Raw genomic sequence first — 71,618 nt, 5'->3', positions numbered from 1 at the left:
GGAAAAGGCAAATTTCAGAGGCAGAAACCAACAAGAATCCATGTGTCATGAAAGGGGCAAGGCTTTTTAAATTTTGCTATATTTTTAGATTTAGTTGATGAGTAGAAGCTTGCTTGTTTTCACAAACTCTTTGCAGGTTTTGCCCTGTCCCAAGCAGCTGTGTTCAGACACCGGGATGCCTCTCTAGCCTGCATTCAGAAATTAAGAGATGCACAGAATTGCATGGCCAACCGCCTACTCAGATCATACAAGCACAGGAAGAAGAGGGGATGGAAGGAGGAAGAAGGGAGGGTGGAGGGAGGATGGAGCCACTGATTAGGCATCTTTGCAGCAGGAGCAACCCATCCCTGTTGCCAGAGGACTGTAAGTGCTTTTTCTTTAAATGTATACAACATATAACATAAGGGGTGCTGTCTTAAATTAACTATTGTTCTAGTTTAGGGTTACCATTGCTGTGATAAAAAGACTATGACCTGGGTCCAGAGAGATGGCTCAGTGGTTAAGAGCACCGACTGCTCTTCCTGAGTTCAATTCCCAGCAACCACATGGTGGCTCACAACCATCAGTAATGGGATCTGATGCCCTCTTCTGGTGTGTCTGATGGTGTGCTGAAGGCAACTACAGTGCACTAGTATGCATAAAATAAAGTCTTTAAAAAACCGAAACAAAACACTATGGCTAAAAGCAAGTTGGTGAAAGAGTCAGAGACTCCCCTATTCCTGCTGTTAGGAGTCCCACAAAACCTCCAAGCTAAACACCCATAGCATGTATGCAGAGGACCTAGCACAGACCCATGCGGGCTCCATGACTGTTGCTCTAGCCGCCGTGAGCCCCTACGAGCCCTGTTTAGTTGATCCTGTGGGCTGTATTCTCCCCGTGTCCTCGAACCCTCCTCTGACTCCTACAACACTTCCTCCCACTCTTCTGTGGGATCCCTGAGCTCTGCCTAATGTTTGACTGTGGGTCTCTGCATCCGGTCCCATCAGCTGCTAGAGGAAGCCTCTCCGGTGACGACTGGGCTAGGCTGACCAATGAACACAGCAGAATACCAAGAAATCATTTTATTAACTTTTTTTGTCAGTAGTTTGGTTCTAGGTCTCTGGGCCATCCATCTCCCAGTTCCTGGCAGTGTCTCCCTCTCTTGGTGTGGACCTCAGGTGAGACCAGGCATTGGGTGGCCACTCCCACACGTGCCTTCATTACCTCAGCGCATCTTGCAGGCAGGATAAGTTATAGGTTAAGGGGTTTGTTTTCTAAGTTGGTGCTCCAGTCCCACCACTGGGAACCTTGCCTGGTTACAGAAGAGGGTCAGTTCAGGCTCCATATTGCTAGGGTCACCCTCATATATTCCAGGAAGTGTCCACTGAACAAGGTTTCCATATGGGCCCTTAAATGTCCCTCTATTCCAGTCATCTCTTCCCACACTCTCTCCCTTTGTCTGTCCCTTCTCCCTCCTGTTCCAATTCCCATCTTCTCTCAGTTGGCCTGAAAAATCTATTCTATTTCCCCTTAGAAGGAGATCCATGCATACCCCTCTAGAGCCCGGCTACTTAGCCTCTTTGAAAAATTTGTTCTATTTCCCCTTCCCAGGGAGATCCATACATACCCCCATCCCACCACCTAGAGCCTTCCTTGTTACTTAGCCTCTCTGGTGTGTGGATTGCAGTGTGATTATCCTGTTCTTAACAGCTAATATCTATTTATGAATACATATCATGTTTGCCTTTCTATAGCTGAGTCAAATCTCTGAAGATGATTTTTTTTCTAGTTCCACCCATTTGCTACAAATGCCGTTTTTTGTTTTGTTTTGTTTTGTTTTGTTTTGTTTTGTTTTTCCTAACCACTAAGTACTACTCCGTTGGGTAAATGTACCACATTTTTTTATCCATCTTTAGTTGAGGTACATTTAGGTAGTTTCTCTAGGTTGTGCCAATACGGTACAGTTTTATTACAGTTGCTTGAAATTAGGATGGTGTTTCCTCAAAAAGTTATTTTATTGTTCAAAATTGTTTTAGCTATCTTGGGTTTTTTTTGGTTTTCCATATAAAACTGAGTATTCTCCTTCAAGGTCTGTAAAGAATTGTGTTGGAATATTGATGAGGATTATCTTGACTCTGTAGACTGCTTTTGATAGGACAGCCATTTTTACTATGTTAATTTTACCAACCCATGAACATAAGAGATCTTTCCATCTTTTGATTTTTTTTTTCTTCAGTGACTTGAAGTTCTGTCATATTAGTCTTTCACTTGTTTGGTTATGGTTGCCACAAGAAGTTTTATATTATTTGTGGCTATTGTAAATGGTGGTATTTCCCTAATTTCTTTCTCAGTCAACTCAATTTGTCATTTGTCTATAGGAAGGCTACTGATTTTTGTTGTTTTGTTTTGGTTTGGTTTGTTTTGGCTAATCTTATATCCAGCCACATCACTGAACCTGTTTATTAGCTGTAGGAATTGCCGGATAGAATTTTGGGGGTTGCCTGTGTCATCTGCAAATCATATCACCTGCAAATAATAATACTTTGACTTCTTCCTTTCTGATTTGTATCCCCTTTGGTTTCCTTCATTTGTCTTATTGCTGTAGTTAGAACTTCAAGTTCTATATTGAATAGCCATGGAGAGAGTAGACAACCATGTCTTGTTCCCGATTTTAGTGGAATTGCTCTGGGTTTCTCTTCATTTAGTTTAATGTTGGCTATAGGCTTGCTGTATATTGTTTTTATTATGTTTGGTTATATCCCTTGTATCACTAATCTCATTAAGACTTCTGTTGTGAAGGGGTGTTACGTTTTATCAAAGTTTTTTTTGGCATCTAATGAGAATGATTTGGTTTCTCTCTTCAGTTTTTTTAAATATGTGGATTACATTGAGTAATTTTCATATGTTGAACCATCCTTGTACCTCTGCAATGAAGCCTACTTGCTCATGATAGATGATGTTTTTGATGTGCTTTTTGAATTTTGTTTGTAAATATTTATCAAGTATTTTTGCATCTATGTTCATAAGGAAAATTGGTCTGCAATTCTCTTTTTTTGTTGAATCTTTTTTGGGTGTTGCAGTGACTATAGCCTCATAAAATAAATTTGTCAGTGTTCCTTTTGTATCTATTTTGTGGAATAATTTGAGTAGTATTGGCATTAGCTCTACTTCAAAAGTCTGGTACAATTCTACCCTAAAGCCATCTGACCCTGAGATTTTTCTTTTTTCTTTTTTTACTTTTCTTCCTCCATCCCTCCCTCCCTCCATTCCCCTCCATTCCCCTCCCTTCCCCTCCCTCCCTTCCCCTCCCTTCTTCTCTCTCTCCCTCCCTCCCTCCCTCCCTCCCTCCCTCCCTCCCTCCCTCCCTCCCCCCCCCTCTCTCTCTTTTGGCTGACTGCTTCTATTTCCTTAGGATCTATAGGTTTATGTCAGAGGCTAGCTCTGGAAGTATGTTCAGTGATCTAAGGAGGGAATGTGGGGTCGGTGATTAATGTAAAGCAGCCACTTTAGTGAATGAAACAAGATCCAACAATTTTGTTCTTTCTCTTAGTATTTTTATACCACCTAAGACAAATTTTTTTTTTTTGTGAGAAAAAAGATTACCTCATAGCCACAACTTACATATTTTCCAAAAACAACCACTGTTAGGATTTAGGAATCACTGCACAAACCACTCATACACCCAACTCAATAAAATAGGGATGGCTTATTGAATGTCATACCTCAAGACTGATTGATCAGGGACACGATTCAGGCTCAGGAGCTGAACCATGACCCAGAGTTAAGGTCCTACACAGCTTTTAAGCCTGAGATCCACAAACATTTGTGCCAAGTTATTCCACCAATCAGGACTTATGAATAGAGGTATTTCCTTTGTTGTACACTTATCCTGTTCCCAGTGGTTGGGGTATTCAAATGTTTCATGTCTTAACTTGTTAACCAGGATGGGACTTGTCTAACATTCATGTCTTAACTTGCAACCAGGGTATCAGTTGAAAGTAAATCTCTTCTGCCAAGTAGAATGTCAGTTCCCAGGGAGGTCTTGAGAACTTAAACTTCCCTTGACTCCTACTCAAAATGGAAGTCATATTCCAAATGGTTTCTACATCTCTTATGTTGGGGTCCATCCCGGATGCAGATTATAAAAGCAAGTACCATAAAGGCTTATACACAGGTAAAGGAAGCTTATTGTAACTATACAAAGCAGTTTTACTAACTTCTATCATACTTGGTTTCCAAGAACACAGAACATAACAGAATATGTAATCAGCTTGGGGATGAGAAAGTTTCCTAGTAACAACAGAAACATATGAGAAAGTTTCCTTATAATGGCAAGCTAGGTAGGTAATGTTTACCTAGTCCTAAAAATTTTACATAGGACTTAATGTTTTACCTAGGTCTTAACACCTGCCACAAAAACATATTCTTCAAAACAGGTTAATTCATCACACAAAAGGAAATGACAACAAGATTATTGATTATATATTCTTCTTTTGAAACTCATACCTAACTGAACATTCACCATCTGTCTTTCTCTCTACACAATCACCATAACCCCAAAGAAATAACTTTTGTCATTGATTAACAAAGTTTAAGCAAGTCAAGTCTACAGTAGCAAGTTTTTCCCTAGGTTTAGCTGATGACAGTTTGTATTTACCAAGAAACAGATCATTTATCTTACATCTTGCATTTGACATCTTGCTGAGCTAAACTGGCTAATTATCTCTTCTCTATTCTTAGACTCATGATAGAATTATTTACTCTTTGTTCATAACCCTGTCTTTTCAAGGTGCACAATGAAACCTGTGACCACATCCTTAGGTCACAAGATTGAGGAACTCAGACCCAAGCTAGTATGAATGTTTCTTTCATCATGAACTTTTTCTAAGCCTATTTTCTCCTCCAAGTACAACTTTATGCCTCTTATACACAAAAGCTCACTGTATCCCTTTTTTAATCTATGCAGCACTTACTGTTCTACAAAAACGGGGGACACATTTTACCTTTAGTTTTACCTTTGTTATATTTTCCTGGTAAGACAACTTGAACCATCTCTTTAGTCTTTTTTATTAACTATATTAACTTCCTAAAAATATTTAAATCAAATCAGGAATACTGTAAAATCATTAATACATCTAAACAATATTATTTTATGGGAGCTCATGTTCATATTGATCTTCAGAAAAATTTCCCAGTAGAGTGGGCTGTCTCTCATCAAGCAATCAGACCAGACTATAGGCAATGAGGTTCTCTCTATGTCCATTCATACCATGCTACATACAGGAGGAATATAACAATGACAAACACAAGAAGGTGCAGCCGCAGCAAGAAGCAATCCAGAGATGACCCTCCTCCCTCCCGCCCTGGGGCTGTGTCTCTCTGAGGTACATCCACTGATTCCAAAATGGTGGACCATCTCCAGGAAGCTCATTTGCCCATCGAAGTTTCTCTTCCATGACATCTGCCAGGTCTATTTAAGTTATTTATTTGGTCTGGAAGTGTCTTTGATAAGTGTCTTTAATAAAACAAATTGTCCATTTGTTTTAGGTTTTCCATTTTTGTGGAATACAGGTTTTTAGAATGTGACATAATGATTCTTTGGATTTTCTTGGTGTTTGTTCTTATGTCTTCCCTTTTTTCTGATTTTGGAGCATAAATATTAAGAATTAATATGTTATCTTGGAAGATTTTTTTTCCTTTGATGAGTTTGTAGTGCCCTTTCCTATCTTTCTGATTTGGTTTTTACTCTGAGGTAAAGTCTTTCCTTGATATTAAGGTGTGGGTTTCTTTGTTTCTTTGTTTTTTGGGGTTTTTTTTTTTTTTTGTTGTTGTTGTTGTTTTATGTAGGTGAAGGGTAGATCCTGTTTTTACATCCATTCTGTTAGTCTGTATCTTTTTATTGGGGGGCACTGAGCCCATTGATATTCAGAGATATCAATGACCAATAATTGTCAATTCTTTTTTATGCTCATGGTGGTGTGTTTGTGTGTGTGTATATGTGCACACATGTGCAGGTGTGATCCAATTCTCTAATTTTACTAGTGTGAGATTATTTACCTGTGTTTTTATGGGTAGTTAACCTCCTTGGGTTGGAATTTTCTTTCTAGTATCTTTTAAAAGACTGGATTTTTAGGTATATATTGTTTAAATTTTACATTTTCATATTCCATGACTTTATCATGTAGTATCCTACTTTCCCCATTGATGGTGATCGAAGGTGTTGCTGGATATAGTAGTCTGGGCTGACATCTATAGTTGCAGAGTCTGTAGAACTCTGTCCAGGCCCTTCTGGCTTTCAGAGTCTCCGTTGGGAAGTTGGGTGTAATTCTGATAGGTCTGCCTTTATGTGTTATTTGCTCTTTTTCCCTTTCAGTTCTCAATATTCTTCCTTAATTCTGTATGTTTAGTGTTTTGATTATCATGTGGTGAGGGGACTTTCTTTTCTGGGATGATCCATTTGGTATCGTGTATGCTTCTTTTATCCTTATAGGCATCTCCTTCTTTAGGTTAGGAAACTTCTGTGATTTTGCTGAGTTGGGAATCTCGTTCTTTGTCGATTCCCATTATTCCTAACACTGGTCTCTTTATAGTGCCCCAGCTTTCCTATACGCTTTTTGTCTAACACTTTTTAGATTTCACATTCTCTTTGACTGATCTCTTCTACTATGTCTTCAATACCCAAGATTCTCTCTTCCATCTCTTGTATTCTGTTGGTGATACTGTCATCTGTAGTTTCTGTTGAGTTACGTAGAGTTCCCTCTGTATGTGTTTTCTTTATTGTTTCTAGATCCATTTTTAGGTCTTAAACAGTTAGTTCTATTTGTTTATCAGTTTTATTCAACTTTTTTTTCTTGACTTTCTTTAAGGGATTTACTCATTTCCTTCTTTTTTAAAAGTCTTTTCCTGGATTTTTTAAAAGGCAATTACTCACTTCTTTATAGACATACCATCTTCTTTTTCTTGAGCTCCAGCTGTGTGGGAATATTCAGAGCTAGCTGTCATCAGATAGCTAGACTCTAGTAGTGACATATTGCCTTGGCTGTTGCTGGTTACGTTCTGACACTGGTGTTTAGGTGTCTGGGTTTGGGATGATTACAGGTCTAGGTGCTGATTTGTGGGTTTGTCTTTGTTGGATAGATGTTTTATTTCTTGGTTTCTGTTTCCTCTCATTTTAAGATATGGCCTGCATAGACAATGGTTGAACATGGGGTTGCCACCTGAGTTGGGGGCTGGACTGCAGCTGGTGACAGGCATGGTCTCTTGTTGAGCAGGGGGTTTGCTGCCCAAATTGGGTGTTGAAGTTCGGGCGACCTGTGGCCTCTGATCCATCAGGAAGTCTCTGTGCAAGTTGGAGGCTGGTACATGGCAATGAAGAGAGAGTAGGGATTGGGAATAGTGTTAGGGTGGGACATTGAGAGGGTGGATGAAGTCTATGGGTGGGCAGCCTACCTGGAGTTCTGGTGGCTGGTGTGGTCTTTGGTCCAGCAAGAGTGTTTTTCCTGAGTTGGAGGCTGGAATATGGCAATGAGGAGTTGGAGGGAGGTAGGCAATATTGGGGGTTGGGAACCGAGATAGTGAAGAAGGTTCATGGGTGGGCAACCTATCTGGTCTTCTGGAAGGCATGACCTGCAGGGGCATCTGCCTGAGGGAATCAGGATAGTGGGAAAGGTCTGTGAGTAGCTGGACCACCTGGGTTCTCTAGTCCTTTTTTTCTCTTCTTTCTTTTCTCTTCTCTCCTCTTTTCTTTTTGAGATAGGGTCTTACAATGTATTCTGCTGGTTTGGAACTTTCTATCTAGACGAGGCTGGCCTCAAACACACAGACCCACCCACCTCTGCTGTTTCTTGAGTGTTCTATAACCTATACTTCTTCCTATAGACTAGCGTAGTTTTGAACTTACAGAAACCCACCTATCTTGGCCTCCCAAAAATCTAGGATTACAAGGGTGAATCAACATATCTAGCAAATTTGAACTATGTTCATTCAAGAAATAATGTCTGCTAGGGTAGGGTCTGATGAATGACTTCGGTTGTATGAATACATAATAATAATAATCATACTCTAAATAGGTTGCATCTCTTATCAAGCTAGTTTGCAAATATTTAAATTGTGTTGTGCTTCTGATTTGAAGTCTAATAAAGAGATGTTTCAGAAAAAAGAAGTTTGGGGCTGGAGAGATGGCTCAGTGGTTGAAAGCACTGACTGCTCTTCCAGAGGTTCTGAGTTCAATTCCCAGCAACCACATGGTGGCTCACAACCATCTGTAATGGGATCTGATGCCCTCTTCTGGTGTGTCTGAAGATAGCTACAGTGTACTCATATAAATAAAATAAATAAATCTTTAAAAAGAAAAGACTCTGTATAAAAAAGTAGAACTGTAGACAATTTCTTCTCTTTCAAATTTATATGTATGTGTGAGTGTATGCCACATGTGTGTGGGTGCCTATGGATACTGGAAGAGACTGGATCTCCCAGAGCTGGAGTTACAGGCAGTTGTATGCCATCCCACTTGGGTTCTGGCAACCAAGCACAGATGCTCTGAAGGAGCAGTAAGCCCTCTTAAACCACCGAACCATCTCTCCAGCTACGCCCATGACAAAGTTCAGCAGTGGACCACTCCCTTATTCCCCTCGAATGGATTACGTCCTCCTGATCTAAAGGACGTGTAACCATTTTCCCTCTGTGCAACCTTCTCTTCTGGCTTTGGAACAATTTGTTCTTATTCGGTGAGGATCATGGCAATGTGGCTCATGCCCATGGGTTAATCCAGCCATGCCCTCTGAAAATTCAGTAATGCTTCTTAGGCATTAGAGTCAAAGACTAGAGAATCATCTTCTAAACCCTTAAGCTCAGCATCACTCTCTGCATTTTAAAGCATGTGCAGCAAAAATTCAGCACTCTTTTGGGGGTCACTAATCCCATGTCCAGCCCCACAGTCTGGCATGGCCACACCTACAAGCTCTACCTGCACATTGCTAGCACATGTTGGTTCTTTAAAAGGACATCTTTCGGGGCTCCTAAACTGGCTCAGCAGTTAAGAGCACTGATCACTCCTCCAGGGTTCTGGTCTTTGAAGGCATCAGGCACACACATGGTGCACACATACGTGCTGGCAAACATCCTTACACATAAAATAAAATCTTTTAGTCCTGCAGTGGTGCTGCAGATCTTTAATTCCAGCACCCAGGAAGCAATGGCAGGTAAATGAGGCAAGCCTGGTCTACAGAGTGAGCAGTGAGCGTTACACAGAAAAACTCTGCATTCAGAACCAAAAAAAAAAAAAAAAAAAAAAAAAAAAAAAGACAAAAACCTTTCAGATATTTGGTGTTTGGTGGTTTTTCAGTTATACACATCCTCCATGGCTTGAGCAGTGTTACGGGTGTTCATAAAGTGAACTCCAGTATTTAAACTTCTTTATTTGTATAATCTTGTAGGGTTTTCTGGGTCAAGAGGGTGGTGAGTACAATCTTCTCAGGCTGGGTCAGGCCACTTACAGGAAGAACTGTTGTTTTTCTTCTCATCCTTGTCATAATAGACATGACCTAATAAATGTGACTCAACAGCACATAAATACTAGCAGAGTCTGCGATGTCTGTGGCAATGCCAAGTGTAGCAGCTTCTAGAGATGAGACAGACACTCCCCACAGCGATGATGACATGCTTTGGGGCTTACTGACTTAGCTAGCAAATGTCGCCGGATTTGTCATTGTTTCTCCTACAAGACTGTTTGTTTCCTGGTTTTATTTATTTCTAACCCACCAGTTATGCACTTTATTGAGATAAGAGCCATATAACATAAAACTCCCAATTTTTATGATTTCAAAGTGCTCAGTTGAGTGGTTTAAAAATGCATCTTCCCAGTGTTTCATAACATTTATGACTTTCTTAATTCCAGAACAATTGTGATACGCCACAACCAACTTCTCGCCTTCCATCTCTCTCAACTTTCATCCCCTCAACTACTACTGCTTGCTTTTCTTTCCATGTGTTTGCTCTTTTCTGTACATTTCCTATAAATGGAATCATAAATCTTGTGGCCTTTTCTATCTTGCCTTTTTCCCCTTTTGCCTAAGGTTTTCTAGATTCATCAACCCCGCTGATGTGTCAAGACCTCATTTCTTTATTATACGGAACATTGCCCTGTCTGTTCACTAGGTAATGGACGCTTGAGTTGCTTCTACATTTTGGTGTTGAGAAATGACATGTGCGGTGTTTGAGGTCAAACCCAGGGTCTGTGCATCCCTCAGAGATGTTCTTCCACTGAGCTTTTTGAGACAGTGTCTCACGTTGCATCTAAGGCTGGCCCCAGACCCCTAAGTGCTGAATAGTAAGCGTATTCTGCCCTTTTGTTTTGTTTCTTGTTTTTGACAAAGTCTATCATGTAGCTCTAGGTGTCCTGGAGCTTGCTCTATAGATCAGGCTCACTCTGAATTCACAGAAATCCACCTGCCTCTGCCCCCAAGTTCTAGGATTAAACTCATAGCATTTGGCTATGTTTAACTTCTTAACAAAATGCTAGACTCATTTCTACAATGGCTACACTATTGTATACTCCCTTCTAGTATGTCTGAGCTCTAATTACTTTGTATCCCTGCCGGTGCTTATGGTTATGTTACATAGTAGGTCATTTACTAGATGGAGGTAATTCTGAGTCTCAACTCTCCTCTGAGTACTTCTGACCCCTCTCATACACTGTAGTGTTTCTAATGTGAGAGCTGGTTCACTTATGTCGTCCGGGCTGTCTTCAGCCTCCTGAATGCTTGATGACAGGCATGGACCACACATTAGATTGTTTTAGTTCACATCTCTCTCAAAGTATTTTCTAATTTCTATCATAATTTCTTTTCTGACGAGTTGTTTAGAAGTGTACGGTTGGTGAGTTCTCCAAAAATTTCTTCTGTTTTTGATTTCTAACTTCAGTGTGATACTGTCTAAGTTTTTATTATTGCTGTGAAGAGACATCATGACTATGGTTTAATTGAGTCCAGCTTATAGTTCAAATAATTAGTCCATTATCATCATGATGGGAAGCATGGCAGTGCACAGGCAGACATAGTACTGGAGAGATAGCAAGAGTTCTACAGCTGAATCTGCAGGCAGCAGGAAGTGTGACAGTAGGCAGGGCTTGAGCATTTGTAATCTTAAAGCCTACTCCCAGTGATACTTCCTCCAACAAGGCCACACCTACTAATAGTGCCACTCCCTATGAGACTTTGAAGGCCATTTTCATTCAAACCACCACAATCAGCATCAGAAAAATACGTTGTGTGTGAGACTTCGTTATCTTTTACATTATTGAAAACTGGTTGTTGCTATGTAGCAGGTTTATCTTGGAGAATATTCCAGGTATTAAGAGGAATATACATACATGCATGCATATACACATTATATATATGCTCTAAATGCATTTCCCCCCATTGGATTAAAAACCAGGGCGTGTACAGTACTCAAGCACTGAACTATTCCAGCAGCCCTACTCCACCACATTTGTGTGAGGCATCCTGCCTTCACATGGTTCTGCATGCGTTAGTGTATTGTTCCAGTCCTCAGTATTTCCAGAGTCCGTGTACCTAGGCCAGTCTCAAATTCACTATGTAGCTCAAGCTGACCTTAAACTCATGTGATCCTCTTGTCTCTGTCTCCTGAGTGCTGGAATTGTAAGTAAGAATTACCAAATCAACTTCCATTTTCTTATGTATTATAGAAGTTTCTGGATTCAACTGTCTCTTTGTTTTTCTAATTCTGTACCTTTTTGGGGCTCTGTGGAACATCCACATTACCTTCTAAATGTTATGTCTTTTTTATGTGTTGTCCTTTTATTTTTACATATCTAATCTAATCGTGGAGTCCTGGGCCTGGGTAGATTATATGTCTTATTCTGTAAGTCTCTATGTTTAAGTAGATAGCTCTATGAATTTGTGTAAGTGTAGGCATGTGTATGCCACAGCATGTCTGGAGGTCAGAGGGCAACCATGGGTATCAGTGTTTGCCTTCCACCATGCTTGAGACAGGATCTTTTTGTTGCTTGCCTCTCTGCACTTGTGAGCTTCTGGGGAATTGCCTGTCTCCACTGTAAGAGTGCTGGAAAACAGACACATGCTGTTGTGTCCAGCTTACTGTATGCTCTGGGGATTAGAACTCAGATCCTTACACCACAAGAGCTTTATCCACTGAGCTGTCTTTATCAATGCATTTTTGTTTAGAACAATTACTGGACAGAATGTGTGTCCTTTTGTTATTTGTTATCTGTATATCTCTTAGCCCCCCCTCAATTCTTACATTAATATCTAATTGTGTGACATTGATATACAGACATTCTATCATTTTCATTCTTTTGGCATTTATTGCACTGCACATTTTTTTAGTTATTTCCTTAGTGGTTGCACTTGAAGTCAACATGAACATATAACAATCTATTTTAAATTAAGTATAACTTAACTTCACAGGTATAGTATGTTAGAGCTCTAGAGAATAACCAAACTTATAGAATAAATCTCTATATAGAAACTTTTTTCTTTTTTATGATTTACAGGCTGTGGTCCAACTAACCCAACAACGGCAGGCTGTGAATAGAAAGTCCAAGAATCCAGTAGTTGCTCAGTCCATGAGGCTGGATGTCTCCGCTGGTCTTCAGTATACACTGGGATCCTGAAGAAGTGGCTCAGATGCCAGTGAAGGAACAGACTTGCTAGCAAGGTTAGAGCAAGCAGGCAGAGAGCAAAGCCTTCCTCTTTCATGGCCTTTCCTTAGGCTTCCAGGTGTGGTCCAGATTACGTACAGACTAAAGATTAGATTAAAGAAGCGTCTTTCTACTTTGAAGATCCATTTTTGAAGGAGCTCTCCCCACTTCAAGCTAAGCAGAGGTGTGCACTGCTTTGGAGAGTCATTTAACTGCAGTTGTAGCCAGGTTGACAACCATCACACATAGAAAGCTTCTCTTCTACCACAGCCTTCTTCCCTCTGCTGTTACTCTTACAAGCCACAGCGGCATTGTATGCACGTCAACAGAGATTCGTAACTATGATTAAATGCGATTAGAAAAAGCTGAAATTGCAAGCAAAAATACACTAATGCTGTTGGCATTACATCTGCCTTTCTGTCACCTGGCTTGGAGTATCCTCTCTTCTTCTCTCGTTTCAGCCTGAAGGGCTCCGATTTCAGGAAGTGTGGCTCTCCTGGTGACGAACTTTCTTGGCTACTTTGTTTTGTAGTAATTTTGTTGGATATAATTTCTTTTCATTTAGTTTTATCTTGTATACGAGTATTTTGTCTTCATGTGTGTCTGGGCATCATATGCACGCCTGGTGCTCCCTGAAGTCAGAAGAAGGTGTCAGATTCGCTCTTCTGGAGTTACATACAGATGGTTGTGAGCCACCATGAAGGTGTTGAGAATCGAATCTGTGCCCTCTGGAAGAGCAGCCAGTGCTCTTAACCGCTGAGCATCTCTCCAGCCCTGAATATAAATTTTATTGACAGATTTTTCCCTCTTGTCACTTTGGAAGTTTTCCAGTTTGTATTTGGTCTTGATGGTTCCTCATGAGACACCAGCTGTTTGTTTCAGCGAAGGTTGCCTGAAAGCCATAAGCTTCCTTTCTCTTGCCACTTATAAGGTTCTTTGTCCCTTTGTAGTTTGATGATGCATCTTGATATATGGCTCTGAGGATATTCTACTTAGAATTGGCTGAGCTTGTTTGATTTACATATTTAATAAAAAATTGGAAGCTGTTGCCCATTGTTTCCTCAAACACCTGTTCTTTCCCTTTGCCTCCGCCCATTCTCACAACCCCAGTTATGTGTAGGTTACAACATTTGAAGACAACCGGTAGGTCCTTTCTTTCTTTTAGCACTTCTCAAAGCATAGTCTGTAGGCCAGAAACATCACTGTCTCCTGGGAAGTTATTAGAAATATGAAGTCTCAGGTTCCACTCACATGCTGAAGAAACTTTGGATATGAGACAGCTTGGCCTTTTATTTTGTTTTATTTTTTAAAATAAACTCTTCAGGAAAAATTTTAACATTGTGTGTGTGTGTGTGTGTGTGTGTGTGTGTGTGTGTTCAACAGGCACGTGGAAGTGAGAGGACAGTATTGTGGAGCTGGTTCTCTTCTCTCCTTCACATGGGATCCAGGGTTGCCAGACTTCCCTGCCCAGCACCTTCACTTGCTGAGTTATCTTACTTCAAGAGTTATCTCTCCCTTCAAGAGAATTTGATGTGATGTTTAAAAGTCAACGATTTTGAAGCTTCAGGTTTTATGGATTTATCTTTCCTTCATACTTCTCAATTAACTGATTAATAATTTTAGTCAAGTCATATTTTTATTAGCTCACCTTAGGCGCTAAGCTTGGAGAATACAGTAAAATGTTTCTCTTCTAATTGTCATGAAAACTTATCATAAGAAACTTCTGGACTGGCCTTCGTTGGATGCAAAGTGTCTTTTACACACTCTGGACCTGCCCTTATTTACACACACATGATAAAAGGCTACAGAGAATCTGCCCAGACATGGTTTTGAATAGTCCTTGTAAGGGCTCGAGGACATAGAAACCCATGCTAAAACTGGAGCAGAATAGTTCCAGACTGAGGCAGAATAAAAGAGCCCTGGCATCCCTGAAGGAGCAAAGATGAGAAATGGCAGGCTGTGTGTGTGGCAGTGTGTTTTTAAAGCAGCATTGTCCGTGTAGTAGTAAATATTTATTTCTATTCTGGCTCCTAAACCCAGTGTCCTGTGGCTTAGTGAAGTAGATTTCTGTCCTAATAAGCATAGAAGTGTTATAGATCAGAGTGAGATGTATTCCACTTACCATTTAGTTAGGCAGAAAGCTCTAGGAACAAATCAATAAACTGTACATAATATAAACGTAGGCAAAATTCTACAGAGCTGTGCTGTAAGCTTCTATTCACTTACTGTTCAACTTGTGAGCTATCTTGGTGTGAAGACAAAATAGGGTCCCGTATACAAGGCTCTCAGCGTGGAAACGTTTGGCACTGAATCTAATGTTGTGCACACATTTGTTGTGGGTTGCTGATTCGTTACTGCTCAGGGATGTGCAGTCATAGCTTATCTAAACAGCATGTCTGTACCACAGTAAATGATATTCACTTTGTTACTGTGTAACAAATCACCCCAACCCTGCAGCTTAAAGCACTGGCACTAAGCAATTTGTGAGTGTGCAATGTGGGCAGGACACGGTAGAGCAGCTAGCTCATCTGTGTCTCAGATGGCATTAGTGAGGGTGACTCCAAAGACCAGTCAGAGGGTAGGTGATGGGTGAAATTATCTGCAGGCTTACTAGATACCCTGACTGGCACTTGAGTCTGGCTATGTGGATTTTGCTGCATTCCAGCTATGTTGAAGTCAGTCTCCTCTCCCCTCTCCCCATAAGGTTCAGAAGTCTAAAAGAATAGATAAGTAAATGGAGTTTTCATGGTACCTGCCATTTACTATGTTGCTTACAACAAGCTTCCTTTCCCTTCTCTAAATCTCAGTTCTCAAATTTTATAACCCAGGACTATTCTCAATTGCCCAGAAGATGCTGAGGCAAAAATTAGGGTGGACATAATTTATTTGAGAGCTATCTCCAGCACATATCAGAAAGAAGCTGGGAGGAGATATAGGGAAAGAAGCCAGGAAATGGTGCTTAACCAAAAGGATACCACTGTTAGAAACCGGAGCTTAAAGGACAGCTCAGAGTTACCTCCCGGATGCGTCAGAGAGCCTGGGTATTTCCATGTCAGCTCCAGTCAGTCACTGCTTGAAGACCAGGAGAATTAATACCTCAGTACTAGTGGCCCGCAGATTCCAGGTGGGCTTGAAAAATCTAGAAGCAGAGGTGGGATGCTGATGGAATACAACTCAGCAGGTTGGCACTGAAAATAGTAAGCCCTGAACGGATGTGAGCATTCTTTATTGAATAATATCTTTTTTAAAGATTTTTGAGTAATTAAACGAGATAGCATTAAAAAAAGAAAAGAAAATGAAAAATCCATTCCTGATGTGAAAGCACTCCCTGTGTTTTAGTATTCTCACGTTTAGAGGAGAGTCTAAGGGTCTTGGGGCTTTTGCAACGCTGCTAGTCAGACCACGCTTAGCTGTGTAAGGGCAGTCTGACAGAATGGCATTGTGGTAAGTGGGTTAGCCGCCTCAGTGGATTTCAGGGCTGATCTGGGTACCTCCTCACCGACTGCCACCCTTTAGATGCTCCTCCGGGGTTTCCTTGTCACTCTCACCCACTAGGGTGGCCATTCTATCTCTCTCCAGCTTCCACTTCATCCTCCACTGTGCTTTCTGGGACTTAGGGTCTGGCATCACAGCCCATGATCGGCTGTAAACCTAATGCTATGATACTGCGTTCCTAAGTTGGTAGCCAGGAGTAAAACATATTTAGGAAGCTTGGATGACAGGAAAGAAGGAAAAGCAAGACCCCCACCCACCCATCCCCCGTGTGTGCACGAGCGTGTACGTCTTGAAGTTATTGCAACTGTCCATTTTGAGTCGTTCGAGGTGACAGATCTGTCTTGACACCAAACTCAGAGAACGTAAACGAAGGGACAGATGAGAAAGGGACAAAGCGAGGTCCCTCATTACAAAATAAGCAGTAGACTCTTGTCTGAACTCTCGGGTCCTAGTTCAGGCAGCCTCTGACAGGTTGGCAATTTCCCGGGATGTGAAAGACTGTAGGCTGCTCCTCAGAGGATTTCGGCAGGGACCCAGACCCAACAACAGGGTAAGTGCGCCAATCCTTTTCTCTTCTGTAGCAGAAAACGCGGGAGAGGCTAGCATCCTTGCCCAGGGATGCTGCAGGTGCGATGCTAAATTCCAGCCAACTGCGGGCACCCAGGCGGATCCATTGCCTCCTTTGGCGCATAGGCCGTGAAAGTCGTGCACAGACAGACAGACCCCCAAGGAGTCTGGGCGCCCGGGTTCCCCCCCCCCCCCCCCCCCCAGAACATTACGCGTTCCCTCCAGCCGCGCGCTGTTGCTGGGGCCCGGGCACCGCCCTCGTTCACTATCGGCCAATGGAGATGCGGCAGGAGCACCGCCCAGCTACAGCGCAGACCAATGGCGACGCAGAAAGGGCAACGCCCAGCTTCCCCGTGGGCCAATGGTAGTGTGCCCCGGCGCCCGGGCAGTCCCAGCCAGGCGGGGAGGCGGGCGGGCGGCCGCTGGCTCCGCCCCTCTCCCCTCTGACCCGGTGTCTAGTCGCTCTGTCTTCCTGTTCTAAACCACGTGGACGCGTCGGGGGCCGCCGTGGCCCCAGTTGCGCTCCCCGCTCCTCTGCCTCTGCGGACGGCGCGCACATGGCGACTCAGGCGCACTCCCTCAGCTACGCCGGGTGTAACTTCTTGCGCCAGCGGCTGGTCCTCTCCACCCTGAGCGGGCGCCCGGTCAAGATCCGCAGGATTCGGGCCAGAGACGACAACCCGGGCCTCCGAGGTGACTTGGGAGGGGGCGCGAGGAGAGGGGATCCGGGGTCGCAGCCGGGAGTGACCGCTGGACGCGTGGGAGGGATGGCGGTCGGGCGGCGCGGAGGCAGATCTGTCTGCGTGCTGCGCCACGCGTGGAACGATGCCCTGTGGTTCCTGGGCGCGGATAGTAAACAGCTACACGTTTTCCTGGTTAGCTTGTTGCTACGAATCGTAGGCATCGCCCACTAGCTTCTCTCTCTTGAGTCTCTTCCTTTCGCCATAAACCTCTCAGGAGAAAAACAGTTTATTGGACTAACATGTAGTGATTGGGTGAGTGGACAGACACTGGAGAGAAAAGTACCACTGATTGGTTTCCCGATCTCATCCAAATCAGGTCTCTGAAACCGCTGCCACTCTTGCACACAGTTCTTGTCGCCATTATTTATCGTCCCCCGCCCCATCTCTTCCGGAGTGTATTATAAAATTTTATTTTTAAATCATGCGCTTGTTTCTATTAGTCACCGATGTGCGCAGTAGAGAAGCTTTGAAATGGGATTTGGTTTTGTTTTGTTTTTTTGAACTGGAATCTCATGTTGCCCAGGCTGGCCTCAAACTAGATATGTAACGGAGGATGCTCTTCAACTTCTGTTTCTTCTACCTCCACCTCCCGAGTGCTGGGATCACAGGCCTGCTACAGAACACTCAGCCAAGATAGTTTTTATGTCATAGACCTGGTTGTCTTGACTTAAGGAAAAGGAAGGCCAAACAATAAACTGCAGGCTTCAAAGCTCTTATCGATTTATCTGTCCCACAGAGGTAGATAGATAGGTTGAACCTGGCATTTGAAACCACGTCTCATTAAATGGCTTTGGTTTGCCGCTGTTCCCCTAGAATTTACGTAAGTGCTCAAAAGTGTCTCCCAGATAGATATCTCCAGGTTAAGACAATTGAATCAATTAAAACCAAAAAGAGAAAACCTGTCTGTAGCCAGGAGACCTGGGTCAGTATGTTTGTTTTTGTACTAGACAGCTAGACTATTTCATCATCCTCTGAAATTATTTTTAATAGTTTCATTTCTGCCACTTTTGAAGTTTTGTGCATGGTGATGGAAATAGAAGGTTAGAAAAGAAAAATCTAGAAGGCTTAGTAAGGTGATGAGTAAAGTCTGTCTTCCCTGTACTGCTGGAGAGAACACTGGGCTTAGCGACAGAAATCTTGTTAACCCAGCACTCTGTAGGCTGAGGCAGGAGGATCCCAAGTTCAAGGCCATCTTGGGTTACACTGTGAGTTTTTGTCTTAAAACAAAAAGTGGGAAGCAGAGGCCAGGTGTGTCTCTCTGAGTTAGAAGCCAGCCTGGTCTACACATATAAGTTCCATAACCAGAGCTAGCTACATAGTCAGGCCCTTAAAAAAAATCGTTTACCAGAAACAAAACCTGAAAGCAAACAACCACAAACCTCAGAAGCTGAGAGACAACTAAATCGGTTGTACTCTTTTCCTCCCTCAAATCTCTTATCCCTGTGTAGACAACCCCCAGTTTTCAATCTGGACCTTGGAAGAAGTTATTGCTTGGGCTGCTTTGTTGTGTTTTCAACCCCAGATTAACATGGAGACCTTGCTTCTGCTATGACCACTGGGCGTAAATTTATTGTTGTTGTTAATTTTTATTTATTTATCAAAAGTGCTTTAGTCTGGAGATCTGAGCTTTCTTTCACAAATATGCTGCCCATAAGATAGAATTCAGAGTTGATTTGATAGGTGCCTTCCAATACAATTTCAATGTTTATAGAAACTCACATGAGTTCCTGTTTTTTTTTTTTTTTTAAAAGCAGGACTTTGCCCTTGGCAATTTTCTGAAGGCTAGGGATTCTGGTACTCGGGAGGCAGTATTAGCTGGTATTTTATGGGATGCACCACTGTAGAACATAATTTGCTTTATCCCATGTCTTAAAGTTTCTTTGGTGTGACAAAACACTCTGGCCAAAAGCCATCTGGGCAGGAAAGGGTTTATTTCAATTTACAGTTGTAGTTGACCAGGAAGGGAAGTCAAGGTAGATGCTCAAACCAGAGACCAGGAAAGAATGCTGTTTATGGGCTTGCCCTGTTTGTTTTATATATATATATTATGTATATGAGTATACTGTTGTTGTCTTTAGATGAGGGCATTGGTTGTGAGCCACCATGTGGTTGCTGGGAATTGAACTCAGGACCTCTGGCAGAGCAGTCAGTGCTCTTAACCTCTGAGCCATCTCTCCAGCCCCTTGTTTGCTTTCTTATATACTGCTTACCTGCCCAGGGGGAATATCATTCACAGTGGGCAAGAAAATATACTACAGGCTTGGCCATAGACTAGTCTGATGTGGATACTTTCTGAATTAAAATTTCCTCTCCTCAGCTGATTCTGGGTTGTGTCAAGTTAACAGCAAAACTTAACTAACCCACTTTTCAAGTTTAAGTGTAACAGAGACTGCCACTTGAGGTTTTATGCAGGCTTAAGGGCTTACTATTTGGTTACTTATAGAGGGACCTAGATTCACATCTCAACTTTAATTTGTAGACTTAACATGCCTGTGAATGCATACATAGGTTAAGTATCCAAAATATACACATATACATAAACATATATTCGGCCTTGGATACATGATTTAGGTTCATAGTTCAATCCTTGTGTGATGGTTTGTATATGCTTGGCCCAGGGAGTGGCACTATTTGGAGGTGTGGCCTTGTTGGAGTAGGTGTGTCACTGTGGGAGTGGGCTTTAATACCCTAGTCCTAGCTGCCTGGAAGCCAGTCTTCTCCTAGCAGCCTCCAGATGAAGATTAGAACTCTGCAACTCATGCCTTCCTGGATTCTGCCATATGCCCACCTTGATGATAATGGACTGAACTTCTGAACCTGTAAGCCAGCCCAAATTAAATGTTGTCCTTATAAGAGTTGCTTTGGTCATGGTATCTGTTGACAGCAGTAAAACCCTAAGTAAGATACCTTGGTAGGATCTTCCATCTCTGTCTGCCTCTTCCTGACTCAGGTTATGGAAGTGCAAGAACCAGTCCCATCCCCCAGGGGGCTTCCTTAAACCTCCCAAAGGGAGTGCATGTTGGAGGAGGCTGCCTCAGGACCATTCAGAAGTTTATTGAACCCCATCTTGTGCAAGGCTTTGGGGAAGAGAGTCTAAATAGACGTTGGTTTCATTAGAACCCCAGGAACTTTTGTCTAAACAGGAAGAACTTGAGTGGGATAGTGTGTGAAGTAGAGAGTCTAGTGTGGTGGAGGGACTCAGTGGACCTGGAGCAGAGCATAACCTGGCAGTAGTTGTAAGGAAGACATTCTGGATGTGACAGTGGAAATGGTAGCTTTGAGGATCGGTACAGGCGAACTAATTCTTCTAAGCCCAACATTTTGTGTATGTCTGAGTATCTCACAGTGCTCCCTTGGGTTCTCCTTTGACCTATACATGCATCTGGTTGTGTACACACACACACACACACACACACACACACACAGACACCCTTACACATAAAAGAAATGTCAAAACAAAATTCATTTCTGAGCCTCAGGTTCTTCTGTTGGTAAAGTGGGGTCAAGCTGTATGGGATTTCTGTGAGGGCTTACTAAATCCTTAGATGTAGTGAGCTGTACCCAGTGTGCAGTAGGAACAGACACTAGCTGATTTATTAAGACTCTACTAAGCACTGGATAAAGTTGTGTAGTGTGGTGTCTTTACCAGCTAGTTGTCTTTGGAAACTTTTAAATATTTAAATTATGTTCTTTGAAATTTTTCTCTTAAGTGCTGATTTCTACATATTTGCATATTTTTGGCAGTTTCATCCCCTGATATGCTGACAGTATTTAGAGATGTGTTTTGGATGCCATTAGGGGAATTGTCAAGTAGGGCAAGACCAAGAAGCTGTTAAAACCCTATAATATAGAGGATGAACCTCACTGTCAAGAATTTTATTCTGTATAGTAGCAGTAATTCTATTTTTTTTCTTACAAATTTATTTAAAAAAAGAGAGATACATGTACAGATTTTTTTAAAAGCATTTTGGCATAAAACTATATGAATATATTTTTGTCAGTACTTGGTTCTTTTAGAGGTTTGATAGTATGCATTGAAATCCCACTAGTTACCATAAGCATGAAGTACATGTAGAACAGAACATAACATGGAAACAGTTTTCTTGGTGTGTATAGATTAAACATAATGATCTTTGAATACCAAAAATTGCCACAAGGCTATATTCTTAGCTCTTGGATTATTAATGATTTAAGGTCCAGGTGTACCACACTCTGAGTGGGTGCTATACACTTTTTTTTTTTCTAAGAAGGACTGAGGCTTTCACTTTTTGGCCTTTTGGGTTTTTTTTTTTTTTTTTTTTGAGCTTCATATGGCCTGTGAGTTGTTTCTGGGGTATTCAGAGCTTTCTGGGGCTAGTATCCAATTATCAGTGACTGCATATTATGTTTGTTCTTTTGTGAAGCAGTAATTCTATTAAAATATCAGTACTAGTGCTGAAAAACTCTGTTCTAGTAGACTTTAATAACCAAAGCTTTTTAAACATAATTATTTTTTATTGGTTCTTTGGGAATTTTACATCATTTACCCCAATCACCCCCATTTCCAAGTCCTTCCATATCCGCTCTCTACCCTTGTAATGCCCCTCCCCCCAGCAAAAGCCAATTAAAAAGACAATCAAACAGAAACGATCTTATTGATCCGTCCGAGCCCCTCTATCATCGAAGCGCAGCCTTCTCTAAGATGCAGCTTGTCCCATCTCCAGTTCTGCTGGGCGAGTATCATTTCACTCCTGTGTTTCCTGCCTCTCCACCACATATTTGTTCCTTGTAGTGGTGTTGGAAGCTGCAGTATGACTGTCACACAGCACACCCTTTCGCCCAAACAGCTTTCCTTGCAAGTGTGCATTACAATGAGTCTTTGGTCTGGTTCAAGGCCCCTGGTATCTGCTAGACACCATCAGTCCTGGACCCTCATTAAGACTCCTGGAATCTCTTGCTGTTGCCCTGAGTCATGGAAGTCCTGTAGGTTTGGTTCTACAGCACCAGCCCCTCCAGCTCCATCAGCTCATAGATGGGGTAGATGTTGGGGTGGGCTAACTCAAAGTTCTAGATCTGGGCCTGCATGGTAGCTGAGTTGGTCATCTCACCACCTCTCCCATGAGCAAAGCTTTTCTTTATTCCAGAATCTTAAGAATAGCAGCAGGTATTTTTCGCACAGCCCGATGAGCTATGGTAGTATAGGTTACACTAGTCTAGAGAAGGCTGAGTTTGAAGCCAGTCCGGGATGCAAAGGAAGACCCTCCTTGGTTTCAGAGGTGGATAAAGACTCAGGTCGTGCCCAAGCCCTGGGACTTCAGGCAAAGAAATGAATCTGCTAAGTAAAACTTCCGTCTTTCTGTGCAGAGAGGTTTAAATAATGGGAAGAACTTGGACTCCAAAGAAATGATCCTGGAGTGGTTCCAGCTAACTCTGTAGAGACAACTGGTATGGTGGCACATGCCTATAAAACTCAGCATCCAGAGTGGAGGCAGGGAGCTCAAAGGCCAGCCTGGCTTCCTTAGCGAATTCTTTATCAGTTAGTCAAAGTAGTTTTAACTATGTCAAAACACTAAACAAAACAAAAGCAACAAAAATACAACCACATGCAGTTTATATTTTACTCTTGAACACAGCAACCAATTATACTGCCTCATCATATTCTTCATGTCAGGAAACAATATTCTGTTGTTTCTGACATTTTTCTGAAAGTAGCCAGGGTAGCCGAGTGATGGGGACTGATGGGGTTAAGTGTTTATTTCACGGGGGCTCATTTTTCTGTTACAGACATTGGGAATTCTGTGTTGGCATTATAAAGCACCCATCCCAGGTATCTCCATCCCCCTCCCTACCCTCCCTCCTGCAGGGTGTCTTTGTGTAGCCCTGGCTGTCCTGGAACTCACTCTGTAGCTGAGGTAGGCCTCAAACCCCCAATAGAGATCCAGAGCCGCACCTGCCTCTGCCTCTGGGGCTCTGGGGTCAAAGGCGTGCACCGCCAGCCGGCGTGCCTTGGGTTTCTTTACCAGTGGATTTCACAAGGGCCTAGAGACTTCACTAGGTCTAATGTAAGGTGGGAGCTGAATGGTCTGAGGCCTAGCTGCTGTGGCAATTCCTGGAATATCAACGCTGTGACCACCCAGCAGATCTCTGCCTCCCTAGCCCTGAAGCACTTACGTAATCTATAGATTGCAGCAGTGGAGACACCATTCTCCCTAGGACTTGAGTGGAGTGAAGCCCATAGAGAAGACCTCTGCCGTGCTCTGAAGGCATGACGACTCCTTCAGTTTCTTATAAAGAATACTTTTCTGCCTTAAACAACAGCCCCCATCTCTCCTTGTGAAATGTATCCTCCTGGCTTCAGTCCCTCTTCTAACCCTAACTAATTCTACGCTGTGCACACCCCCTCCAGGAAACTAACAAATCAAAGGGAAGAAGGGAAGTTGCTTGTGAACCTTCTGGGCTCACATCCATTGTCTTCCTTATTCCTTCTGACCTGCCTTCAGTTTTGTCACCCAGGAATGTTAGATGACTGAAAATACCTCATTCCATGTCATTCAGCAAGGAACCCTGAGGTGTATCACTTTTGATACAACAATGTTTGCTGTTTATACCTTAGCCAAAAGCTAATATTTTAAGTAACTTTAGAAGTTTGTTGGGCTGCATTCATAATTATCCTTGGCAGCACATAGCTTATAGGTCGTAGAGTAAACATTATTTTAAGTTTTTTTTAAAGCAAGTTTGATCCTTTAAAAAAAAAAAGTTCTGAATGTGAAAATGAAATGAAAACACCACGTTCTTGTTCTCTTTTCCTTTGAAGAACATCAGGCTCATCTAAATTTGAACTGTTCTGCACAGTTGGTTGACTGATGGCTCTTTTGTTCTAACACATGGGTGTTTTGTCTGCATGTATGTCTGTGTTGCTTGTGTGTCAGGCCCCTCAGAGGTCGGAAGACACATCAGACCTTCTGGAACTGGAGTTACAAATGGTTTTGGATCTGTATGTGGTTGCTGGGAATGGGACCCAGGTCCTCCGGTGGAGCAGCCAGTGCTAACGACTGAGCCATCTCTAGCCCATGGGGCTTGTTTCTGTGAGGACCACAGTTGTCGTCTTTTTGGTTGTAAATACTGGGTTGTCTGGTAGTTGCCTCTTTCATTCTTTTGAGATGGTGTGGGTACGTACCACTGTGTCTTCTCACCAGCAGTCTACAAGTGCTTCAGTTTCTCTCCATCCCCGTCAGCACTTGAAATCCTTTTCATTTTACTCATTCTGAGCCATTTTTCATGTGTTAATTTGCATATGCCGACATATATGTAATTTTTTTTGTGAAATGTCTTCATGTCCTTGCCCAGTTTTAAATATCACTGTATTTATTCTTGTGATTTTTGGATGTAGCTCACAGGTAGACCCCAGAATATTTGAGGTTCTGTTCTTTGCCCTCTCTCTCTGCACTCCACTCCCATGGTCACAGAAAGTGGGAATGGATAGGATAGGTCTTTGTTTCAGGGAGATTCTCTTATTCATTAATTTAATGCTGCTTATATCTTTATTATTTCATTCTCTGGTTTTGGGTTTACTTTGCTTTTCTCTAGGTTCTTGAGGTGTTTAGATGGTGAAGTCTCTTTTCTTACGAAAGTACATGGTGCACAAAACGGTCCCACTCAGTGGTGCTTTAGCGGTATCCCACACGTTTTGATATGTTGTATTTTGGTTTTCTTTCAGTGTGGTGTAATTTAAAATGTTTCCTTTGGGACTTTCCCATTGACCCACGGATTGGTTATTCACTAGGATGTTTAATTTCCCAGTGTTTAGATCATTTCTTGCTTTCTTTGTGATGCTGGTTTTAACTTCATTATGGTGTGAGGACATCACTATGATTTTAAGTATTTTAAATTGGTTAAACTTTTAAGTTTATTTTTATATAAATTGTGGTCACTCAGAAGACCTGTCTATTCTGCTTTTGTTGGATAGAGCCTTTCCGCTTGTTAGAGCCTTGGCAGCGATAGGCCAGTGCTAGCTGGGACACGCCTTGACCAGGAGTGCTCAGATGTGCAGATTCTGGCCCTCTCTTTAAAGTCCACCTCACTCAGAATCCTGAAGACTCCGGTTTGCTGAATCTCTCTCTTTCCGTTTTCCACTTGCAATTTGGCTCTATTAAGTGGTTTATTAAGGATGGGTGACTGGATTTGACTTCGTCCCCCAGTCCATAGCAGAAGTGTCACAGTACTTAGAACCACAGTGCAGTGCTCCCCTCACACCTTACCAGGGGATCACTGCTCTGTGAGAAGGCGAGGGTGGTGCACAGAAAGGCACATTCCAGTAACCTTCAGTTATTCTGTCTTATGAGGAGTTATTGTTGGTCTCTTACTGAATTTTCAAATTAAACACAGATACATTCTGTATAAAGGGGGGAAACTATTGTATTTGGAGCTCAGTGCTGCTTGGGTGTTTTAGCACAGATTTCCCCATGACTAAGGAAGATTTCTTCATTCTTGAACTAAGGCTTCTATTTTAAAAACAAACCCTTTGTTAAATTTAGTAAATGCACCATACCTTTCAAAACAGAATGTACAGATCTGAATTTTATCAGATGCCTTTTCACCGGTAGACCATGTGATTTTCCCTTTACTTATGTGTTTAGTGCTGTAGTTAGTAATACCATAGTTATTTTTTAATATTTTATTTTTATGTGCATGTTATTTTGCCTCCATGTAAGTCTGTGAGGGTGTTGGATCTTGTGGTGAACCTATGTCCTCTAGAAGAACATTCAATGCTCTTAACTGTTGAACCGTCTCTCTAGCCTGTGACAAAAATATTCTTATGTTTCCTCTTCATTGTTTTTGTTTGTTTTCTGTTTTTTATTAGGAAAGAGAGACATTCACCCAATCTGACTAAGGTGCAGCCTTCTTATTGGACTGGGTAGTTGAAAAATGCATGATGATGATGATGATGATGATGATGATGATGATGTGGGTATCTGTTTTCTTAGGTGTTATTTGTGGTTTTTGATCTGCTTTGTTAAATTATATTAGTTTGTACTTTAGGTATTTTGAAAATTAATGTTCACTATTATTGCCCTCTTGTGTTCTTTTTTGCATTTTGGAATATGTAATTTACCAATAATTGTATTTTCCTCTGAATGTTGAAAGTTTCTAAGGACTTTCCCCTGCTCTTCGGTATTGATACATTTCTTTCTCTTTGGGTTGGATCTTTTTTGTGTCTTTGTGTTTTGTGAGCTTTCTTAATTAGAAATGTGGCAATAGAGACTAGTTTGTTACAGAAACTCTTAATCCTGGGGAGGGTGGAGCTGGTTGAGTTGGTGAAGTCAACTTGCAAGGGTGAGAATGAGTTTGGATCCCCATCATCAGTGCTATTTACTTAAGAAAACCAAATGACACAGAAAATTTGCATGTATGAGCAAAAATTGTAGTTTCATATTTATGTTATAAAAGTAGTACATTTTGGGGAAAACTGTTCTTATGTCCAGATTTTAAAATAATTGGTGTCGATTGCACACTTAATTCCTAGATTATAGAACATTACTGTTTTCCAGGAAGCAGTCTCCCAGATATTTTCATACTCAGGTCATCCTTGCTTGCTTCTCCTCCTTCTAAGACTTCAGGGTAGAACTTTTGCTCTCCATGTGCTTTCATGATTTGTGTTTCTGCTTAAGATATTACAGTTTGCAGCTTTTCCCTTATTCATAATCTAGGGAAAATGTCCTGTCTCCTTAAGAATTATGCATGTCAAGAAATTATAAGGTGTTAGATAAGCTCATATAAAGGATGTCCTTTTTTCTTAGTGACTGGACATCTCTTAACTGAGGGCTGGGGGTGTGCTTGTTATTTCTGTCTTTAGGACTTAGTGTGGAAAACACCACTAACCAACTTACCCATTTATTGTCTTGCTGTCCAGTTCTTTTCTAAAGACCTTAAAACCACAGTGAATATGTTCCTTTTAATCCTTCTCTTAAAATAATATGAATATTCCTTTGTGCCATTGAGTGATTTCTTTTGACTGTTATTTTTTCTTTTCCAGTATTTGAAGCACGGGTTTTACTCTGTAGCCCAGGCTGGCTTGGAAGTTGTTTCTTCCTGCCTCAGCCTCTTGTTCTGAGATTACAGTCGTATCCTCAGTTCAGGTTTTAAAACATTCTTAAGGACTGAATAGTATCAAAAATTTGATATAAGTGAATGATGTGATTAATTTTAAATTGTGTGAAAGTAATTGCATTTTATGTGACATTTTATGCACGAAAAAACATGCACATGGTTGGTTAAGGGACAACTGATTCCATTTTGGTTCAAAGTTTAGAGAGAAGAAAAGAATTTACAGTCTGTTTTCTAGGCTCAACTCTGAAACAACCAGTGTTACTAACTTTTGTCTTTTCCCAGGCTGCTTTCTCTCTCTCTCTCTCTCTCTCTCTCTCACTCACACACACACACACACACACACACACACACACACACACACACATTTTTTTTTGTACCTTGGAGGTGACTCATACTAGTTGAGCACACTGCTGTGGATATGCTAGTCTGCCTGCTATTTGTAGACATTTGAATTAATTTGAATTAGAATAATGTTAAATTGGACCTGTTAAGTATTGAAATTTGCTCTTTTCAAGTGGATCTCTGAGTGTGAGGCCAGCCTGGTCTACATAGTGAATTCCATGACATATATTCAATATTATAAATATTATGATATACAATTATATTATAAATATTTATAAATATTAAACCCATTTATGATATACAAATAAGCAAATATTTAAAATACATACAAGCATACATGGTGAGACCCTGTCTCAGAAAAGCAAACAGGGTCTGCAAATTAGCTCCTTTTTATTTTTTATTTATTTTACTTTTTGAGACAAGGGTTGTCTGTCTATCTAGCCTAGATTGGCTTTAAAGTCCTGGTCCTCCTGCCTCAGATGGGAGTGCAGGTGACCCTTGTTTTAAAGCGTAAATCTGGGCCTTGAAGATGATTCTAGGGTACTTGAGGTACAAACCTCAAAGTATTGCAGTGCAATACTTTAAGACATGAAACAGTGCTTAAAAGATTGTACCGTGAGTGGTGAGATCGAAATGGTGACCGAGGGAGACGTGGAGCTGGAATTAGAGACCGAGACCAGTGGCCTGGAGCGGCCTCCCAAGAAGCCAAGAAAACAAGACAGTGGTGCTGCCGACCTTGAGCGGGTTACTGACTATGCGAAAGAAGGAGATCCAGAGTTCAAATCTTGAGAAGGCTATGTCTGTCATTGGAGACAGAGGGTCCAGGGAGCAGAAGGCCAAACAGGAGTGGGAGAAGGAAGATCTGAAATTGATAATGACAGAAATGGAGATATCTTGAATAGCAGCAGATTCTTACTGCCCTAACCAACTGAGAGTGTGCTTTATTAGACATTCTGGACTAATTAACTGAAATACAGTGTTCTGTTTTGCTGGGTCCCCCTCCTCCCATTTTATCTCAGATCAAATGCATTATGTATTCTATTTTATTGTCAGTTTCTATGTTGGACCTTGATAAAACTGTATGAGTAATCAGTATAAAGAAGTAACTAATGTTAAAAAAGTAAAAGATTGTACCATTAGCCTATGTGACCTCATCCAGCATAAGAAGTGGACCTCGTCCCTGTCTGTGCACTTCTAACTTTTCACAGCTGTCTGCTGTGTCTCTGGTGGCAGCCACATCTTGCCCCGAGTTACACTGTGTATTCCCAAGCAGTGTAGCAACACTGTGCTTGGTGTTGAAATCTTACTCCTACGTTTTTTCAACCCTCTGAAATTTCCGTCTCCAAGCAGTGATCCTGACGGGAAGTTCCAGGTGTGGTAGGGGAGTGGGCAAGAATCCTGTGTATCTTGGCTGAGGGTGGGGAACTGGCTCTGTCCTTAGGATACTTGATCCTTTACACCAGGTGATGAAGCTGTGCCCGCTGCTGGGGGCACTCTGGGGCTAGCTCTGAGGCTGGCTTTCTGAGCGAGCCTGCCGTGACCCAGGATGAACCTGCCTGGAGGGTTTTTAGGTTCTGTTCTCTCCCTTCTCATGTTCCTGCCAAGTGATCGCTTCTGACTGAGATTGAGATGAAGAGCACCCGAGGATTGCAAAACAAAATGATTTTAAATCCTTCCTGTCCCTTGAGCTCTTCCTTCTCTTCTTCCTTTTCTTAATCTGTAAGACCTATGGGACTTTCATTTTAGGCTTTCTTTGAAAATGCCTCTTTGCTCCTTTAAGTAACTAGAAAGCTTGAACAAACCAAAAGTTTCCTTCTTTTAAGAGTACTTTGTATTTACTATAAACCTAATTAGATAAAGTGGCATTGTAATACGAATTGTGCCTGTTTTTAGAAATAGGTTCTATAGAAGTAGCTAGTTCTATCCTCCAATTACTTTCAAATTTTTGTGATGCTTCCTATAGACGGACCTATTATGTATGTGCACGTGTGCACGCATGTATGTGAAACTGAAGTTGCAGATCTGTGAATAGCTGTGCTGTGTATAGTTTAATCACTCTGGCGTGTACTTGTAGTCTTTCTCCTTGAGGCATTTCTCAGGCAGCTCCCACTACACCCCACCCTCCACCGCCTCTCCTACCCCTCACCACACCCCTCCCCCATGCCAGCTGATGTCTGAACTGCACATAGACTTTAACTCCAGTTGTGTAAATGCTTTGTTTTATTTTTGACAGGGTCTCTCTATGTAGTAGTTCAGGGTGGCCTGGTGTTTGCTGTATACACAGAACTTGAACTTTAAAAAAAGATTTTTTTTTAAATTTATTGTATGTTTGTGAGTACACTGACACTGTCTTCAGACACACCAGAAGAGGGCATCTGATCCCATTACAGATGGTTGTGAGCCACCGTGTGGTTGCTGGGAATTGAACTCAGGACCTTGGCAAGAGCAATCAGTGATCTTAACCACTGAGCCATCTCTCCAGCTTGAACTTGAACTTTTGATCATCCTGCCCCAGTCTCCCTTGTGCTAAGACCAGTAAACATTTTTTCCCCATATACAAAAATACATAATACATATAGTATGCATATACTTCTAAGCATAGCCACATTGCCAGCATCACTGCCTTGTGCTTTAGAGTCATTATTAAGTAAGATAGAGAAGCCTTGACCAAATGCTGTGCCTCTGATGATGGCTGTGATGACGTAAGTTAACAGTGTGCAGGAAGAATATGACTTCAGTACGTTGGATAAAGGTAAGATTCGTATTATGGCAGAACAGAAGAAACGTGCTTATTTCTAGAACTTCCCATTTAAAAAATTCAGACTGTCATTGACTAGTAATAATTTTTAAGACCATTCTACTTAACTTATTGTGCATATGTGCATGCAAAGGTCAGAAGACTTTGTGTCAGTCTCTCCTCCACCCTGTGGGGTCCAGGGTTCAGTCTCAGCTCATCAGTCTTGGTGGCAGTGCCTTTGTCTTCTGAGGTCTCACAGGCTTGACTGGTATAATTAATTAACTGGAAAGTTAAGCTGGTGTGGTGACACACCCCTTTAATCCTAACACTTGGAGGCAGAGGTAGAAGTATCTCTTTGAGTTTGAGTTCAAGGCCAGCCTGGTCTACAGAGCAAGTTCCAGGATAGCCAAGGCTACAAAAACAAACAGAGAAACCCAAAACTGGAAAATTAAATCACTGGCTGATTGGGGTCTACTATAGTCTACTCTGTTCTTTTTAAAAAGGTGTTGCCTGAGGGGCCATCCAACTGCTTGCAGAATCCTTCATTCCGTAGATAAGGTGGGCTGTCCTGTGGTAAGGGCTTGATGTTGGTGGTAAGTGGAGGAGAGGAGGAGAGACGAACTTGTCATGCTATGGTTGGGGACATGGAGTTTGGAGGACAGGCAGGCTCAATCCTGGCTTCACAATTGCTGTCATTTGAACAGGTTAGACGAGTTGGCAGTCTTCAGTTTCAGCCTTTTTTTCTGTGCAGTGGGAATGGTGCCATTGCCTTGTGATTATAAAGGTTAAACGACAATGCATGGCTGAAAGTAAGCCTCCAGTAATGACTGTAAGTTGTATTTGCCGATTTTGTCTGCTGTAAGATTTAATGGTATCTTTCTGGCTTTTGGTCCAATGCTCTTTGAACAGATTGCAGAATCTGTAATGAGAGGGTAGATGAGAGCTGCTCAAGTGAATGAAGCTCCTTTCGGGGTCAGTTTATGTGACTTCTGGGGTGCTAGTGTATTACGGGGGTGGGGTGGGGTGGGGATCTGTCTAGGCAGGAGAGTTGGTCTTCCTATCGTTGTTAAAGAATAGGAGGTTAGGTTGGAGGAGAAAGGCTCGAGGGCTCCTGTCACACTTAGATTCCTTAGGCTGACTCCAACCTCATAACAGTCCTCTTGCCTCCCAGATGCTGGGATTACAGGCATGAACCCGTCATGCCTAGCTCTTGACAAGTTATTACATTTTGGTTAATATCTAGAAAAGCAAATTTGAGAGGCTAGACTGACTGATCAGCAGTTACAGGCACTTAATGTTCTTTCAGAGAACTGCGGCTTGGTTCCTAGTGCCCACTGGATGGCCCACAACTGTCTGTAACTCTAGTTTCAAGGGATCTGACACCCTTACACCAACACACATGAAATAAAATTAAATAAATTATTAAAACATTAAGTTTTGCATGTGTGTTGGTGTACATTTGTGTGCATGTGAAGGCCAAAGGTTGACATTAGAAATTCTCCTAGTTTCTCCTTCACTTTATACACAGTTAGAGGCAGTCTCTTGGCAGGCTTTGTTGTAGCCGGCTCGCTCTGGTGATAGTTTTCACCTTCCACACTCTGGGATTATAGGTGAGTTTCAACATGTACACAGACAAAATCTGAACTCTGATGCTTGCTACAGCAAGCACTAGACCTCCTGAGCAACCTCCCCAGACACCCTTGTGCTCTTTTAAAGAAAAACGAAACAAAACAGAATAATAACAAAACCTTCAAACTGAGCTTGTCAGATAGTTATAGACCAGGGAATATGCAGAGAGTATGGAGTATGAGGGACAGGTGTCATTCAAACCACCACGTTCTGCATGCCATCTTGAGGCCTTTTATAGGTTGGTGTTTTAGGGTTTTACTGCTGTGAATAGACACCATGACCAAGACAGTTCTTATGAGGACAACATTTAATTGGGGCTGGCTTACAGGTTCAGAGGTTCAGTCCAGTATCATTAAGGCGTGGCAGCATCCAGGCAGACATGGTTCTGGAGGAGCTGAGAGGTCTACATCTTCATCTGAAGGCAGTGCTAGGAGAAAGATCTCAAAGCCCATCCCAATGGTGACACACCTCTTTCAGCAAGGCCACACCTCTAGTAGTGCCACTCCCTGGGCCAAGCATATTCAAACCGCCACAATTGGTTAGATTTGCTTGTTCGTTTTGTGACAGGGTCTCAGTGTGCTGCCTTGGCTACTTGTGGCTTGCTGTGAAAACCAGGCCTTAAAGTCAGAGATTTTCCTGTTCAGCCTCTTTGATAGATTTCTGTGTATGTTTATTTTTGTTCTCACCAATGCTTTGCCACTGCTCAGAGCCCTTAGCCTGTGATTGAACTACCAGCCAGTTCCGGAGGGAACCCCAGATGTGACACCACAAGTAAAGGTCTTCTCAGTACCTTTCTAGAAATAGTGCCTTATGGAAGATTTTGTCTTTTCCCTTCACAGATTTTGAAGCAAGCTTTATACGGCTATTGGACAAAATAACCAATGGTTCTCGAATTGAAATCAACCAAACAGGTAAGCTGCTCCTCTCTGTGCCTAAAGGCATCTGCATGTACTTCTCAGACAGCCTTCTGCTTCTCACTTGAGAGGTACAAATACTGTAATGTGTTTTAGAAAACAAAAAACACCTTACTGTTTTGTGTTTATGTAAGCTGTCTTCACGAATGTTCAGGGAAGACCTGTTGAAATTAACCTAAGGAAGTGCTAAGTGGAGATTATGATAAAAGTTCATTATGAAATAAAAAGTTTGTTAATATATTAGTTTCAAATGGAAGGACCCAGTGTGTTTATGATTATATATGTACAAACATAAGCACACACACACACACACACACACACACACACACACCCCATGCCTAGCTTGCTTGAGGCTCTAGGCTTACTTCCCAGCACTAGAAGAAAACAGTAAGGTAAATCCACTTGATTTAGAGAAGTAGACAAGTGGCTGTTTCAGACAAAAGTGAGCACCCCACGCCGACATACTTAGCATATACATAAATTTTCTGACGTCTGTTTACCTGCGCGGTTATGTTGAATTCCCACAGCAAATTCCCAGATGTACTACACTGTTGTAGGTACTAAAATCTATTCTCTTAAAATTTTGTTTTAAGTTTATATAAATATATTCAAGAAATGTGACAGTTCCTTTGGCCTCTTCCTCTTCTAGACTCTTCCTTAAGCCATATCACAGCCCAGTGGGACTGTGCTTTTGATGTTCTGCCCCTGGTTGCTTCCTGCTGTCCTGTGCCAGGCTCTCTGTATTTCTATGGGTCTTAACTTAGTACTTTCTTGTGTACATGGATAGTCATTTGTTTAAACCACTCCCTACACTGAACATGAAGTGGAACAGACATCCTTTGGTTGACTCCATGAAATATAAACCTACATTCCAGAAAGGATTCTTTAGCCTTTACTCTCTTATGAAAGAAGGCAGATTTGGACTTGTAGATGGCACTGGACTGGGTCAGCATGCTGGTCTCCATTTGCATTCAGGCCCAGGGATGAGATGTCCCTATGTCCCTTTCCAGTTGCATTAAGGTTTCAGGTGGCAGAGAGGGCGTGGTCCAGCTCAGCAGTTCACAGACTGGCAGGCTTGGGGTAAGAAAAAGAATGTTAGTGTGCTCTTCTTCATCTTTTCACTCAGTTCAAACCCTTGGCCTTCTTGGTGGGGCTACTCCCTCAGAGTGGGTCTCCTGAAGCTAATCCTCTCTGGTCTCCTAGACAAGTGTCTTCACCAGTCTCGTCGGTAATGGTAAATATGATAAGTTGACAGTGATGTTTAACCCTTGTCGATGCCATTCCTTGTCTTCCCCAGGATAAGGATCAGGTCCCTTTCTTGTTTGATTAATCTGTAGATGTGAACAGAATGACATACCCCTTTTCAGCTTCTTGACCCAAAGGTTGTTGTGACTTAATACTGCTTAGAATAATGACCCATATTCTCTTTCTGAGGAATGTTGGTAACTTTGATCAGAGTATGAACCTGGCTGGAGTTGTTTGGATTTAGTATTTAATATAAAGTTTCCAAGATGTTGATGAGTGTATCTTCTTCCTCTAATGGTTTTATTTTTGGTATGTATTACAAAGGTGATATAAAAGACTGAGCAATAGAAACACTCGTTTATCTATTTACTCTGAAAGGATCTCCGATATTTTATTTGGTTTTTATACTACAAATATTTGGAAAACAGAACTAGGTTGATGATGAGAGTCTACTAACATAAACTCAGTTGAGATATTTCACTAACTAGTATCAAATTAGAATAGCTTCCACCAATACAGGATTTCACAAGAACCTATGTCATGTGGTATTGTTTGGAAAGTGGGGTGTGAGAGACCCCGTTTGAGGGGAGCACACGGGATGCAGGTATGCTGAGACCATGGTCCACAGGCCTTTCAGCAGTCTGAGTACACCGGGAGCTTGGTGCCTCTGTGCTCTGTTGTGACGGGCAGCTTAGCTAGCTTAGAGGGGAGTTTATTTCTGGTGCTAAATTGTACCCACAGTTTATTATTTTCCAGAGGCATGGTGGCAGTGAGTCAGCTTTTGCCATGAAGTATGAACTCTTAGGAATGGCATTTTGTGCTCTCTGGACGGTCAGGTTCCCCTTGGAACTCAGTACAATGTTGCCGCCTTGATTCTTCATTTTGTTCCTGTTCCATCACCCGCTGTTTTGTTCCTTCTCTTGGTTTAAGGGACGACCTTATACTACCAGCCTGGCCTCCTGTATGGTGGATCCGTGGAGCACGACTGCAGTGTGCTCCGTAGCATTGGCTATTACCTAGAGGCCCTGCTTTGCCTGGCTCCGTTTATGAAGCACCCATTAAAAATTGTTCTACGAGGAGTGACCAATGACCAAGTTGACCCTTCGGTGAGTACTGAGGTCAAACCATGGTGCGATTTTTCTCTTGTCTGTCGTTACAGCCCAGGTTCTTAGAAGTTTCTTATAAGCACAGTTCTGTTTTCACATGTGTTTCTTTTTCTGTCCACCTTGAAGCTTAGAGGTTAATTTGCTCCAAGACACAGATGAATCAAGTCCCATAATCATCAACTTGGAGATGATGGCTAACATTCATCAGAGTTCCTTTCTCTGTTGTGTCTGTGAACCTTCAAAACAGATGCTTGCTGCCTCGTCGTGCTTGACATGAAATTCACTCTGCTGGCTGCAGTCGGGCGGGGTTTCTATGAGATCACACAAGCATCGAGGCTGGAAATGGTATCTCTGGGTATTGCTACAGTATAATCTTGCCTTATCCTGGCCTCAGCTATAAATTTAAGGACTTCAGACACAGTGGGCATGAGTCTTTGAGTGTTGATAGTTGAGGGAAACAGCACACTTCTCGATAAGCAGGTCATCTTTCTGTAGATAGGAGGAAAATGGTTTAATGCTCAACATTTTATTCACTGTGGTTGTCAGTGTCCATGTTAACATCCTGTGGGAAGTAATGGAGTTCTCATTTTAGGATACTTAGTGACTAGAAGAGGCTTCATGGTCATGAAGTCCTCACTGAAGGGGTCCTCCTGTCTTCTATAGACACAGTCATGGTAACTTCCAAGGGTAGCTGTAAGTTGTTCCAAGTTTTCTGACTGGGAAGGAGCAGTTGTTAATGGTGACTGCTCATGCTTACCAGTGGTCCCATATGATTAATGTGTTCTTGGGTATTCAAGAATTTATTCCTCAGTTCTGGGAAATTACATGAACTCTTTGAAGAATGCTCAAGATTTGCAGCTTTTAGCTGTGGGTGAAAGAATGCTATGCAACCTGTTTAAAATTTTGAATTAGAGCTTCTTTCCACCTCCCCGACATTGTCTTGAGATTCTAAAAATGGTTCCTTTACTTTAGACAGGAGAGAGGAGGCATCTGTACTTTTAGATTGTAGGTAGGTAAAGTGTCTCATAATGGTAAATACAGGTTTGGGGTTTTAACATTGTGCTCCGTGTTTCAAACCCATTCTATAATTGCTAATGGTCATAGACACTATCTTAAACAAGATTTTGAAAACACTTTATGTGTTAGTAACAGAGAGTTGATCAGTTCCCCAGATATAGTGCTTTTATGTAGATTTGCTTTCATAGTTAGGGACTGCTTTACTTTTTACATTTTAGCCACCTATGGCTAAAATGACCTTGGTTTAACCTGACTAGCCTAGGTTTAAAACAGGTGATTGATCTTGGGTAAAGAGTAACTTCCTCAGCCTGTTGGACCTTCAGTTCAGGCATCTCTGTTCTCCATGGTTCTGATCTCTGCATGAAGAATGGGCTTCATGAACTTGATGAATTAGTTCTTCCCTCAAAGAGCTTTCATTCTCTTGGGATGAGTAGCTGGAAGCTGGAAGGCAGAGGCTGGAAGCTGGAAGGCAGTAACCAGCCCTAGGAGATGCTCAGCTGAGGAGTCTGCATCACTATAACAAAGTATCTGAAACTAGGTAGTTGATACATTAAAACTTTTCTAGAAGCGGGAAATCAAGAAATGGTGCACATTGTAATATGGTGAAGGCATGGCCCGGCAGGACAGAGAAATTGAGGCAAATCTAACCTTATGTCAGAAGCTAGTTTCAAAAATAACTAAGCTGCTTCCTGATACTGTTTATTTATACTTTATTAATGAAGACTGTATTCTCATTACTAAGTCACCTAAAAGGTCATATCTTCTACCAGTGTTACAGTGACAAACTTCAACATGAGAAACCTGTCAAGAGAGAGCAATTAGGGAGAGTTACTACTGGGAGGGAAATCACTCTCTGGCCTTTAGGGAAATCCTGGAGTAGACTGTCATCTAGGTTTGTATAAGGACACTACATATAAAGTTCCCTACAAGGACAAGATACCCCAACCACACATTTCTCAGAACCTCTGCTTTTGGATGTATTTATCTTTAATATTTAGTTAAATTAGCTTATCTTTGATAGTTTTGCCAGATCCTGCCCCTGCCATTCCCTATGCATTCTGAATGAGTTAGTTCCTAGGCCTTGTTTATCATTTCTACTTCTGCCCTTGGAGCCCTATTGGAGGATCATTCAATTGGAGCAGCCTGTTGGACTTGTGGCACCATGGAGACAGTGAGGCTTGAAGCTTGTCTTAGAGAAGGAGGTTCAGATTCTGTGATTCCCACCCACTCCGCCCATCCTCCCTCACTGGATCCATGCAGCTCATCAGAAGCTGAGCTTGGGACCAGGACTGGGACTTCTGGTCTCTTCTGCTCATGTTGCCACTTCCCTTGCTTCCTGTCACAGGGCCTCCTCCCCAGGGTCTTCTGGGAGCTCCACTGCCCTTGCTTCCTGTCACAGGGCCTCCTCCCCAGGGTCTTCTGGGAGCTCTAGATACAAGAGATGAATGGTTAGTGCTACTGTTTATTACCATTGGTGATTTTAATGCTTCTTGTAATTTGAGGCCATTGTTCCTTCTAAGGCTCCTCCCACCGCCTGCAAAGAATCAGCACCTATATCAGGGTTCTTAGGTAAACTCTAAGGGGTTCATTTGGCTTGCTCTGACCTGGAGAGAAACCACCTCTTAAGTGTTAAAGAGTATACTTGTCATGTATGTTGGAAAAAGCTTAATATGATAACAATAATATTTATTTATTGATAAATTAATAGAGTAATGTGATGGGTGAGATGATGCCTGTGAAAATGAGCAGAGGTCCCAGTGTGTTTTCTGTGTGAATCCAGCAGTTTCTTGAGTTTTGTTTGCCACTTGGACTCTAGCTACATGTTCAAAGTTTAATTAAAAATTCCTTGAAATAACTTACAGGTTGATGTTCTTAAAGCAACAGCACTCCCTCTACTGAAGCAGTTTGGGATTGATGGAGAATCATTTGAGCTAAAGGTGAGAATGTGGGAACTTCTGGCTGCATGTATCTTAAGGCAGTTTTATTTAATTCATTGGAAGAAACGTGTGATATATGATGAGGTTTCCTAACCAGTGCTTCAAACCTTGAGCTGAGAAAGACCTTTAACATAGCCAGCAGTAGTGCTCTCCCTCTGGGTAGGTGCTGTTGTAAGCACCTGAGTCCCTCACAGCTCACCACAGCTGTTGGTTAGCCAAGGAATAGAGCCACATGGAGTCTGGCCCTTTGCCTCTCTTCTCTGAATCATCCTGATGTGATTTGTGTCCAGGAGTTCCTGAGACTCCACGGTGTCTTCAAAGCCTAGTGGGAATGATTTAACCTCCCGAGGTCGGGGTGTCAGGGGAACCCATGTTTTCTGTGTCTGATTTCTTCCGTCTTCTTCTCATCACTTTGTGCAGATCTTGCGACGGGGAATGCCTCCTGGAGGAGGAGGCGAGGTGCTTTTCTCCTGCCCTGTGAGGAAGTTCCTGAAGCCTGTCCAGCTCACAGACCCGGGGAAAATCAAGCGTATCAGAGGAATGGCGTATCCTTTGCATTAGAGTCCTTCCTTTTGCCTCAGGAAGATAACAGCACTGTGTCTTTCCACTGTTTACACTGTAGGCAACAATCTCATGAAAGTGTCGATAGTAAAATTGTACTAGTTGAGATATGTTTTATTATCTGCCTCACGGTGACAAGATCGACTCATTTTTCTTTACTTAATGCTACAGTATCTGGGGAAGAAAATAATTCTGTAAACCATAGCTCCAGTAGGACACGAAAATGATGTAGGGTTAGTGGGGAGTGGCTGGGGGAGCTGGGACGGGATGGAGGACTTTGGAGGCTGGAATTGTAAAAATGCGATCTACTGTGAAGTGTTTCTTCTGTATCCTTTAGGGGAAGATCACTTTATGCATCTCAGTTAAGCTTCCGAATGTTTCAAGTTAACTCACATTTTATTTTGCAGATAGGGAAATTGAGGTATAAAAGCTCTGTTTGTTAACAATGTCACACAGCTTATTGGTGCAAATGGGATTTAAACCTTGTCAATATTTTGGTGCCCAGACTTTAACCTCTGCTTTTATTTTAGCCTGCAGAAAAGCAGAGACATTTGAATGAGCCTTAAAGGCTAGAAGTTTGTGAAGCAGGGCAAGAAAAGGGGGAATTCTTCAGTGAGAAAGGTGGCGTTTGCAAAGGAAGCTGCACACCACAGTTCTGGGGAGTGGCTAGCAATGCGGGTGGGTAGGATTCAGGTGCTCATTGACAGCTGCTGAACATGAATGGAGTGTGAGTTCAGCATGAGCCAGTGCCAACCAATTGGCCTTCAATTAAAAGTCAGTGATTTTCATCTGAAGAGCAAGTTTGCATATTAGGACAACTTGGGTGGTCATATAGGATATTTCGATGACAGTAGCTACAAAAAGAGACAGGGAAGGGTGGAGTGGGGGTGGAGATGAGTTCAGTGTTACACATGCTGAATTTGATGGCTCCACTGAAATAAGTCTAGAAAGGACTTTAGAATTGGAGATCTGTAGCTCAGCGGGGCATGATGAGGGCTAGAGTGAACATGGTGAAGTGAGCAGCCATGGAGAATGCAGAGAGAGGAGACTAGCACCCTGGGCGGCCATCAGAACTGGGAAGCAAAGACTGAGGAGGAATGTAAAGAGGACAGCACCAGCTGGGCACCCAGGCCAGCCCCTGCTAAGGCACTGAGGGAAGCTGAAAGCCTGGAAAGACCTCTGTTAGAAGCAATGGAGACAGAACACGTGACCTGTCCTGGATTGGGGTGGGAGGATGAAGGACACGGAAATGATCCAAAATGTCTGAAAATCTAAAATGACTTGATTTCTGAAAACTAACCATTCCAGCACCAGTCAGCAGGACTGTTATTTAATAAGCCCCTCAAAAGAGTGTGGGCTTTCATCTCCACCTTTGCCAGGTCCAGAATCCGAGAACAAAAGCTGGGAGTTTGGGCTACCAGCTGACTTGGAAAAGTGGTAGTTAACTCTGTTTTTTACCTGTAGGGCTGGTTCTGGCTGGGCTGAGCTCATCCTTGTTTTAAGTTGGGAGAGCTGTGGTTTTAACTGACACTCCACCCCGACTCCAGTACTGATTTCCCTGCTTGCAGATCAGTGACCAAGCAGACAACAGGTCCTGGGAAGGGAAGAGCTGGTGCGGGTCTGAGCCAGCAGCTGTGACTAGAGAAATTCTCATTTATTGACTGCCATCTACTCTGACAGAAGAGGCAGTCTTAGTTTCATGGTGCTGATCCAGAGTGGAAGAATTAAGTGCAGAAGCTGGGGGACAGACAGACTCAGGTGAGCTGGGAGAACAGTCTGAGTTGTCACACACACACACACACACACTCACACTCACACACTGCACACCTTAACTCCGCCCCCGTTGCCCACTGCTTTTCCTAGCTAAGGAGGGATGAAAGGAGGCTGTTCTTTTGTCCGTTTAGCTTTGAGCAAATGTCTTAGTTCTGCATCCCAGAGGTTCACCGGCTCACGAGCCAGGACTTAGGGCCCCATCATAAAGTTGCTGTGAGCATAAAATCAAGTGAGGCGTATGTGAAAGAACTTTGGGAATCCTGAGCTGTTCAGCGGGTAGCAGGCTTCAGAAAGATGGCACCCACTCAGTCCAAAGGCTGTAAGACCTGGGGCTGTTTGTCTCAACGGTGTTTAAAGTACATTCTGGACAGAAGGGGTGGTGATGAAACCGGGTTCTTTGTGTATTGAAAAAAAAATCCCTTTTGCTCTTTCACCATTTGGGATTTGTCCTTTGAGTCAAGTCAAATATTTGTCTAGTGTTTCTCAGTACAAAAGTGCTCTGGGGTTGTGGGATGCAGCAGTAAATCCCTTGGCCTTATGGAGCAAGGACAGCATAAGTCTGAAGGGAGACATGGTAAGTTCACGTCAGGTACTTCCTGGAGGGCTTCAGGCAGGAGGCATCTGTGGACCAGGGAGTGCTGGGAGGCAGTTGAGGTTGAGGACTGACTGGGTGGAGGTAGGCAGAGCTTCCAGGTTGGGGATGGACTCATTGAGCAGACTGGAGAGTCTTCACAGCAGGATCCAGGAAGTTTGCCCTTTAGCTATGTTGAGGTTCAGTCCAGGAGAGGAGGGGCACAGCCTTTTGTTTCTTAGTTCTAATGAAAATCGTGTGCTGTTGATAGTAATTACTGAATAGCCTTGTGGGAATAGGCAATTCGCACTACTTTGGAGTCCACGTGGATGTAAGCACATGCTCTTTTCCCATTGCTTAGTCCTGTGAGCATCTCTCCAGCTCTTGAGGATACAATGGCAGCTTAAAAGTGGGCTCAGGAGAGTCAGTATCTGTTCAGTTTTAGTTCAGGGTTATGGGTTTCACATCCTCAGTCACCCCTTTTGCTAATTTCTTCCTCCTCTTTGGCGTCCCTTGTTGTAGAGTGCTGGGTAGTAAGTAAGTAGTTTCCACCAGAGAGTATCCAGTAGAGTTCCTCTGTCCTCGCAAATGCAGTAATTGACTCTTAAGTAATATATTTGGGAAATCTATGGTCTAATAAAACAGCAGTCCCCTTGATCTTTCACAAATGTTTTCTACTTCCCGACCCTCTGATGGGTCAGGGTCATCCATTGTGGTGTCTGGCCTCACCTTAGGTCGAAGAGAGGCTCTTCCAGCAGTCGGACTGCCCAAAGACTAGCAAAGTTGTTACAGTTGTCACTGGGAGCCTGGTTGTGGCTGTGATGAGCGCAGGCATCTTCACACTGTAGAGTGGACAACTACAGAGAAGGCTGGTTGGGAAATCACAGCTGGGCTGTGGGACCTGCCTTTATACCTTCCATTCTAGGAATCTAGATTCTTTTCCCATGACTATTGAAACGTTTTTTATAATAATGAGAAAAAAAAGATTTGGTTGTAGAACTATTGTGTTAATAATGACAGTTGGGAGACAGGGGACTTGTAAGAGCCAGCCTGGCACAGATTTGCTAGCTTTCTGACTTGCTTTTCTCTGTTGCAACATCCAAGCACCATAACTTCCTTAACCCTGGGCCGCAGGTACTCGGTGCGTGTATCACCTCAGATGGCAAACCGGATTGTGGATTCTGCAAGGAGCATCCTCAACAAGTTCATACCTGACATCTATATTTACACAGATCACATGAAAGGCGTCAATTCTGGAAAGTGAGTGCATCCTGGCAGCAGCTGAGCTCAGGGAAAATACCACACCACCCCTTCTCATCTCACTGGTTTCTAGGTTTTATCTCCCCCAAATAAAAGCACGGGATTCTGCAGTTATCCACCTGGGTTAGGAAATGGTCTTTTCTCTAAGGGCAGCATAGCTGGTCCTCACAGCTGTTTCAGTCTCTCCTGACTTGAGCAAAGGGTACAGATGAGGACTGGGTGGTTGAGTGTAAGTGAAAAGTTTGGCCTTCACACCCTTCCCTCTGTGGGTAGAAAGATCATTGACATTTTTATTCAAACACCAGAACATTATTTACACACTGAGGGTAATGTATCCTACGATGGTTGTTACATTTAAAAGGTGTCTATGAATGCTGTCTCTACCTAGCAGTACATGCTACGGGAACGGTAACTCCTAATGTTTGGCCTTTTCTTCCTGCCTTCTTCCTCAGCTGTAGGTCTGGAATTAGTAGTAGGTCTGCTCTTTTCTGGAGGGAGGGGCTTGCTGGGGGCTGGGAAAGGGTAGGGAGCAGCAGAGGCTGTCTGAGTGTGCTGGGATAGTCTGCTCTCTGATCTCTTGCTTTTCCAGAATGGGCAGAAAAGAACAGTACAGGCCTAAACGTCAGCTGCCAGGAGGCTGTGCTGCCTGCCATGGGCTATAGAATAGCTTTCTATAGTGCAGTGCTGTTCACCAGCTGCCCTGGCATAGCATCAGTTCTGAGCAGCAGCCTTAAATACAGATGCATATATTATACAGATTCATATATTGACATGATCATCTCCAAGCTCCATGTTAAAAATTATGTATAGAACTGCTGTATTAATTACATTTGTGTTTCCTTTTTAAAGCCCAAGCTACAGGTTATAAATCGTTGTGAAATCATGCCTGGGTTATGACCCTGTCTGACCCAGTGATGATTCCACATGAGTAAAGATTACTGAAATGTACTTGTTCATGTCCTGGAACTCTGGGAGCCAACAGTTCTTGATGACCTGTATTAGCACTTAGACCGGAATACACATTGGTCCAGTGTGGCCCATTTTCGTAGCCATTACTTTAAGGAAAATAATAATAGTCCTTTATAAGTTGGAAAGCTGTGGAGGCAATGCTTTGCAAACTCCCGATGTCATGTGCATGGCCACCATGCTAGACATACAGTTTCTTAGGATTCAGAGGCATCTTAGGTGTTAAATTTTCTAATGGTCTAATGGTGAGTGGTGTTCAATTGTTAAGCATGAGTCAGGTGTTCCGGAACCTTGCTTTGGCAGGTATTGTAATTGCTTTAAGGAAGTTTAAAACTGGGCAGTAGAACCCTTCCACATGATGAGTCCATACAGTGCTTGCAAAACATCATTAGCCAGATTTGATGGTGCACATCTCGTCCCAGCCCTCTTTGGAGGCTAAGACAAGGATTGAGCATGAGGCTAGCTTCGGCACCTAGTGAAACAGTCTCTAAAGGTAAAAGTGAATAGAACTATACATAGTTTTCTGGAACTACTTTCTACAAAGCGTTCTAGCTACAGTGGACACTTGTGAGTGATGTTGAACAGCGTTAGAGGTACAGGTCTGTTGCAATTGTGTATGGAACGTGCCGTTGAGAAAGCTTTTCTAGTGATGTATTGACTTTGCTCTGGGCAAGGTGCATTTGAGGGATCAGATCTGGCAAATTTGTGGAGAGTATTTTTTTCTCCCTTGTTTATGAACTGTAGTTTGCTTTGTTTCTGGTTAAATTGTTGTTGCTGTGTTTTCTGAGGATGGAATCCCAAGTGTCTACGCAGCATACTTCTGGTTCCTGGATGTGGAAGCTTCCTAGGGGTGCTTGCCTGTTTGATGCCTATGTCAGCTGTGGTTCTGGACAAGACTGTTAGGTTCTAACTGTTGGTTGGTAGAGATGTGCGGAGACCACAGTGCCAGCCCATTGATTGATTGTTCTCATTGAAGTGAATTCCAAGTTTAGTGCTGTCTCCAGACAAAAGTACAAACTTGGTACTCCTTTTCCCCTTCTGGTTTCATGCTTTTCATTAAGGGAAACATGGTATTTCTCAGAGTTGTAGTCAGATGGTCTCCAAGGTTGTAGTATTGGCTATATATAGTTCAGAGTCGAATGGGAACTGGAGAACTTCTATAGTCTGGAATTTATAAGGCCTGCGTTTCAAATGTACTTTGCCACTTTTCAGCTGAGCAGGCATGGGTCAGGCTGCCTTCTCCCAGCATGATCTCATTTGTAAACGAAGACAAGACTGAAGTAACACTGATATTTGCATGCTCAATACCTGGAAGCCTGTTGACATCATACTCTGTGATTGTTAGAAACACAGTGAGGCTCTTTGCAATGAGCAGGGAGGGAGAAGGGAATGAAGGCTTAATAGGAAATGCAAACTTCCTCTTGCCTTGGTTCTTTGTGTGCCTCAGGAATCTGCTTCTCCAGAGGAGCATCTGTCTTCTTTGTGTGCTCTTGTGTGTGCCTTTGCTTACTGGGTGTCTGCCCTTGCATCACTAGGTCTCCAGGCTTTGGGCTGTCCCTGGTTGCAGAGACAACCAACGGAACCTTCCTGAGTGCTGAACTGGCCTCCAATCCCCAGGGCCAGGGAGCGGCAGTGCTTCCTGAGGACCTCGGCAGGAACTGTGCAAAGCTGCTGCTTGAAGAAATCTACAGGGTATGTCCCCTGGGTCTGCAAGTGCAGAGAGAGGAACAGTCAGGAAAAGTCAATCAGATGTCTTTCCTTCTCTCCTCTCTGAGCACTTAAGCTAAAGAACTAACCTATGTTCATATATCAAGTAGTTAAGAATTCACTAGTTTAGTGGGTTCATTGAATTAGTCCAGGAACAAGTGACCCAAGTGACATCTACTGGGTCACAGAACAGATAGCTTTTAATGGGGAAGAGGAGAGGAGGGAGACCAACCATGGGGACACTTATGTCCCTTTCTAGTATATCATGGGTAGATGGAAACCATCTTGTTCCCGAGGAGTTCATTGTGGGCCCATGGGCACAGCTGGCATTGGGTTTCATACCAGTTCCAGGAGGAAAGTATGTAGCCTGGATTAGGTATTGGGTTCGAGTGTCTAGTCTTTAATTAGTAAAAGGCTGAAAACACTTCATGCTGTTTTGACTAATTCTCTATAGTCTGTGGTGTGGCATGTAAGTACAAAACCCTCCCTTCTGAAGGCTCTCTCTTTTTCAGAATTGTGAGTCTCTAACTCAGTTCCTTATGCTCATGGGTTACCGTGCACTAGTGGTTCTGTCCTGCTGTCCCGTCCACTGTCCTGCTGTCTTTCTACCCCACTTCACACTCAGTGGGAGTTTCTCTCGTTGTCCTAGTGGAGAGATTCTTTCCACATCCTCTTCTGCCTTCCTCTCAGTCAGGTTCTCCCTCCAAACCTGGGCTCCCTCCCTTTCTGTCCCTTTGCAGAGCCCTACACAGACTTCTTACCCTCCTGGAATCCAGAGCCTGGCTTCTTTTCTACCGATGTGAGCCACTCCACTCGGCTGCCCTCGTCTTCTTTCCAAGGCCTGATTATCCCCGCAGGCCAGTTCCAGAGCCTGCTCCCAAAGCCTGCCTCATCTGTGCCATGACTTGTAGTGGACCCTGACCTGTTTATTGCATTAACGTTTCCCTCCAGTACCTAGTGCAGGTCGGCACTGAGGGCAGTGCAGTAGTGGCTTAGTGTGTGGGGCAGGGGAAGAGACCAGCTTAGCTTTTGGCAGTCGTAGGGAAATAAGCAAGAGCGGGGAAACAATTGGTTTTGTTGGTCAGATTTCCTGTTTTGTATGGAAAAGCAGCTTTTGTTCTAAATTTGATGAATAAAATGAAAAAAAGCTCTTGTTCTGTATTAACTTTAGAGGAATAGATTTCCATAAAGGCCTACTAAATGAGGAGTGACAATGTGAGGGACATCTGCAGCTGGGGTTGCTTTACTCCCTGCCCTGCGTGCCTTTAAAAAGGAAGGAGGCAACCTGTAAGCACCTCTGGCTGCCTACCTGTTGTACTCAGAGCCTAGCCTTGGAGATGGGTAAAAATGTTATGACTTCCTACTTGTACTCTGTTAATTTTGGAGAAAATTCGGTTTTGCCTATGCTTGGAAGAAAATAAAGAAAGAAAACTTGGGGGAGGGATAATGTCTTTGTAATAAGAACAAGCAGTCTGGCTGTGGCACTTGGCAGTGTTGGGTCACATAGGAAGAGGTAAGGAGCGCTTAGCAGCATCTGGAGTTGTTTCAGAGCAAGATGGCATGAATGCAGGGAGACCTCTAAAAGCTACTTATGGTACCTGTGTGCCTGACTGTCATGTGCCTCGCCAAATCAGCGCAGGTCGTCTGCTTAATCCTCGGGGGCAACGGTACCTCTCCTAGAGTGAAGGGGAACTCTGTTGCTGCAGTTAGGAAGGGCAGGTTCTTTGTTTTCCCACTAGATCTTTGCTGGGAACGTGTCTTTCAGCTGTTCTGTGGGTTAGCTGTTAGTTTAGCCTCATTGGTAGGCACATGAATTTTTCTCAGGAGGCCATGTTCTATCCGTCTCTGTTTGACCTCAGTCCTCTGTCTGAGCATCTGGTGTTCTGAGGGCTTGTGTCATCCTCTCTCCCTGCTTGTTCGTTCCCCTTTCTGGTTTGTTCTATGGTTAATCATTAGCCTGTTTGTGTTTACAGGGTGGATGTGTGGACTCGACCAACCAAAGTCTAGTTCTGCTGCTCATGACCCTTGGACAACAGGACGTTTCCAAAGTCCTGCTGGGACCACTCTCTCCCTACACGTAAGAGGTTTTCCTTTGTCCTCACTGGTGTGTTCTGTTTGTCTTTCTGGTTGTACAGAATGACATGGATGTGCTGTTCCTAGCCTGTGACCACAGCAGTGTCCCTGCTTGTGCTGATCTTTAGCCATCCAGCAGTGGCAACTGTTAACCTGATGTTGATTTCTTCACACATGGGTTGGGGCCTTCCCTTCTTTCCAGTGCAGCTGCTGGCTCCATGTCATCCGAGCTCTGTCGTAGATGCCGGGCAGGTCTCCTGTCTGTACTTTGTTTTGTTTCTGTTCTGGAGATAAACATGTAGCTTGACGTTTTCCCACTCCCGTCTTCCCGCTGGCATCTTGTCTTTTTTAAATTTTTTACTCACTTTACATCCCACCCACCTGCTAGCATTCTCACTGTGCAAACAGGCTGTTTTTCTAGTATAACAGTATTCCATATTAGCTGGCTGGAAAAGATAGAGAGGGGCAAGATTCACAGGTATGTTACCAGACCAGTTGGGACTTAAAGAGATGCTTTGGGCAATTGGATATTAGCAGAAATTAACTGCTCGGGTATAAAAACATGCACACGAATAGTAGCTAGGCTTGAAAATAGGTTCGTGTGTGTGTGTGTGTGTGTGTGTGTGTGTGTGTTGTTTGCACGTATATACGTGCACACATGTATATGCACTTGCATGCTCACAGAGTTAAGCTAGCTGTATGATCAACTGGCAGCGGTAAGTGGGGAGTGGGTGGGTAGATCTGAGACTGAACTGTCCTTTTTCGGTTATCATGGTACCGATGCTGGAGATCTGAAAGGTACAGTACTGTGATAGCTGAAGAATGGTGGTGCCATCACGGTGAGAGGGGGAGGGGTGTCATCACGGTGAGAGGGGGAGGGATCTGGGAGCCAGAAGCTTGGAGATTCTTTTTCTTTTAGAGTTGGCAGTGGGAGGATTTTGCAGCAGAAGATGAAAGGGAATACACTCTTAGCAGCAGGAGACACTGATAAGCAGGACAGACCTGAAGAGCCACACATCATCTCCTGATAATGTGTGTGAAGTGACTCACAGGACAGGAAACCTAGACTTGTAATCCTATGTCCCACTAACTTCAGAAGTCCACAGTGCTCAGACAATGTCACTGGAGCGTTTAGAGGGGAGGTGGGCGGCAAGCACAGCTCCTCGGGTGCAGGACCCATCCCATCAGCAGGAAGCAACTGGTTGTGTGAGCATCTTGGGGCAGCTGGCTTCTGAGCTGGGCAGTGCTGTGTCTAGCTTCTGCTCCAGGGCAGCAGAGGCCTTGAGGCTCTACTGGAGACAGTAAAAGCCACTGTCTCCAAATGTGTGTGGTCTAGGGCTTGGGCCTTGGCAGAGCAGCATGTGAACGTGGAATATATGTTTTTATCTTTTTTTTTTAAAGTTGTTTTCACTTCAACTCTGGGGCCTTGTATAATCTTTTAATGTCTGCAGCCTTTTGGGTTATGACTGTCCTTCACCACATAATCCTTTCTTCTTTCAGAAACCTACAATTACTGCATCTTCTGGGAAAACAGTAGTCTGCTCCAAATGGAGCTTTAAAAGTAGTCCAGATGGGAGCGTTCTGTGCGTTGAGATTTGGGTCTGAGGCTTGGACATGTGCTCCTTCCTCTGGGGCTAAGCACATTCCCTCCTCCTCTGCCACCCACACACATAACCTACCTGCCCAAAGCTTGGTATAAGCAAGCACAGATGGGGAATTATGTTCAGCAAAGGCATATCTGTGATTGGGACCCCCTTTGCCTTTAATCTCGTGGAAGGCTTCAGCACCTCAGAAGATGACGGGTGAGCTTGGGCCCTTACAGACACGGTTGGCATCTTATCTATGAATGGGACAGATACCAGGACTTACTATGGGGACAGGGAGAGTGTCACATGCATATTCTTGTGTTATTAAAGTTGGAGAGAAACTGTTTTTTGGACCGCAAGAATATTCCTGGTTTGAAGAAAACACGTGCATTTCTTGTGGCAGTTTGCACATGTTTGATTTGTGTGAATAGCATCTCAGGAGCCATTTTCTGGAGCACCAGGATCAAAAAGTTTTCTCTCCCTGTTCAGGCCCTTGCTGGGAAGTAAGGGTTATATGTCCCTCCCTCCCCTACTTCACTGTTGTTATAGGAGGTCACTGCTTGGGCGCCTCTACTATTTGAGGAAATAAGTCTATATGTGTGGCCTTTGTGAGGCCAGACAATTTTTCTCAGTTGAATAAATAGTATTGGATGCCATAGACACGAGAACAGACCCTCTTTTGTTTTAAATTTTAATATTGTTGACTTAGGGTTTGAAGCCCAGGAAGCTTAATTTTACATTTTAGTGAGAAATTATATTTTATTTACAAGTTGAAGTAACATAAAAAGTATGTCATACATTATCTACACACACACACACACACACACACACACACACACACACATCATCAAGCACTTAGAATGCTCAGAAGTCCTGACAGGAGAGCAAAGCTCGCAGGCTTTGACTGTGGGTAGGCCTCGGCGTTGTGCTTGTGCTCTGTGTATGCTGCAGTGCCACCAGGGGAGCTGATGTTGAGCATGTCTGAGCCTCTGTCGCTGACAGGGATGGTCAGGTGCTTAGCAGTGTTCATGGCAGGCACTATATCTGAGGAACTCAGATCTGCCCTGACACGGCTCATCTCATCCCAGCCCATTCCCCATCATGTCACCTTGAGCTCCAGGAGGTGAACTTCCACAGAGGGACCTCAGGCCTGAAGTCTGCCGCACACTGTCTATACATCTGTATGGATTACTTGTAAAATGTATGATCGACTTGTAGTCACATTTTTAAACAAACTGTATATTCCTGTTTATACTTCCCCAGAATGGTGTAGGCAATGTTTGTTTATCGGGCAAGCATGCTGTCTGCTGTGAGCCCAACACTGTTGTTGGATTTTGGTGGGGTTTTTTTGTTTGTTTGTTTGTTTTCTTTCTGTTTGTGGTGCTATCGATCAAATCCAGGGCCTTATGTTGCTTAGCCAACTATTCTATCGCTGGCTTCTCAGAATTTTGCCGATGTGTAACATCATGGTACAACTTTCAGAAGTCCTCATTTCAGCTTCTGTATACCTTAGACCGTGATGTTCTTTTTATAAAGTGATATTTGCTTTGGTGAGTGGTTAGCTTCAGGGGACCATGTGAAGTGGTCTTTCCTTACTCTCAGATTTTGTCCCTCAGCCTCTAGGGACAACTCCTTAGACCTAATGTGTTGGCAACCCTAACCCTGGCCCACATACAGGTGATACAGACACTTGCTGGGTTGGTAAAACAGGAGGCAGGATTTTCTGTTTGTATCACCAGAGACTAACCCATTACTGCTTTCCTCTCCTTGTGCTTCCCAGGGCATTGGAGGGGCTGTGCCTAAGCCTGTCTAGGCCTAGCTGTTGGGATTCTGTGGGCAGATGGTCCTTGTTTGTTGACAGTGACACTAGGAACAACCAACCTTCGAAAGCACACAGGGACAATTATCTCTGCTTCCAGAGTACTCTGAAACTTCCTTGTCAGATAAAGTGGGAGTTTTCATAGCAAAGTCTTGTTAGTTTTAACAGTGAATCACTTTGTTCTGAATCGAAGACAGACAGACGACAGAGTATTGTTAAGTGGAGGATTAAGATCATTTACTCAGAAGTTGCATAAAACTCCACTTGCCTCAAGAGGCTCATAAGAGAAGCTGCTCCTTGCTCTTGGATCAGATTCCCTCGATTGACTGACTGACTGATTGATTTCTTTTTTGAGACAGGTTTCTCCGTATCCTTCGTTGTCCTGAAACTCCCTCTATAGACCAGGCTAACCTTGAATTCAGACCCACTTGGGTCTGCCTCCCGTGTGGTGGGATTAAAGGTGTGTACCACCACAGCCCAGCGAGTTTCTCTGTCTTAAAGAAGCTATTTGTTTAGGCTTAACATCATCCCTTGTTATGTTTCAACTTCATTTTTGCTTTTTGATATCCCAGCTATAGAAGATGTAGGGAAAATGAGGCCTGAAGTGGAAGAAGGACATTTTGAAATACTCCTCAAGCCTGTCTGCTGTTGCCTTCCTCAGACAGCCTGAGAGGTTGGCAGAATGCTGTGGAGAAAGTCAAACAACCTTTGCTTTTCATAACTGTTCCAAAAGCTCCAGGGTCCTCAAAGCGGCACATAAACAGGCCTGCTCCCTCGGTCCTGTCCCTCTTCCACCCTCCAAGACACCACAAGCTGAAGTCCCCGGGAGTTCTGCCATCTGGGGAGCGCATCTGGCTTTTAGCACAGTTGGATGATTCAGAGGGAAGTAGCTGAATGAGGCCCAGAGGAGAGCTCGCCTCAGGCCTTGTGTGACGGAGATCACGCTGTCTTCCTCTCAGCCTGCACATGAGTCAGGGAGGCCCTGGTGTTTCTCTCTGCTGCTGCCAGCAGGAAGCTTGGCTCACACATGTGTGTGGCCTGTTTATTGTGGGGTTTGTGTCTTTGTCTTCTCTTCCCTAAGACAAGATGTGGAAGGTGGTGGAATAGATGGAGAGAGGAGAAGGAAAAAGAAAGAAGAAAAAACTTCCCATGGTTAGTAAGACCAGAAAACCAGCAGGGGGAGAACTGACTTCCCTTAATTACCAAGAAAGCTGAAGTCATTTCTCAGCTACCCCCAACTTCTCGGTTCTCCTTGGTGCCTTCAGTAGCAGGGAGAGTTTCATAGTGCAGAAGGCTATTGTTGAGATACCTGTGTGACTTCCCCAGAGCACGGTGTAGAAGTAGCTTACATAGCCACTAAACAGAGAATGCCATAGAAACTCAGAGAAGAATCAGATGGGTGTGTGTTACTGGTGAGGATGGCTTCATGATAAGAGTTTAAAATGGGCTGCATCGTAAAGATGAAGTCGTGTGTTCTTAAATGGAGAGACAGCAAAATAGATGTCACCTGAGCTCTGTTGCTATGGGTCGCTTAGCAGTTGGTCCCTGTCTTGTGACATGCCTACAGCTCAGACGGGGTGAGTTGATCTACCATGCTCTAGTCTCTTGGTACACTTTCCTCCTGTGAGTGAATCAAGCACAGGGGAGGCACATTCACCACAGCAGGTGTCATCCTTAGGGTTGGGACCTCCAGAATGAGTATATTTTTAAAGCTCATAGATGTATAGAGATATAATTTATGTGGCCATACAGCTTACCCATTTACAGCACACAGTTTAACAGTCTTTACTGTACTTATATTGTTGAATAACCGCAGTCTAACTTTAGTACATTTTTATCACCCCGGAAAGAAACTTGGCCCATTTGTGGTTGCTGTTCGTTCGCTCCAGTCTCCCGGCTCTCTGCCTCAGCAGTAGAGAACTCTGTGACTGTTTTCTGGAAGAGAAGTCATGTAATATGTAGGTCCTTAATGACCACTTCTTTCACTCAGCACAGTTCACAGAGCTTGTCCTGTTGGAGCACACACAAGTGCTTTAGAGCGCTGGGTGATATCCCATGAACAGGGCATTGAGTTGTTCTGCTTATGGGTTCTTACTGGGTAGTTCACGTGTGTGTACAGCATTACTGCAAATGTGTGTGTCCATAGGTGTTTGTATAGGGCTTGTGCTTTCACTTCTCTCGAGCACGCATCTAAGAGGGAGGTGTCATACCTCCACTCCGTGCCTGGGCGTAAAGGGTGGGTTGTTTCTAGACAGCGATGCTTTGCGTTCCTGTCACAGCGTGTGGAGTAGCTCACACACTGCCTCCACCACAGTTGTCACTGTGCCTTTCTTAGTGCCGCCAGTTGAGCATGAAGTAGTTTCTTACAGCAGGTTGGCTTCTCATTTTCCCAATGGCAGACGAGACAATGCCTCTTCCCAGGTGCTTGCTGGTTATTTGTGTCTTTAAGGTGATTCAACTCGGATCTCTTGCCTGTCTTTTTAGTTGTTTTCCTAAATTAATGTAAGAATTCTTTCTTTGTTCTCTTATTGCTGATTTTGGTGCTTCTGTTTTAGCAACTGTTAAACTGTTTATTGTCCAGAGTTTACTCTATAGTTTCAGTGTTTACAGAGGCCTCTGAAGAGCTTGAGTTGATTTCGTGTGTGATGGGAAGGAGTCAAAACCTCCATTCTTTGCTTGTGAATAACCAGTCATTCCCATATCATTTGTCTAATTTATAAATTGATAAAGCTGTTAACTTGGCCTTAAGTATGTGGGTTTATTTCCTGACCCCCAGTTCTGTTCCATCGACGTTCTTGTCTAGAATCAGTATGATAAAGTTCCTCAGGTGATCTGCATGTACTTAGAACTATTCGGCTTGGGTAGAGGCTGGCTGGATCAGGAAGCAGTGTACCACAGGTATCTGTGGGACACTATTGCAGATGGAGATCAGGGTTCTTCACTTAGCAGTGGTTCTTCACTTGCTCGGTATGAGCTACCTGGGATGCTTGCTAATAGTAGATTCTGGTCCCTATGCCCTGACAGCACAGAACACAGGAAAGAGGAGAGAGTGTTTTACACGTGATTCTAGGCATTTCCGTGAGGATACTTCCTCTAATCCTTAGGACCCTATGTGTTGAGTGAATGTTCTAGGCGAGCCCTTTGGTTAAGCTGGTGTTATACTGACTATACTAGAGTATCAGTTAAAGCCCCTGTAGCTCCTTTGCAGTGCCCCTGAAAAACTGCTGTCTCAGGAAGGGGCAGTGCCATGCTTTCTGTCACAGGAAATGGTAAGAAACAGCCTCGTGAGTCTTTCACAGTGTTCTCTGAGAGCTCTTCTCTAGTACCTTAGTTAGCATTTGTCTCCTGTTAGATGTGCACACAAAAGCACACAAGCACAGTTCTTTCCCCTCTGCTAGGCAAGGGCTCTACCACCAGACCACATCCCCTGCTTCCCTTCTCCTTCTCTGTGGCCTTATTTAAAGTTTTACAACTCTTCTTAAGAATCCTGAACTTAGCTTCTGTAGTCTGTGACAGAGATCTGCATGGGGAAGTGCTCCTGGTTTCGTCTTTGCTTTGACTACGCTGTCCCCAGCCCCAGTAATAGTCCCTGAAACTAATAGAGACATTCAGGAAATACTGTTGAGTAAGTGGAAGGCAGTTGCCGGAGTTCAGGATAAGAAATAGTCTTTGTTCATCCTTTTTTTTCTCCATGGTGCTGTGACTATGGAGAGAAATGTGTGCACCATTCAACATTACCTCCATGTTTGCAACCATAAGAAGTCTGTGATGAGAGACTGTGCCTTCACTGACCTCTAGCCTGTTTCCAGACGAACTTACCTTGCTAGGCAGTTCTCTTTGGAAGCTGATAGGCTATAAAATATTAAAGCAAGCAGTTTTGATTAGACAATTTTAATTTCAATGTTCGTAGTCTCAGAAATTAAAATTTGGGGTCTTAAGAGAACAGAGTTTCTTTTAAAATGAATGTCTTCATTGTTTTCTTTTAGGATAGAATTTTTGCGGCATTTGAAGAGCTTTTTCCAGGTTATGTTTAAAGTTGAAACCAAGCCATGTGGTGAAGAACTCAAGGGTGGGGACAAAGTGCTAATGACCTGCGTTGGTATTGGCTTCTCTAACCTCAGCAAGACCCTCAAGTGATCATGTCACAACAGGCTCCACTGTGTATGGATGAAGCAGAGATCTGCCAAGGACCAAAGGGACCAAGTCCAGACATGTCCATCCAGGACAGGACAAGCCTCTTGACATTAGAGACTTCATTTCTTTTCCAGTGAAAGTTCTGATGTGCAAATAAAAGCTGCCTCTTCCATGTGGCTTCCAGCTGTTTCTCCAGCTTCCCGACTCTCCTGGTGGAGGGCCCTCAGGAGGTGGCCATGCTGCTAGACAGTGTCCTGGCAGCACTTCCTTGTCTTTGGACTGTGGTTTTGTGTAGGGGTTCATGTGACAGTGTGTGTAGAAACCCTCTAGCCGTGACAAGCTAGGAGACCACCAGAGACTGGAGCATTTGTCTTATCTCTTGTCTTGTGAATGAGTTGCTTGCATGGGCACATGCTATCCTTAATCTGGTAAATTGTGTCTGTGTGGGTCTGGTGGTTGGGATGGGGAGAACATGTCTTAAATGTTCTTAAATGTTTTCTGTATCCCAGGTATGGCATAAAATTTTGTTTTTATTCTTCTAATTGCACTGCAGTCTAAATTATTATAAGAAAATTAGAGTATTTTGTTCATTTGATGTTTATAATGCAAAAAACATCATATCTGTGTTAAGGATGGAATGACCAGAGTCTGGGACTTTATCTACTTATAAGCTAATACTCCTGTTCTGGGGACGCTGGTAGAAGATGTCAGAGTCCCAGGTCAGAGACACAGAACTTTGTAGCATGGTGGGAGAAACATTTAAACTGATGTCTCGACGGTGGAGTCCTGCTGTGGAAAGGGTGGGGCTCAGGTTGAGGCACATACAGTAAACTTTGTATCACAGGTGAGGGACACCAGCGCTGAGGACTCTTCTTTTTATAGCAAGTCTGTTCTTTGTTCAGTAGAGATAGATACGATGTCACCACTCAAGACTGCGTCTGAGAAGGGACTTAGGCAGAGCCCAACATGGATTTGCAGGGACACCCAGGACCGTGGCAGGTCCCCTACTGCTCCATAGGTTCTATGTGTGATTGTGTACATGTGTGACGGTGTACAGGATGAGGAACCACTGTTGTTCTCCCTGGTGGGGGGCATTTGGAAGTCAAGATGGCCTTTGCCTCCCTGTCTTCCTCAGAACCTTTTCCTTTTCACTGAAGGAACAGAGCTGTTTACTGCTGACTGAGGATGCCGAGGCCAGCCATCTGACCTCAGGGAACAACTGGACGCTCTGGATGAGGCCCTGAGTGCATCTTTCCATGTTTGTGTGCTGTCTGTATGGAGCAGATGCTTTAAAATGATGCCTGTTCACCATCCCAGAGTCAGTAGGTCTGAAGTGTGCCACATGTGGTTAGCATCTCTACCTGGCATCTCATAAGGTTGCTGTCAAGGTCTTAGCCCCTCAAGCTCTCAGGCTCTGGGACAAAGAAGGTGCAGGTTTCAGAGTGTAGGACTGAGGTCCATTTTATTGTTGTTTTAGTTGGCTATTGCCAACAACTTGGACTGGTGGACTCTGCCAGCCTTTCTTTTCATTTGTCTCCTCTGTCTTCAAGCCATCAAAGATGAGTCAAATCCTTGACATCTAAACTGAATCTGACTTCATCTTGGGGTGCCCACTAGGAAAAACATTACCTTGACGTAATTTGTGGTACAGCACTCCCGCCCAGGCAATCCTCCTGTTGTAAGGGTTACCCAGTCATAGCACTATCTGAAAAAAAATGTTTGATTGGTCATCTTAGAATTCTGCCTATCATAGAGGCCATTGCTGTTTTAAACCAGACCTACCCAAAAAGACCTAGGTGACCACATTGTTTTGAACCTGCCAGATTTTCTCTTATCCATAAGCTTTTGGAAATGGTGCTGTTTTTCAGCATCAGGGAGCAGTAGAAGTCTGAGCGGATTGTTACAAGTAGCCGAGGGGACTTGTCTCTATGTCTCTAGATACAGAAGTGTCTGGTAGGTTCCAGTTCTCTGCTACAGTTGCTTCTGGAGTTGGAACATTTGGGGGCAGTGTTTACAATTATACTGAAAAGAAAAGATGAGTTATCCTCTTCCCATTTGGACAAGATGTTAGTAAATAGTCCAAACTCAGCAATGCTTCACCCTCTGAGTTCTATGACCACAGGAACGCATCCCCACACATGGAATCTTTGTTTGAACAGCCTGTTCTTTAATCCCTTTTCAGTTTCCCAAAAGAAGCAATACCAGTAGGCAGGAGTCACCTGCCAGCTGCTGTCTGTTCTGTTCTTGGCTTTGCTACTCACCAGGGGTCATTTAATAAGGGCTTAGTTTGTGTTTGAGTTCCATTTGAACAGATCTGATTTGGGAATTTGGCTTGCTGTCTTGGCCTCTTCTGGTTTGGTTTCTATTGCTGTGGTAAAGACACCCATGACCAAAAGCAGCTAGGGGAAGAAAAGTTGTGTGCATAGGGGGGTGTGTGTGTGTGTTGACTTACATGTCTCAATCACAGTGTGTGTGAAGGAAGAAAGTCCAGGCAGGTACCAGGAGGTGGAATCTAAAGCGCAAACCATGGGGGTGTGTGGCTTACTGGCTTACTCAGCCCGCTTTCTTATGGGACTCAGAACCCTCTGTCCAGGGGTGGTACCACTCCGTGAACTGGGCCTTTCTACAGCAATCACTGGTCTAGAAAATGCCCTATAGACTTTCCTTCTGGCTAATCTGATAGATTTTTTCAATTGGAAGTTTCTTCTTCCCAGATGACCCTAGCCTGAGTCATGTTGACAAAAAACTAACCAACATGGTTTTTAAGCTTACAGACCACTCTTGTGTACAGAAGGTAGGTGGGAATTGACTTTGAAGTTTTTTCAATGTGTATAGTAGAAATGGATTTAACCAGCTGAGAACGGAGCTCAGGATGGATGAGTACCTGGGTTTACTGGGCCTTAATCAGGATGTGAGAAGATTCCAAATTGCCTCTGTGTTGGAGATTTACAGATTTAGTGTGTGGTTATAGCCAATCTGAGGACTGTATGGTCTATATGCCCAATCTGGGTCTCCGTTGGTTTTTAACCCATTGAAGTAATAATGACAAGAAAGCAGAAGTCCACATTCAGGCAGCCCTAACCTGCTTGTCCTTCAGAAGCCACTAACCGTGGGAATGTGAGTAGGCAGCTCGGGCCTTTGTGTTCTGTTGGTCACATTTGAGAAGTCAATTGACAGGAAGGAGTTATCAGTGACATCTAACAGATTGAACACACCATGCCTTTACTCCAACAGAAGTCGTCATTTTGTCAGGGTGCTGGGTATAGGACTGCTTGTCATATCTGGTTCGTACCTGTCAAGACAGTCTGACCCAACTCGAGAACAGATTCTGGTCAAACTTGTTTCTGACATTGGGTTTCACAGACAGCCCAGGACCTGCTTTATTCTTCTCCCCACAGTCTCCAACCCTTTAAAGAACCTTGCATCCAAAAACCATGAGGATTGGCTGACTTGTTAGGCTTTCCCTCTCAGCTGTGATTTGGGGAAGTGATGTGCTCAAGCTGGTGAAGGCTGACGCCATGTCAAACATAAAGGTGCCCAGCCTCATGACGGCACACAGTGGTCTTATTTGTCTGTTCTCTGGCTTATGTGTCTGGATCACCAAGGCTGGGACAGAGTACCAGGGTGACTGCTGGTCTCAGTCTTGGAGTAAGGGCTGTTTCCCACTGCTGTCTGGTGTGCCCCAACACCCCTCAGCTCTTGCTAGTCTTCAAGAAAGGACATGAGAAAGGACCACGTTGTGCTGTGCAGTGGCTGCCTGTCTTGCTGTGTGAAGGGAAGTGACAAGCAACTTCAGGCTGTTTAGTTCGCAAAACTCCCTCCACAGACACATGCTTTTCTCGGTCTTGACATCTGGGTCACTGCTGCCTTTCCCACTATGCAATTGCAGGCATTGTTGTCTACGATTTATAAGCTATGAGAATGTTTGCAGGAAATCAGGGGGCTGCAAACTGCAAAGAACTTAAATACCCAGAAAGCAAGTTCAGTGTTTTGCAAGCTTAGTTGTTAAAAACCTTGAAAGCCAAATGAGTAAGCATTCACAGGCTTCGTAAGGGCACTGACTGTCTGGAAATTAAATCTCTCAACACCACCAATCTAAAAGGGAAAACTGACATCTTGGAGATTTTGATAACTCTCAGAAGGCCTAGAAAATTAAGCCAAGCCCTTTGCTTTTCTCTCAGAGCCTCCTCGGTTCTAGTTCCTAGGGAGGCCCTGACTCCCAAACACCCTCTTCCTGTTTCCACACATCCCCTCGGTCCTTTTCGTAGTATTCAGCACTGTTGTCTTACCTTGTTTAACTCACAGAATTAAGCACTAGGCTTTTTTGGGGGGAGTGGTGGAGGGGGAGGCTTTGTTTCCTGAATCTGAATAGTCTTGTTAAAACAACAGGGTTCAGAGTTAGACCTATGGCCAAATCCTATCTTTCTCAGTACTCTGGGCTGGCATTTACCTCACTTCATACCAGTATTAAGAGCATTAATTAAATATCTTGGGATCGGGATGATAATTATGGCTATTCAGTTATTGGTGCCGATTCAAAGTAGTTTTTCATCTAACAGGTTAAAGTCAACGTGAGTCACAGGCTCTATCTTTACATCTAGTCCTTAGATGTGCTCAGCTAACAGACCAGAGACAAGCTATGGCACCTGCACGCAGCTTGAGGTCAAACTGCCCCACAACAAGGTGACAGAGTTGAAAAGGAGGCTTACAGGCATCCTAGTGAGGTTCTCTGTGTTCCAGCCAATGAGGGTGGGATGAAAGCCCTGGCTGAGTCAGCATGGCCAGGTCCAAAGCTCCGGATTCACTCTGAGGGAGCTATAAGGAACAGCTCTTCCCACCAAGAGAGAAAATGGCCGGGCCAATTTTGAGATGTATGTCAATATTTTCTTTTTCTGTAACTAGTCTGGTGCCATGTGGGACATCATGTAATACAAAAAGTCAGACAAGCCCAAGAGTCAGGTTGACTCTAATAGCCGAGGCCTATGTTTGAGCAAAGTCCTTTTGAGCCTCAGTTTGCTCATTAGGATCTAAACAAAACCTACCACAAAAGGTAATGAAGTTCAAGCGCGAGTATTGTCATGAGCCCTGGGACATGAGGCCTGGTGAGTGGAGCTGCTTTCTCCGTGGGTGGTAGACTAGGAAATGTGGGATTTTGAATTTAAACTGTCAGCTTTTGAAGCAGGGAAGAATGCAGCAGCAAATGAAAGATCAAACAAACCGACTCAGACTTGCAAATACTACCTGAGAAGCTCATCAGGACACACCCCAGGCTTCGGGATAGCTGAGTCCAGAACTCCAACACCTTTTCCATCTCAGCTCTGCTTTCCCACCTTTGCCTCCCTTCTCCCAGGTCGGACATCATCTCTGTTCTGTGTTCCAGTTGAGGTTGGTTTGGTTTTAATTCCCTTAAAATTGTATCTCTCATTGCTGAATAGAGCGTTGTTAGGACTTTCTGGATCTTGTTCTCTTCTCTGGATAGAAATGTTATTGTTACCCAATTTGTGTGGACCAATGAGAAAGGAAGAGATGATTCCCAAGGGAGTGCTGCTTGGATCTTGAAAGACAGAGCAGATTGGTAGTTGTGAACTACATGGTCAACCCCCCCCCTTAACACTCTCACAAAGGTACTTTGCCACACTTCCTGCTGGCCACCGTTTCCTCTATCCAGAATCTCCCAATACTATAGTAAGGAATTAGTTGGACAAAATAAAATCAGTTAAACAATTTAAAATCCACAAAAAGATTATATGCAGAAGGCTAATGCCCAGACAGGTACTGAATAAATTTTGTGACCACTTTAGTCAGTGGTATTCTTGGATGGAAAGAACAGCACAAGTGTGAAGAAGTGACTGTGTCCGGTCTTAGATACAAGAGCAGCATGGGGATTGTAGACTAGGAGGGAAAAGTAGGTCCTGGCTGGAGGAAGGAGCATCTGCTTGCAGATGTCAGCTCCTGCTCCCCCGGGCTCTGCCCTTCTCAACCTCAGGAAATCGATTCAAGAATGGGAGGGGTGGCAGAGAGAGATTTCTGGGAATATAACAATGTTAATGGTTACAGTTAAAGAGCAGTGAAGACATCGATGGGGCACTGGACCGGACCGGAGCATGAGAAATGTTGTTATTACAGTGTAAGCCCTATTTCACTTTATACTTGGTTATACACATTAACTTTTTCTCAGCAAGTGTCTTAGTCTGGATTGTTTTTGCTGTGATAAGCACCATGAGCAAAAGCCACTTGAGGAGGAACAGATTTATTTTGCTTATGTTTCCACATCACAGTCTGTCAACAAAGGCAGTAAGCACATAGGAACTCAAGCATGGCAGGAACTTGGAGGCAGGAGCTGATGCAGAAGCCAAGGAGGCTCACCCAGCCTCTTATAGCATCCTAGATCACCAGCCCAGGGATAGCACCACCCCCCCTCGGTCACTAGTTAAAATGTTCCACTGCCCGCAGCTCTATTTATGGAGACGTCTCGCTTGAGATTCCCTCTTAGATGACTCATGTGTCAAGCTGATAGAAAAAAAACTAGCCAGCAATTAGGAATTAAATGTTATTGTTGCCACATCCTTAAAGAAACAAAACAGAAAGATTACACGAGTAACTTGTGAAGTAACTGCCGAAAGAGGCTTCATGGAGGCTGATGTTTGGCCCTGCTGGTTTGCTCTCTCTTGCTGGCCAGGGCATTCTGGACTAGAACACTGGGCTAGAGTTAGGATCTTTAGACACAGTGTAGCACTTTGGAGTGCGGGAGGGGTAGGAGTGTTGGATAGAAATATGCTGGACTTTCCTTGGTAAAGGGTTATAGACAGAGGCCTGGAATGCTTTGAAGCCCTCACCCCCACCCCAGAAATGAGTCACACTCATTTCTGGAAGTGCTGTAAGTTAAGAGATGACTCAAGTCATGTGTAAGTGAACGCTCTGTGTAACGTGGCACTTCAAAGTACTTGACCCAGGAACCCATTCCCATTCTGAAAAGAAAACAGTGTTGCTGTCTGTGCTGGCTAGTTTGATGTCAACTTGTTACACTAGAAACATCTGAGAGGAGGGGGCCTCAGTGGAGAAAATGCCTCCGTTTGATTGAGCTGAAAGGTATTTTATTAACTAGTGATTGATGGGGAGGGCCCAGCCTATTGTGGGTGGAGCTATCCCTGGGCTGATGATCCTGGGTTCTATAAGCAAGCTGAGCAAGCCATGGGGAGGAAGCAAGTAGCACCCCTCCATGGCCTCTGCCTCAGCTCCTGCCTCCAGGCTCAAACCTTATTTCCTGTCTCCTGATTTCCTCCAGTGCTAGACTACAATGTGGAGGTATAAGCCAAATAAACCCTTTCCTCCCCAACTTGCTTTTGGTCGTGGTGTTTCATCACAGCATTAGAAACCACAGTGAAGAAAATGTCACACCATTGTTTATTCCGAAGGTAGAAATTTAGGGGTTCCTGGCATAGCAGTATTTTTTTTTTTTTTTTTTTAGGAAAATGTATAGTCTTACATTCTTTTGTTTTTGAGACAGGGTCTTACACAGCCCAGGCTGGCCTTGAACTCACAATCTTCATGCTTCAGACTCCCTAGTGCTAGGATTACAGGCATGCATTTAACTCTCACATTCTTGACTGAGATATTTTTGAGAAGCTGAATAATGTGAGAGACATGAGGTGGAAAATCCAGGTTTTACTTCCACCCTCCCTATAACATGGAGAACCCATCGACCTGAGTTTCAAATCAATGGCTGCCCACCCCATTGGGCCCCAAGCCCAATTTGTCCGGGCTTGCGTGAATTAGAAACTTCAGATGTGTGGGTAGGTTGGGACTTTATTTTTCCACTTATGTGATTATTACAAAGGTCCCAGTTTTTTCTGACAGTTGCATAGACTATTCCTCTCCCCCTAATAGTTTAACGTGTCCCTAGAACCCAATTTGAATCTATGGCAAGATGGGGTCAGAAGAACTCAGGGAGAAATACTTGGAGGCCCCAGAATGTCTATGGTTGAACTAGGTCAAGTCTGGGCCTTCAAGTACTTGCATCTTAGAGAAATCTGACTCTGGTCTTCCATGTTAGCAGCTGCCACTGAGATACAAAGTTGCACCTGTTTTTAACTGGTACTGGGGGGTTGAAATCTGGGATCCTGGGCAGCTTAGGCAAGGAACCACATCTCCTGTCCTTTTTCTTTTTCTTTTTTTTTTTTTTTTTAATTTTGAGACAGGGGTTTTTTAAGCTGCCCGTGCTGTACTTGAATTCCAAGTAATTAGGATGACAGGTCCACACCAAAAAAAAAGCTATGGCTTTGAAGGACAGAGAACCTGGTTTCTGGGAATGGGAAGAGAGCTTAGGCTTTGTGAGTGGGTTTCTGGAAAGATGCTCTTGTGTGTAAAAGAAGCTCTTGTCATGAACTCTGCTAGCCTGTTCTCTGGATGGGTTCTTCATTATAGAGCCTGGCTGGCTGCTCAGTGCTCCCTAAAATGGAGAGATCGCGTGGGTGCTTCTCGAAGCTGTTGAGCCTAAAGTGTATACACTCTTGGGACACTTTCCTGACTGAGTGGGTGCTATTTTTGTCTGTTGAGCATGGGGGGTTCAAGCAGCTCCTGTGTAGTTCAGTGTAGGAAAACTGAGACACTGAATGTCCTGCCATTTTACCTAGAAGAGAGAAAGCCTGTGGCAAATGCCCTCAAATGGAAGAAATGGTGTAGGAGTAACCTTTATTACATAGTTATTAAAGCAGCTTTAGTGGGAGGGGAAGGACACAAGTGGAGAGGGTCAGTCATTCTAGTGCCCCCCTGACTGTTTGCTGGAACTCTATGCCCCAGAGTGCAGGATACACCATGTGTATTTTGTGGTTGTGATTAGTTTACATATCCATGTTAAAGCACTAACTACACAGCTGAGCATGTTTGGTTTCTGCCTGTCATCCCAGCACCAAGTGTCTGAGGCAGGAGGACTGCAAACTCAGGGCCAGCCTGGGCTACCTAGTAAGACTGTCTCAGAAAATAAATGAACAAATAAATAAATAACCACTCACAAATAAAATACAATGTGACTGTTCTTATGTTACCAGGTCCTTTCTTGGGTGGTGAATTGTGATGGAAACAAAGCTAAACATTTCGGGAACTTTAAAAGATGTTCTGGTGTGTCCTGGAAGAGGTTAGAGCAAGTGCCATGACATGATTGCTTTGGTTACATTGTATCTATCTTTCTTAGAGAGCTTTTCTCCTCAGAGCAGCTGTGTGTCTTATTCGATTTGACAGTTGTGCCTGTCACTGCCTTACAGATGTCATCCCCACAGACACATGCTCCGAAACTATGGTTTAGAAAAGCTCTGGTTGCACAGCCTATGGTGAATCAGGAGCACAAACTAAGATCTGAGAGTGCTGACTCAGGGTGTGTGTGCCACTAGCAGGTCGTACCTTGGTGCCCTTTTGCAGGCCTATTCTTTAGGTACCTGTCTATTTAGAGATGAGAGGATGAGCCTTCTGAGGAAGGGTAGAAAGGCAGCACCCTGATTTTTCCTGTTTTAAAAAAGAAAGCTAAAGCTTTGGAATTCACTGTTTTGTCCAGTTGTCACACAGTCGCCCCTCTCAGATCAGCCTGGGGCCATGCCCATGGGGACATTTTCATGACTAGTGATAGATGTGGGTGAGCCTAACCCAGTTTGGGCAAGTAGACCTGGACTATATAAGAAAGTAGACAACCAGGCCTGGTGGTGCACACCTTTAATCTCAGCATTCAGGAGACTGAAGCAGGCAGATGTCTGTGAGTTCGAGGTCAGCCTAGTCTATAGAACAAGTTTCAGGACAGCCAGGACTGCATAGAGGGACCTGTCTCAACAACAAGACAAGAAACAAATAAAGATCCAAAGCAAGCTGAGCAAACCACAAAGGCAACATCACTCCGTGGTTCCTGGCCCTGCCCTTGATTGAGTTTCTGCCCCGACGTTTCTTAATCAGGAACTGTGACGTGAAAGTACAAGCAGAATACCCCCTCATTGCTTCTGGCCATGGTGTGTTTCACAGCAAATGGAATAAAACTAGGACATTCTCCAAGGGTAAGTCAGTTATTTCGTGTTACTCAAACCCTTGAAAACTATAGTAGGATTTGAAATTCATCAGTGTAGTTTCTTCATTTTTTGTGTATATGACTGAAAACAACTCAGAAAGGCTCAAGCCAAAAAGGGGGGGGTGCTTTATCTGGCAGCTTCCTGTGTATTTGGTCTAAAACATGATGTAGTAAGAACGAAAGACTTGATAGGTGTGCATCATGGAACAAGTCATGTGGTCTAGTGCCCTGGGCCCACATCTCAGCAGCGCTGCTTCTTCCTGAGGTGTCATGTTGAGTTATGAAACCCAGAAAGGGACAATGGTGTGCTTATTTCTGTACTTCCCAGGATCTTTGAGGTATACTTGAGGGTATTCCAGCTTCAAGTTAGTTTTCATTTGATTTAATTTAACTTTTGATTATTTTTAATTAGTGTAGAGCAATGAGTTTCCTCAGGGCATTTTATATGTGCTTTGTTATCTGCCCTCTCCTACCCTCCACCACTGTCCTCCTAACCCCCTTTCTAACACCCTCCTTGCCCCCCCCATTTCTGCTTTTCCTTGTCACATATATTCCATTATCTACTATTACTTGGTATATGCTTCCCCACCCCATCTAGTTTTCCCCTCTCTTGGTCTGCTTTCTAGCATGATCTATCCTCCTTTGTGTACACACACACACACACACACACACACAGAGAGAGAGAGAGAGAGAGAGAGAGAGAAGTGGAAGCTGGGATCTACACCTAGAGGTATGTATCTTTCTATGTCTTAGTTAGTTTACATAATATAGTAACTTCCAGCTTCACCCATTTTTCTATAAAAAGTGTTTTCCTTTTTCTTTAAGGCTGAATACAGTTCTGTTGGGTTTATATGCCACGTTTTTTTTTTTTTTTTTTTTTCTTTTTTTTTTTTTTTTACCTTTTCATTGATGGTCTAGGCAGGTTCCCTCTTCTAGATGTTGTGAATAGCCTGGTATAAGCATGAGTGGCAGGACTGAGAGTTCTTTGGGTGCATGTGTAACTGGGTCATGTAGCCACTCTTTTCAGTTCTATTTAGGGAGAAGTTGACTGAGGTAACAGGCTGAGTGAGCTGATGCCACTCTAGGTGTTAACTTGTTGAAGAAAGCATTTGTAGGCTGGACTTCTGTTCCAGACACTGACTCAGAGCCAGTGCACCAGTGTGCTGATGGGATATGTAGTGTATCACTATACAGAGCTAAGGGAGGCAGTGCTGAAATGGGGAGGAAGTGGGAATGAGAAGGCAAAGATGTGGGCTAGTTGTCAGGAGTTATCATACAGAAGGTGCTGACAACAGTCGTGACCTATACTTAGGCGAGTGTGGTGGTTTGAATATGCTTGGCCCATGGGAAGTGCTACTGTTAGGAAGTGTGGACCTGTTGGAGGAACTATATCCCTGTGGGGTTGGGCTTTGAGGGTTCTGAGTTTCAAGCTCTGCCCCTGCACCGGACAGTCTTTCCTGGCTGCAGATGCAGAACTCTCAGCTCTTCCTGCACCATATCTACCCGGGTGCAGCCAATGCTTCCTGCTGTGATGATAAAGACTGAACCTTGGAAACTGTAAGCCAGCCCCAATTAAATGCTGTCCCTTATAAGAGTTGCCTTGGTCATAGTGCCTTCTACAGCAACGGAAACCGTAAGACAAGGAGATATAAATAAGCACAGCAGCTGAATAATTACAACACTAGTATAAGATTAAAATAAGACAAAAGCAAAATGAAATAGAAATTGCATAGACTTAGTCAAATTCCTTTTAGTTAGGATGGTGTGGTTACCCCTCCCCTTGGATTATCTTTTGTGTTAGTCTCTGAAGGTGAGGGACAGGTTGCTAATCTCAGTAATTCAAACAAGTCAGTGTGTCCCATTCTGGATGACAAGAATTTCATTTTTCTTTGCTTTACATGTGTTTGTATTGTATGTACAGGTGGGGGTGGGGTATGCATGTTTGTGCTTGTATGTATGGAGGCCAGAGGTCAATATCAGAGACCTTTTTGTGCTTTAATACCTCACTTTCTGAGACAGGGTGTTGTAGTTACTTTTCTATTGCTGTGATAAGACACCATGACCAAGGCAACTTTAAGAAAAAAAAAGTTTATTGTGGGCTTACAGTTTGAAAGGGTTAAAATCCATGAAAATCATGGAAGGGGGTGTGGCAAATGGCAAGCAGCAGACATGACACTAAAGCAGTGTCTGAGAGCTTACATTTTGATTCACAAACACAAGCAAAGAGAATGATGCTGGGATAGGCATGGACTTTTGAAACCTCACAGCTTGTCCCCAGTGACACACTTCCTCCAAGGCTCTACCTCCTAATCCTTCCCAAGCAGTTCCACTGACTGGGACCTAGAATCCAAATATATGAGCCCATGGGGGTATGATGATTTAAATAAGGACAGCTCTTACAGACTCATACATTTTAGTTTTTAGGAAGTGGTGTTGGGATGTGTGGCCTTGTTGGAGGAAGTGTGTCACTTAGGGTGGTAGGCTTTGGGGTTTCAAATGCCCAAGCCAGGCCCAGTGTTTCTCTTTCTCCCTGCTTTCTGTCAAGCCATATGTTTAACACTTAGCTCCTTGCACAGCACTATGTCTGCCTGTAAGCCACTATACTTCCCTCCATGATGATAATGGACTAAACCTCTGAACCAGTAAACCAGCCCCAATAAAATGTTTTCCTTTCTAAAAGTTGCCATGGTCATGGTGTCTCTTCATACCAATAGAAACCCCAAGACAGAGGACCATTGGCAACCAAGCCACCACACAGGGGGACCCTCACTGAATCTGGTATTCATGATTTTGGCTAGACCGGCGGCTGGTCATAGAGACTCTGGGATCCTCTGTCTTCTCCCACCAATGCTGAGGCAGCAGACACTCGCCTGGCTATGCAAGTGTGCTGAGAATCTAAACTTAGGTCCTCATCCTTGCGTTCTCCACTGAACCATCTCCTCAGCCATGATGACAGAATTTTAGGTAACGATTCCATTTTCCTGCTCCAGTTCCCTAGTTTGAGATACCAACCTGCCAAGTCACAGCTTTGTTTCTGATGTCCCAGGAATTGCTACCTCCATACATGATGGAACTTTCTGAGGGGTTGTAGTAGAAGGGCCCTGACTACTAGGTTTACTTCTGTCACCTTGTCACCAGGAGTTCCCTGCAGGAGACTGAGCCAAGCTCAGAAGTGCACTCCCCACATTGTATATAGTTTGCCCAGGCTGATGATGGGATAGTGTCTTAGTCAAGGACCTCCAGGGTGCTGTGAAGAATCTCAACACGCACCTCCATCTCTCTGGCCTGCTCTGGTTTGGTCATTTCCATGTGCAGCGTATCTGTCTGGCCTGTGGTTGCATCTCCTCAGCCTGGACAGTCTTTCTCTAGCCTGCGTTCATAGCACCCATGTTTAGAATGAGTAAGTACCTTTCTGGAAGCACCCTGGCCCAGTGTGAAAAGTGTTGTGTGGGTGGACATAGGTATGGCTGTCGTCTTACTACAGGATTTGACATATCCTCCAGCGGAGAATCCAAACTCAAAGCAATGTTTTTCCACCCCAAATATCATAGAGCCAGAACTTCATATTTCATTTCTCTCCTCCACAAGGAAGTGTTGGTGCATTTGTTTACTAGTTTATTGGGCTCTTATACCTCTGCCTCCCTTCTAATCCTTAATCCTTCAAATCCCTTTCAGCACCCCTCCCCAAAGACTAGTGAAATAGACTACTTCCTGTTAATTGGAGGCCTTTTCCAATCTTTGTTGTCAGGACATTTCCAACTTCTTCTTGCCTTTTTGCTCATGGATACTTGGCACGCTGCAACAACAGCAACTCAGAGCAGCAGGGGAGCAGCAGCCATCTTCTTGGAGTGCCCCTCCCCCAGGTCTCCCCCAGAAATAAATGGTATTTATTTCTTCTCCAGAGTCCCTAGAATTAAACTGTCTGTAGTTGGCAATGATCACACCCCTGAGAGTGCACCAGGCAAACCACTATTACCTGCTGTGAAGCAACCTCTTATCCCACACCTGAGATTAAAACAAAAACATGTTTGCAGAACATAACTCAGTTTTTAAAGAAACCAAAATTCTCACTGCAGGGATGAATCTCTGCTGGCCTCAGAGTTATGGAATGTTCTTAAGTTGGTGAACGTGGAGTGAATGTTATGAGTCTGTTTGATAGTGTTTTCTTTTCCATACCCAGTTTTTAAAGGTCAGTAGTTTAGGCTATGGGATGGATGAAGAAGAAAGTGGGGGATGGGTTGAACCCCGGAGGTATAACTAGGGTGGGGTGGGTGGACTGAGGCAGCAGGAAAATGGTGGCTGGAGATCCCAGGTTGCCTAACCCAGGCTGGCACATTCCAGAGGAGCCAGAGGAGCCTGATCACTAGTCACTGCCTGTGCAATTTCAGCCATCAAAACATGTCTCCTAAAGGTGAGCAAAATTTGATGTCCCCTTGAACAATAAGACAAATTCCACTTTAATGCTGGGAAACCAAGGAGTGTCAAGTATCCGGTATCTACAAAGAGAGATTGTTTGGTTCTTCTATGGTGCTCTCCAAGCTATTCTCTGTAGGAAAGTGCCTCCCCCTCCTCCCCTCTGCACACTCACCCATTGAGGAGGCTTTCAAGTGCAATCAGCAGCTGCTCTCCCTGAGAGGCCTATCCTGGCTGGAGGAATTAGTGAATGAGGTTGTATATGGTCTTAACAATGGGAAACTCTGGTGGAGAGCTCGAGTAACAATTACCAACTCACCTTCCAGATCTTTCCTGAAGCTCATTGAGACTCTATTTCTATTTGGCCAGCATAGGTCTCGGCATGGGTGCCTTTTATCCTGTGTGGGGAGTGAGCTAAGTTTTCTCTGTCTTCTATTAGCTTGCTGACAAGGCTAGACACTCATGCTGAGGGCTTGCCTTGTGTGCATCTCTCTAGAGGGTAAAAAACGTGTATGTTTGTGTTGCTGTACTTCCTGTGTGTCCCCCACTCTCCTCCCTGCCATGTTCTGGGCTGACCCTACCAGGTCCTATTGATGGGTGACAATCTATCCTAGACATAGACAGAAAGAAAGACAATCCCTGTGTGCTCAGCGTGGCTGTCACACACTATCCAGTCACACACTGTCCAGACACAGAGTGGAAATGTTGGAAGGGTGCCTTGCTGCTAGCCCTGACAAAGCCTTTGGTTGTCATTGATTCAGGCCATCTCCTTCGGAAGTCTGAGTCCTTGGGAAACTGGGCTCTAACCTCAATCCCACAGGTGTTGACTGTGGACTACTCTATCAGAGTTTCCATCCAGGCTTCCAGTTTCCTTTAGAGCAAAATAAAAACAAATTATGAGAGGGTAGGAGTGGAGTGGACGGTGGTCTAAAGATAGCTGTTCTGACCCAAATAAAATTACAGACCTGATGGCACAGATGGTGGATTGAATATGCTTGGCCCTGGGAGTGGAACTATTAAGAGGTATGGCCTTGTTGGAGTAGGTGTGGCCTTGTTGGAGTGGGTGTGGCCTTGTTGGAGTGGGTGTGGCCTTGTTGGAGTGGGTGTGGCCTTGCTAGAGGAAGTCTATCACTCTTCTTTGAGATCCTCCTCCTAGCTGACTGGAAGTCAATCTTCTCCTGATTCCCTTTAGAACAAGATGTAGCACTCTCATCTCCTTCTCCAGTGCCATGCCTGCTTGGATGCTGCCTACTTCCTGCCTTGATGATAAGGAACTCAACCTCTGAACCTGTAATCCAGCCCCAATTAAATGTTGTTCTTTGTAAGAGTTGCCTTGGTTATGGTGTCTCTTCAGAGCAATGGAAACCTTAACTAAGACCACATGTAAATCTACTGTGCCAAACAGGCCTTCATGTTGTAGGGAATGTCTTGGTTTATTAAAAAAGCACTCCATGTTGGTGGATAAAAACTACAGAAGTTTAAGTCAAAAGTTCAAATGAGGGATCTGTTTTGTTCCTGTCTCTTAGCATCAAATAATGCTAAGCATGTTACACATTATATATTAAATGTATATTCTAACTCTTGTATTTCACTGGATCAAACTGAAACAACAAGTTAGAGTCATCAAAGAGGAAGGAGCCTCAGTTGAGAAAAATGTCTTTAGAAGATCCAGCTGAAAGATTTTCTCTTTTCATGATCAAGGAGAGAGGCCCAGCTCATGGTGTGTGTGTTGGGGGTGGGTGCTGCCATCGCTGGACTGGTGTCCTGAGTTCTATAAGAAAGCAGACTGAGCAGACCATGAGAAGCCAGCCAGTAAGCAGCATCCCTCCATGGCTTTCGCATCAGCTGCTGCCTCCAGGTCTCAGCCCTGCTTGAGTTCCTGCCCTGATTTACCCCAAATGACAGTCTGTGACAGGAAGTGTAAGCTGAATAAACCCTCTTTTCCTCAACTGGCTTATTGGTCATGGTGTTTCATTACAGTGATAGAAACCCTATTCCTTTTCCAACATTTTTCTCGGCTATGAAATTGCTCAAGGAAGCTCTCCTGGTCCTGCAAACCAGGGCAGGCACTGTGTTCTCTATGTTTTCATAATCCCTCTGTTTTCCCTCTTCACACTATTAAGTATGAAAATGTGTGTTATAATAGCTGGGTTACAATAACTGCAAGGCCGAAACCACGTCTTCTTCCCATGTTTACAATAGCCTTTTGTACATGGTGAGTCCTTGACGCTATG

At 43.6% G+C, this 71,618-nt stretch overlaps 1 protein-coding gene across 2 annotated transcripts; it reads left to right on the top strand.

Moving 5' to 3' along the window:
- Positions 1-17,220: 17,220 nt before the first annotated feature.
- RCL1 (RNA terminal phosphate cyclase like 1) lies at positions 17,221-55,437 on the top strand. Of its 2 annotated transcripts, XM_080911187.1 has the most exons (9): positions 17,221-17,413; positions 33,097-33,168; positions 35,347-35,522; positions 38,402-38,476; positions 38,897-39,021; positions 42,516-42,641; positions 45,143-45,299; positions 47,288-47,391; positions 54,779-55,437. In XM_080911187.1, exons 1-9 carry the CDS (start codon positions 17,278-17,280, stop codon positions 54,927-54,929), a joined length of 1,122 nt encoding a protein of 373 aa, XP_080767313.1. In that variant the 5' UTR covers positions 17,221-17,277; the 3' UTR covers positions 54,930-55,437. The 2 variants fall into 2 exon arrangements, with proteins under 2 accessions (XP_080767313.1, XP_080767314.1); XM_080911188.1 differs by lacking the exons at positions 17,221-17,413; positions 33,097-33,168; positions 35,347-35,522 and adding an exon at positions 37,915-37,987.
- Positions 55,438-71,618: the final 16,181 nt, after the last annotated feature.

This window comes from Micromys minutus (assembly GCF_963924665.1).
Source record: "Micromys minutus genome assembly, chromosome: 2".
In the NCBI taxonomy this organism is placed as follows: Eukaryota; Metazoa; Chordata; class Mammalia; order Rodentia; family Muridae; genus Micromys; species Micromys minutus.
The sequence above is the reverse complement of the archived record's forward strand: the minus strand, read 5'-3'. Positions and strand labels throughout refer to the sequence as shown.

Coding starts and splice junctions, on each gene's coding strand:
- RCL1 (XM_080911187.1), top strand. CDS start 17,278: ATGGCGACTCAGGCGCACTCCCTCAGCTACGCCGGGTGTAACTTCTTG. Junction 33,169..35,346: donor AATTGAAATCAACCAAACAG/GTAAGCTGCTCC, acceptor TCTTGGTTTAAG/GGACGACCTTATACTACCAG. Junction 39,022..42,515: donor AAGCGTATCAGAGGAATGGC/GTATCCTTTGCA, acceptor CCTGGGCCGCAG/GTACTCGGTGCGTGTATCAC.